This window comes from Hydra vulgaris, chromosome 13 (assembly GCF_038396675.1).
Source record: "Hydra vulgaris chromosome 13, alternate assembly HydraT2T_AEP".
Classification (NCBI taxonomy): Eukaryota; Metazoa; Cnidaria; class Hydrozoa; order Anthoathecata; family Hydridae; genus Hydra; species Hydra vulgaris.
The window spans coordinates 22,149,377-22,221,465 of NC_088932.1; the positions used below are offsets into that span (position 1 = coordinate 22,149,377).

At 27.0% G+C, this 72,089-nt stretch overlaps 2 protein-coding genes across 2 annotated transcripts; one reads left to right on the plus strand and one right to left on the minus strand.

Annotated features, from left to right (window-relative positions):
• Nucleotides 1-14,944: 14,944 nt before the first annotated feature.
• LOC105850724 (snurportin-1) lies at nt 14,945-53,070 on the plus strand. The gene is made up of 10 exons (XM_065816590.1): nt 14,945-15,115; nt 15,764-15,844; nt 16,885-16,987; nt 17,844-17,891; nt 19,703-19,807; nt 28,200-28,293; nt 29,756-29,862; nt 41,439-41,519; nt 41,933-42,013; nt 52,509-53,070. The coding sequence occupies exons 1-10, from the start codon at nt 15,039-15,041 to the stop codon at nt 52,758-52,760; spliced, it is 1,029 nt and encodes a 342-aa protein (XP_065672662.1). The 5' UTR covers nt 14,945-15,038; the 3' UTR covers nt 52,761-53,070.
• Nucleotides 53,071-58,998: 5,928 nt separating this feature from the next.
• Nucleotides 58,999-68,310, minus strand: LOC100198606 (cAMP-regulated phosphoprotein 19). Its single transcript, XM_065816591.1, has 3 exons — nt 68,155-68,310; nt 59,601-59,696; nt 58,999-59,413 (listed from the first exon to the last, which is right to left on the minus strand). The coding sequence occupies exons 1-3, from the start codon at nt 68,182-68,184 to the stop codon at nt 59,201-59,203; spliced, it is 339 nt and encodes a 112-aa protein (XP_065672663.1). The 5' UTR covers nt 68,185-68,310; the 3' UTR covers nt 58,999-59,200.
• Nucleotides 68,311-72,089: the final 3,779 nt, after the last annotated feature.

The window sequence follows — 72,089 nt, forward strand, 5'->3', positions numbered from 1 at the left end:
GTGATAAGATTTGTAAAGTTATGTCTTTATTTTATTTAAAAGCAATTTAAAAACGTGTTTAAATTTCTGTTGACATTTTTTTCAAGTTTGAATATGAAAGGAATATGAAAAAGGGGGGCGTTAGTTGTGGCACACGCCCCTTTCCTAACTAATGTAGTAAAATAAACTTGTATACTAATTTCTTTTTTTCAATAAACTCAATTTAAAATCTTTTTTCAAATCTCTTTACAAATTTTTTTTTTAGGTTGGAAGACTAAAGAAGATGGGGGGGGGGGGGAGGAGTTAGGCGTGGCACATATCCCACCCCTAATGCCAATTTATACACCACTTGTAAACGCTGTAGAGTAAGAAAGTATAATTTATACCTTTGAAAACAAAATATAATCAGTGTTTTTAAAATTAAAGTATTTATAAGAATGTAACATTTCACTATGAGGGTGTTAAAACGTAACGAAAACATCCACCTTTTAATATAAGATAGACCACTAATATTTGAAAATGGAATGGAAGCAAATTAGAACACATTTTTGTGTATGAAGATAAAAAAATTTATCAGAAAAAACAATCTTTCAGATGAAAAACTTGTATTTTTTAAGGCTTACAATAGTGTGCCGAACCCCCTCTGGCCCTCTAGACACCCCCTATATCTATAGACTAATATAAACTTGTAGCCTACTCTTACATCTATCTTTTGATACCAAGTTATAGGCATTTGGATAAGATTTGACAAAGTTATAACAATTTCAGTGAAAAAAATAATAATTTTGGAACCAGTTTATTCAATAAATCCATATATCTAAAATTTGCTACTAAAAACGTCATAACTTTTTTTTGAATTGTTCGTTTTTGATAATTTTTTCATCTTTAAAATACTGTATTGAAGGGCTTTCTAATGATATATAACATTCTAGTATATCCTCAATTTAAAAATTTCAGTCCACGTACCTACATATATATTATAGTATATATTATACCTACATAATAATATATACTATATAACATACATATATACCTATGTGTGTGTATATATATATATATATATATATATATATATATATATATATATATATATATATATATATTTATTACAACAACTATAAATGTATTCTATAAAATATATATATATATTACATATATACCTATATAGATGTATATATATATATATATATATATATATATATATATATATATATATATATATATATATATATATATAAATATAATATACTAAAACTTAATCTAAATAGATCATAATATTATCTAAAATTAACAATAAATTTTTTTGATAAAAACAACAAAAATCTTGGTTTAAGATTTATGACGAAACTAATAATATTATAGATATTGTATTGAATCCTTTGTAAGTGTAGCTGCACAATTCCTTGCACGCAACGCTCTAATATCTTTGCGGAACACTCAAAAATTACTTTGCTTTTTCTATTAATTTACAACGATGCCATTATAAAAAGCAAACTATTTTAAAATGGAGATTGTATTGCTATATATAAATGCTTTGCGTGAATAGCTCGATAAGCCGCAAGCGTAGGTTTTTCAAAGTAAGTTGGCCCAACGTAGAGCCAATGTGATGAAAATCTACGTCGAGTTACATTGCGTTGGCACTACGTTGGGCCAACGTTAGTCATCCAATCCAACGTTAACCCAACGTTGGGCCAATTAAGCATGTGTTAGCTGGGTTGCAAGTGACTTTTAGTTCTTTTGGTACCACCAACCAGTAATATTTTGTTTGAAAAATAATTCTAGTTTAAGTTTGTATTCAGTTTAAAGACAAAGCTTTTAGTTCTAGAGTTTATTCAGTTCATGTTAAAATAAGTTTAGTTTTAGTTCAATTTTCGTTTGTCGGATAAATTTTTTATCTCAGCTAATTTTAATATAATATAATTTATAAATAATATAGACATATATAACTATAAGGAGTAGGACTTAGTGCTATAAGCAAACACAAAAATGAGAAAAATTAATTAAATGTAGCACTATACACCCAGTGCTGTTGCTAGGGTTTCAGACTCCCCACTTCATGATTGTACAATTATCAAAATTTTTAACAATAAAATTGAAAAGTTGGAGAATCAAGTAAATACTTTAAAAGATGAAAATAAAGTTCTGAAACTGGAAATTAACGATTTAAAAAATCTGTCGATTTTACAAGTGATAAACATGACAAAGTTTTAGTTCAACTTGCCGATGCAAAGCTTGATCACAAAACCAAATATTTTAGAAAATATTGTAACTGAATCCATGAAGGACAAATTGGCAGAGCTGGAAGATAGAAGTAGACGAAACAGTTTGAGAATAAATGGAATTAAGGAATCAGAAAACGAAAGTCGGGAAAATTGCGAAAGAAAAGTTCAAGATATTCTTAAAACCAAACTTGAACTTCAAGGAAACTTTATTATTGAACGAGCACATCGAGTAGGAAAAAAAGAAAACATTAATAATAAAGTCAAAACCGTCGTTGTGAAATTTTTAAATTTTAAAGACAAATCAGCTATCCTTGACAAATACATAAAAACGAAACTTTGGAATCAAAAGTTTTTATAAACGAAGATTTTTGCAAATGGACAAGCAAATTACGAAAAAAGTTGTTTACAGACGCTAAAGAACTAAGGCAAAAAGGTAAATATGCTAAAGTTATTTATAACAAACTAATTACGCGTGATTTTTAAAAGAATTTCTTTTATTTAGTAAGGTATAATCTAAAAATTAAAATTGATTTGAATAATTTAAACAACTTTGAATTAAACTCTCTTGATTTCTTTCAAACTGATGACTTTTTACATAACCATGAATCGGATCCGTATTTAAATTATTTTATCGGAGCCGGTGCTTTACTAAGCAACTTCTCCTCTTATTATTCCAATGAAAACAAAAAAATTCTTAATCCCAAAAATTTAAACATTTTGCATATTAATATAATAAGCATATCAAACAATTTTGAAAATTTTTGTATAAATATGAAAGAATCTTAATTTAGCTTAACTTGCATGTCAGAAACTTGGTTTAGCTCTGTCGACGTAATTTCTAGCGAAAATAACTGTTTACCAGGTTTTAATAAAATTTCTTAAGAGCGTAAAAACAGAATGCGAGGCGGTGGTTCAATAATTTATATTAAAGAATATTTTAGGTATATTATGAGGCCTGACATAAATAATTTTGATGACGACAAAGAGGTTTTAACAATTGAAATCATAACCACAAAAAACCAAAATATAATTTTAAGTTGTTGCTATCGACCTTCGGGTCAAATTGGAAATTTTATTATATTTATTAATGATATTTTAAGAAAAAGCAGTCAAGAAAAAAATTTATACTATTTAATAGGTGATATTAATTTGAATAGTTTTCAATACCACATAAATTGTGGAATAAATAAATTTTATGATGTACATAGGGCAATTCCTTTAATTAATAAGCCAACAAGAGTAACTTCAACTCCAGCTACTTTAATCGACAATATCATAACAAACGATATTTTTAATAAATCTCTAAAAAAAGGTATAATTTTAAGCGACATTTCAGATCACTTCCCCATTTTTATCTCGAAAAACATTGCCGCTGAAAAAATATCCTGACAAAAAAATAATTTTTTCAAAACGTTTTATGAAATATATGACATAAACTTTCCGAAATGTAAATTAAATAAAAAAACCAAGAGTTTAATGTCACCATGGATCACAAAAGATCTTAGAAGATCCTCTAAAGTTAATCAAAAATTATATATCAAATATTTAAAAACCGAAACAAACGAAAGTAAGATTCTTTATAAAAATTATGCCAAAAAATTTGAAAGACAAAGTAAAAATTTCTTTAAAAAAAAATCTTCTGCCTTGCGATTTACCATTACTTTTCATTGACAAAACTCAAATAAAAAGAGCAATTAATGCAAACTTTTTGGGTATCTATACCAATGAAAACCTTTATTGAAAATATCACATAGAGTTCTTGTGTAATAAAGTTGCTAAAAGTATAGGGATATTGTATAAAGCTAGAAGTGCTTTAAATAAACGTGATTTAATTCAATTTTATTACTCCTTTATCCATTGTCATTTAAACTAAGCAAATATTGCTTTGTGTAGTGCTGATAAATCCAAACTTAGGCCTCTTTATTGTCAACAAAAGCATGTTACTTGTCTAATTAATTTTAAAGATAGATTTACTCATGCCAAGCCTCTCTTATTTGAAATGAAAATTCTTGATATATATCAGCTAAATGTTTTTAATATTCTTTGTTTTATGTACAAATGTAAAACTAACTCCGACTCTTTCTTTCCATATATTAATTCGTTAACCATTTTTTCAAACTATTTTTGGAAAATCAAGCATTTCATTTCGTGGATTTTGTCTATTGATGATATATTTTTGTATTTTTAAACATTGAATAATTTACAAGTTCATTTTTTATGCAGTGATGTAACTGAATATGTATATGAATGCACTTAAATTTTTCTTGTGCTTTATACACTTCACCACGCATGTTTAGATTTGATTTTTATGAGATTTTTAAATTTACGAGCGGTTCTCGATAAAGACTTGATGGTCTGCGAGTGTCCGCTTTCTTTTTATTTATTAAATCAAATACTTGTATATTTTCAGTTTATTTATATTTTCTAGTTGTGAAAGGATTTTTTAATCTTAACGATTTAATTTATTTGTATAACTACTTTTATACTTTGTATAAATTTTAAAATTCAAGTTCTTCATCAGCGGTTCTTTGCGACAGGACCAATGGTCTTCTTTGAGTATCCGCGTTCTTTATTTATTTTTTGTTTATTTATTTTTAAGGTATTTTCATTTGTAATTTTTCTCTTGTATATTTATATTTGTATCTTAAACATCGTAATAAAGAAGAAGAAAAAAAAGGGCTATTTCGTTCTTAGCCTTTAATCATTGCAATTTTGTTTCAAACACCAAAAAATAAAAAGTTCCAATGACACTGACATTCAATTTCTCCTTCCATTTGTGAGCAAATCACAGATTGAAAAAAGTTTTTCAACAAATGCTTAAGTTGCAGGAGCTACAATGAGGTCTTCAGCTAATGGTGCAATATGTGGGAAAACGGCACTTGATTGGCAGTGGATTAAAATTAGGATTGTTTGTCTGCAAAAGAACTGTAAAACGAGGGAGTAGATCTGCCAGCATTTTAACTGCTACATCTTTAGCATTTCTAAATTGCTCAAGATGGCATTCTAAATTAAGTATCGAAGTTACACACTCAATAGAGAAAGAGCATCCCACTGGAGATTAACAGTTTCATTGGCAAAAGGTCCTAAAAGATTGACAAAATCCTGAAGCATTATCCATTCGCTATTGGCAAGTGAATCAATGTTAAGGTCACTAAGCACTTCGTTGATAGATGTCTTTATTTCCAGAGATCTCCGAATCATAAAGTGAGTGTTGTTCCAACTTGTAGAATAGTCGCTGATCACAGTCTTACCACATTTGTTGATATTTCTTTCCAATGCAACAAAAGATTTGCAAATTTTTCCCACTTATCCACGTTCTTTCACAAGTAAGCTATGATATTTACCATCATAAGTAAGTTTTACAACTAGCTATATCACATGTGCAAGGCGTCAAATCTTCTAAATGTTACGCTTTCAACTATCAAGTCAACTTGTTCCCACTCTTTACTATTTGTCATATTCTCATGGTCTTCCGGATCTGTTATCTGCTCTTCATTAACCTCATTTTCTAATTCAGTAAGTATATCACGTTCTACTTGAGCTTTCATTCTCGACAATTTTATGCCTTTAACCATATTTGCTCCATTGTCCGATATAACAAGCAATATTTTTTCTAAGAAAATATTCCAATATTTTAGGCACTTTTCAAAACAGCCAGCAATTTGTTTACCTATATGTGGATGCTTCACAAGATACAAGTTAAGCAAAGGATATATTTGTTTTTCGGATTTGAAGAGGGAAAAAAAACCATACTTCCTAAAAAGGACGCAGTAAGATCTTTTTTAGTCCAGCCATCAAGGCATATTGTGAAGCGCCTGCCTTCAGATATGAGGTCACGAAGTTTTCTCGTTAAAACAGTAAGTTCTTCATTAAGTAGGCTTGTAATTTTGCAGAAGCAGGCATTGAAAACTTAGAATCCAAGGTATTAATGTGTAAATTATAAGCCATGTGAGTTATAGGCCATGTGGTATTCCTACAATTAATGCGTTGAAGCAACGTCTGGTTCTGATTTGAGGGCGATTCTAATAAAGTGAGCCCACCTTCATCCACTGCTTTTCTCTTTATCCCCGTATACTTTTTTTCACTTAGTTTCTTTAATTCCGACTCTTCCAGCTCAACATTTAATGTTTCTCGCTAAATAAAGCTAAACAAAGATAAACAATTTTGTATAACTTTTTATTTGTATATTTATATTTTATTTATCTATCTATTTATCAATCTATCTATAAATATGTTCGTGTACGTTATTGAATATTTACTCTAAAATCATAAAATGAGTCGTTTGTTTCAAAATAAAAGCCATTCCTCAAGCATATAAACAAACCTTTAGATTTGTTGGATAAATACAAAGTTGTGTAGTAACAAACCTTAAGATTGTTTCAACACAACTTTGTATTGCAAAATTTTTCACCATCAAGTAAGCCTAAACGTACTGATTTTTTCGGATGACGCATCGTAATTAAACTATTTTTATACTGAACTATTTACCTTTCTACCAGCACAAAGTTTACTTAAACTAGTCGTGTAGTTGAGTTTGTCTTTTAATTTGATTTTTTTCAGTTCGAATAAATATATTCGAATAAATATATTCGAACTATTTAATAACTATACTCAATTAATTTCGAATAATATAATATTATAATAAATTAAATTATATTATAGGGGCCGTATTCTCATCTCTCCGTTAAGCTTAACGGAGCTTTTGTCTGAAGTTTCATTACAATATTTCTAAGTTAAAGAAATGACGAAAATTTATATAAGTTCGTTAAAATAAAACTTATACCAAAATAAAACATTTATGTTTAAAAAATTATAATTTTAAATAAATTTTTTATTAATGTAATTTAAAAGAAATTTTTGACTAACGCTCCGTTAAGCTTAACGGAAAGATGAGAATACGGCCCTAGATATATCAAATAATTCAACTCGTTTCAAAATTAGAATGAAACTATTTTTGTTTTAAGATAATTTTCTATTCAGTTTTTCTTCCGTTCAAAAATTTAAAGTTACCTTTTTTTACTCTGTTCTCGTTCTTAAAATAAATTTCGTTCTAGTTTTCGTTTTCGTAAAAAAAAAGGCTTTTTTTTTTTGTTTATTCTCGTTTTTGTTCTCGTGTACAAAAATATCACTGCTACCCACTCAACAAATAAATCATTTTTTGATAAAATTATGTAATTAAATTTAAAAATGTCCGTCATTTTTAATGTAATAAAGGGAAACATTTTTAAATTAAAAAAAATTGTACTTGGACGGGTCTAGGCGGCATTAAAACCTAAATTAAAAGAAGAAGGGTTGAACCTAGGTTTTCAGTTTATTACATAAAAATACGAAAATTTACAAAAACCATTCAAATAAACAATAACTTCTTAGCCTATGAGACCAGGACCGTCCCGAAGAGATTTTAAAAGGGTGGGGGAGGATGACGTATCTATTTTTTGCCGACTTAAGCCAAAAAATTTTTTTTCTGCCGACTAATAAAAAAAAAAAAAAGGTCTTCGTTGGCCGACATCTGCCAACTGCCAACTATAGATCCAATTTTGCCGACTCCAGTATTTAATTTGCTGACTAATAAAATTTGTAGCAGGACTAGACACACCCCAACGGCCCTCCGCCTACCCCATGGGACGGCCGTGTATAAGGCTTTTTTTCATTTTTTACATTATACTCTGAAAGCACTACTGAAACAGTTGCTAATTGTGCTGAGCCATGACGCAGTGGTAGGAGTTCTGGCTCATAAGGTCTGGAGTTTGACGCCGGTTCTAGCCCAATAAAAGGCATTGGTAAGAAAGACGTGAACTTCCTAGCTATATGCTCGGTGAACTCTTGCCAGCAACTATCGCCCTGTTTCATTAACATCTGTTTCCTGCAAAATATTAGAATCAATTATTAGAGAAAAAATTGAAATATATCTTTACAATAACAATTTATTGGCAACCCAACAACATGGATTTGTAAAAGGGAAATCTTGCACCACAAATTTGTTAGAAACTCTAGACTTTATTTCTTCTTGCATTAGCAATGTTATACATGTGGATGTAGTAATGCTAGACTTTGCTGAAGTTTATGACACTGTTACATACTAGGGACTCTTAGCTAAATAAAATGCATATGGTTTTCAAGATTTAGCTTTAAAATGGATAGAAAAATTTAAAAAAATAGAGGACAAAGAATTCTTCTTGGTGAAATTGTTTCTGAGTGGCTTGAATTTTTAGCCACGGGGCTCTGTTATTGGCCCCTTGATATTTATTTTATACATTAATGATCTAGCAACAAATTAATCAATATATACAAATTTTTTGCTGATGATTCCAAGATTCTATCCAAGGTAATCTCAGAGGAAAGTTCCACAATTCTACATAATAATTTAAACGCAGCATTCAAACGGACAGAAGACTGACTTTTAAGATTTAATGTCCAAAACTAGGGAATAATGCACAATGGAGTAAACAATAAAAAGAGCCCTCTCTATATTAATGGTACATAATTACCTGAATAAGAAAGTACAAGAGTTTTACGAGTGATTTGTTCAAAAATTTCTCAGGTGGAAGGACCAAGTGTTTGCAAATAGAATGTTAGGTCGTGTGAAAAAGCTTTGCCGTATTGGATTGCCAAATATTAAAATCATTTTGATCGATGTGATCGGACGTGTTTTTTCTTTTCTTTGCGTGGATAAATTTAATAAATTTTAAACCTACATATTTATTTATTACTTATATATTTAAATATTAACATAAATAAAATGAGCAAATCAACTGAATATTTCTCCGTTGTAATGATGAGAGAACTACTTAATAATCAAAAAGAAACCATAATTTCGTTTTTCAAAGAAACAGTGAATGACTTTAATTTAAAATTGAAACTCTGCAACATAATATTAACAGTTTAAGTAATGAACTTCAAGAAATAAAAACTGGTATGAATTTTGTTGGTGATTTGTGCGTTGAAAAAATACTCACGAAGAAAAAGTTAAACAAGTAAGTGATGAATTATCTAATATTAAAAAAATGCAAGGAAAAATTTCGTCGGATAATAGTGAGTTAAAACTAAAAAGTGTGGACATAGAGGACAGGAATCGAAGGTGAAATTTACGAATTGACGGTCTTAAAGAGAGCATTGACAAAAAAAGTGTGGGAATTTACGAAAGAAAAAATGAAAAAACTTTTTAATGAAAATCTCGGGATTGAACAGAATATTAAAATTGAACGTGCGCATAGAGTTGGTCTTGCTAATAACGAGCGTGCGCGAACAATAGTACTCAAACTACACGACTTTGAGGACAAAAAAATAATCTTGAATAAAGCTTCCTATCTTAAAGGTACCAACATTTACATTAATGAAGACTTTAGCGAAACCACAAAGAAAATTCGAACTTTTTGCTAAAGCAAAAATCCATAGGCAAAACGGATACTTCGCGAAAGTGATATACAACAAGCTCGCAGTACGCGAGTTTAATAAAAAGAAATCCGACGATGCTCAAAATTTAAAATCTGGATTGATTTGATCTAAATTTATATTTATATATATAAAGTAAAATTATTGAAACTACTTGTTTAATCTAAATTCTTTATTTTCAAAAATGGAAATGAAAACTCTAAAAAATAAAGATTTTGAAGATCTAAACTTTGACCCATTTCGGGAGGTTATTATTAATAACTTATCTAATGAAAACATGAGTATTTTTCAAGAAACTCAAATGAACTTAATCGACACACCGTATTTTAGTCCTTTCGACTTCAAAGTATCAAAAGATCTAAATTCATTTTCTATATTACACGTAAACATTAAAAGCATGCAGCAAAATATTGAGAAGTTGAAAGAATTTTTAAGTATTTTAAATTACGCGTTCGACGTCATAGCTCTTACAGAGACTTGGCATGATGCAGAAAGTTCTGTTGAATTGAATTCTACCTATAGTTTGCAATCTTATAAATTAGTTAGCCAACCAAGAGCCAGCGGGAAAAAAGGTGGAGGATAAAGAGTTTATGTCTCCGATAAATATATGTATAAATTAAAAAAGTACAATGTTTTTTAAATTCTAACTACGAAAGTCTTTTCATCGAAGTTATAAACAATAAATATAGTAATATATTAGTAGGATGTATTTATCGTCCACCAAATGGTAAAATTAAACCATTTGAAAATTTTATGAAAATTCTATCATAAAAATTAATAATGAAAATAAAAATCTATATATAATTGGGGACATAAACATTGATGCTCTGACTTATCAAAAATTTCCTAAAATAAAATCCTTTTTTGAAATGCTATTTAAACTCAACGTCTTATCAATAATTAATAAACCCACACGTGTTACAAAAAACTCAGCAACTGCGATTGACAATATCTTCATTAATAACCACCTAAAGTCAACATTTGAAACTGGAATTTTCCTTACAGATATTAGTGATCATTTTCCTATTTTCTTAAAAGTAAATTATTTAAAAACTGCGTCTGATATTCAACTAAATGTTATTAATTTGAAAAAACGTAACATTAAATTTTGTAATATTAACAAACTAACGTGTAGATTAAAACAAGAATCATGAAGTAATGTATATAAATGCTATGATACTAACGAAGCTTTTAATAACTTTTTAAGTACATCATTAAAACACTACAATGAAACCTGTCCTTATGAGGATATTAAAGTTAAGGCAAAAGCTATTGCTAACCCATGGATGACCAAATCGCTATTAAAATGCTAAAAAAAAAGCAAAAACTATATAACAAATTTCTAAAAAATAAAAACAAAAAAAATGAACTAAATTACAAAAAATATAAATACTTTTACCGATCACTAATCAAAAATGCAAAAAAAAGCTATTTCAGTAGGCTAATTTCGAATTGCCAATTCAATAGTAAAAATACATGGTCCATAATTAATAACATCATCTGAAAAGACAAAAATATTGCTCCTTCACTGCCTAAGAAAATTAATATTGACAACACCGATATATTCTGTCAAAACCTAATCTCAAAAGAGTTCAACAAGTATTTCACAAATGTTGAACTTAAACTTGCCAACAAAATATTGGCAACATCAGAATCATTTAAAATCCATCTAAAACCCTCAAATAACAAAATATTATATGATAATGAATTATGTTATAAAGAATTTGAAACAGCATACTCTTCTTTAAAAAAAAAAAATCCCCAGGATATGATGAAATCTCTAGTAATATAGTAATTTTTAACAAAACTAGCTTAAGCAAACCTTTGTTTCATATACTGAATCAAAACTAGTTTAAGCAAACCTTTGTTTCATATACTGAAACTTTCATTAAAGTTCGGTATTTTCCCTGATGCTTTTAAAATAGCTAAAATAATTCCAATTTACAAATGCAACGATCATTCGGACATTACAAACTATAGACCTATATATTACTTTCTGTATTCTCAAAATTATTTGAACGCGTAATTTATAATAGAATATTTGAGTATTTCACTATAAACAGTTTGTTTTACCCAAAACAATCCGGGTTCCAGAAAAATCACTCAACTGAACATGCAATAATTGAAATAGTCAACCATATAACTAATGGTTTTAACAATAACAAATATACTTTAGGAGTATCTATAGATCTATCTAAAGCATTCGATACAGTTGACCATTGCATTCTCTTAGAAAAAATTAAGCATTACGGTATAAATAATACAACAGATTCCTGGATAAAAAGTTATCTTACAGATAGAAAGCAATATGTTCATAATGAACAATCCGGAACATTAAATGTCGTAAGCGGAGTTCTGCAGGAAACAATCCTTGGTCCGCTCCTATTCCTTATTTATGTTAATGACTTTTGTAATGCATCATTAAAACTAAATTCAATAATGTTTGCAGGTGGTACAAATCTATTTCTTACCAATAATAATATTAAACATCTCTATTCTGATATGAATATGGAATTAAATAAAGTTAATATTTGGTTTAGGGCAAACAAACTTTCACTTAATGTTGAGAAACAAATTATACTCTAGTTCATAAAAAAAAAAACAATTAAACATTTCACTTAAGTTGCCTGAACTTTATTTAAATGATAAATTAATTAAAAAGCAAACAAGTATAAAGTTCCTAGTAATTCTTGTCGATGAAAGTTTATTCTGGCTTCCCCAGATTAACTATATTCAATCAAAAATCGCCAGAACTATTGGCGTAATGTATCGAGTCCGCCCATACGTGAATATTTCAAGTCTCAAATTGATATATTTTGGGCTGATTCAAACTAATTAGTTTTTAATGGTGAAGAGCGTAACAACATAAGTTAATTTTCAGCCGCAGAAAATTGAATCTTTAATAACTACATGTTCATTATTTTTACATATTATTTTATATATATTATTTTTAGCCGCGTTGCTATTTTCTCCTCCTAATTATTATCAAAATATTGTAATTTCCTATTTTGTAATTGTAATTTCCTATTTTGAAATTTCTTAGAACATTTTTTTACAAAAATGTCTAAGAAATTTCAATATTTGTAATGGAATAACTAGTGGAGATTCAAGGTTACTCATGGGTTTGGGGCAACTTTGATTCCTATCAAGACGAATACTTAATATATTAAACTTAATATAAATTTTGATTTTTTTCTTTTGATAAGTTGTTCTGATTTCTTTATATTGCTTTAAAAAGCAATAAAAAGATATAATAAAAATATGAAAAAATATATTATCAAACTGTGTTGATACAAAAAAAACTTAGTAAACAGAATCTTACAAATCTTACACAAGTTTGTTGTTTTAGACAACAAGAAGTTCAAATATGTAGTCTACAAACATTTAAACAAGAAGTTTAAATATGTTTGTAGATTTGTTAAAGATTTTTATACTGTAGATAAAATCCTTCCTCGCAAAGTTGAAATGTTATAGAATTAGAGGCATTTTACTAAAATGTCTTATGTCATATTTGCTCAATACTGTTATGTATTTACGCTATACTATTGTCAATAGAAAACAGTTAAAATCTAAAAAGAATGCTCAAATGGTGTCCTCATGGTTCAGTTTAAAGACATTTCTTGTTAATGGCTTAAATACTTCTTTTATATTTGAGCCCCTGAGATGCATAGTGGTATAAGTCACTCATATCTAGTTTAGATATAGATACAGAGTCACTCATATCTAGTTTATAGATACAGAGTATCTATATAGTATATAGATACAGTATATAGATATAGTATATAGATACTATATAGTATATAGATACTATATAGTATATAGATACAGTATATAGATATAGTATATAGATACTATATAGTATATAGATACAGTATATATATATAGTATATAGATACTATATAGTATATAGATACAGTATATAGATATAGTATATAGATACAGAGTCACTCATATCTAGTTCTAAGTCACTCATATCTAGTTTAGATATAGATACAGATCTAGTTTAGATATAGATACTCATATCTAGTTTAGATATAGATACAGATCTAGTTTAGATATAAATACTCATATCTAGTTTAGATATAGATACACACTCATATCTAGTTTAGATATAGATACAGAGGCATTTAGTAGACATCATATCATAAATCATCAAAAAGTTTTAGAGGAAGTAAATAAAAATAGTATCATTATCGATATCTTTAGACTTATACCACTCTGCCATGTAATAGAATAAACAAAATGCTAACCATTGGTGGCAATAACTCAAAATATTGAAAAAAGTGATTTACACAACTATGCAACTCATGGGCTCATTTGTAACTGCATACTATTTTGCTGTCAATATATTGTCATTGAAAATATAATAATACTGACTTACTAAATCACTGGTTGATTAGTTTTAAAAGTTTAACAAATTTATTAATCTTAATCTTGCAAATCTTGTTCAGTGGTTTTCTCATAAACATTTCCTAATTCTAATAAAACTCGTCTGGTTATTTAAAGATACTGTCTGACCCTAAAATCTTTCCATCCATCTAAATGATTTTATAATGAAAAACCACTAAAATAATTTAGTAATGAAATCCAGCAGATCTAATAGTAAAGTGGCTAAAGTATGCAATTTGGCATACCTAGAAACTTTTTTTAATGTATAACATGGTGTTTTTTGGTCCTATCAAAGTTATTACAAAAACCTTTCAATATTGTTCAACAGTTTTTTTTAATTTATGAGTACAAATTTTCATTTTCTTATGTTGATTGGTAATTTAACTTAGTTATTTAAAAACACTGTTAAGACATTTATTTATTTTTAACCTTTAGTCAAACAGATGTAAATAAAAATGCAACTTAATTATTTTTTTTTGTTAAAAGAACTTGCAAAAAAAAAATTTTTGAATTTTATATTTTTGAAATTTTTTTTTCTGAAAAATAAAATTCAAAAAATTACTAGTTTTGTTAAACTTTACCTGCATAGTTATCCATACATATATAGACAATATATATAGACAATATATAGACAAATATCATAATTACCCAGTCATAGAAATGTTGATACAAAGATAAGAAGACAAAATAGAGGACAATAATGTTATAATAAAACACCTCAGTTAAAGTTTTATATGAAGTTTTGGCAAGATAGATAAAGTTTTTTTTTGATGAAAATACAAAATAGGCCACAATTTTATGTAACTTATGTTTCAGCCTAAATTTTATGTGACATACATTTTTAAACCAAAAGTTTTAAACTTGAGTCAAGGTTTAAGATTCTAGAGAAAATAAAGAATAATACATTGTTAGTATCCTAAGATTAAAGTCATTACTTTTATCAACAAATTAAATTTTGCTTTCTAGGCTAATTCTAAGAATTAACAATATTGGTAAATAAAATCTTTAAGAATCATTTGACTGCCTAATAAAATAACTTAATTAAATAAAGATATCATGTCAGATGATGTACTTGAAATATTTAGTTTGGGTATCGGAGGCAGCATATATGACACAACAAAAGAACATCCAAGGTGAGTTTATTAATTTATTTATATATATATATATATATATATATATATATATATATATATATATATATATATATATATATATATAAATATATATATATAAATATATATATATATTATATGTTTATATTATTTGTATATATACAGGCTTTGACAGGAGTAATAGGCTATCGCACACTATTCCAGACCGCCCATGTAATATTTAGTTGCGACAGCCTGACCACAGCTTTTTAGATGTTTGATAAGGTTTCAAAAAAGTGCAAAAAAAGTTTAACTGGACGATGGAGCTCTCCATTGTCCAGTTAAACTTTTTTTGCGCATTTTTGAAACCTTATCAAACATCTAAAAAGCCATGGTCAGGCTGTCAAAACTAAAATTACATGTGTGGTCAAGAATAGAGAGTCAAAGCCTGTATATATATATATATATATATATATATATATATATATATATATATATATATATATATATATATATATATACATATATATATATATATACATATATATATATATATATATATATATACATATATATATATATACATATATATATATATATATATATATATATATATATATTATATATATATATATATATATATATATATATATATATATAATTTTTAATTTGTAAAAATACTTTTTTCAGACTTGGTGAATACAAGGGCAGATTTTTTAAATCAGGAGAACAACAAAATCGAAGAAGAGAATATTTAGAACAGCAAAAAAAGTAATCTTTTAAATTTAAATATTATTTAAACATTTATACCGGGCAAAAGCAAAAATTTTTATTTTCTGTTGACACCAAAACTATAAGTTTATAAAGTTATAAGTTTTTAAAACTATATAAGTTTTAAAAAACTTATTTTTTCAATGTTCATTATCTATGAGCAAAAATAAAAGTAATACTATAAAAAATACAATTAAAAAAAAAATACAAATTTTGAATTTACTTTTTTTTTCGGCAGTTTTTTTGGCAAAATCATTGACATCATTTATAGCCGGCTCTTAAAAAAAACTAAGTTATATATAAATCTTATTTTATATAAAATATAGTTTGATATGATATAGTCTTGTGTTTTTTTAAGTGCAATGATAGTATTTAATATTAAAATAAGTAGATTAATTTTTTTTTTCTACAATTTCATTCATTCAACATGTTAATCATACTAGTATTTTCATTTTGAAAAATTTTTTTTTTGTCTGTAACTACCAATGTGCAGATTTAATGTGTGTGTATATAAAATAGGAAGAAAGACAGTTTTTTAAATAAAAAACATAAATTTGTACACATTAAAAAAAAATTTTTTAGGAATTTTTGATAGTTTTAAAGGATTGCTTATTCCAATGTTACAATTTTTAAGAAAGGAATTTGAACTTCTAAAACTTATCCTTGCAAACTTTGCAAATGATATTTTCCTAGAATTAATTTTTGCAGCCATTCAAAATAATAGTTGAGGTAAAAGCAAAGACTACAGGATACTGGTACAGATAACCTATCCTCCCTACTTTAATAGTCTGTAGCATACACTGTATGTATGGTAAGTCCTAAATTTAGTTATTCTATATCTGAGTACTTTTCACCTATCCGTTTTAATAGTTTATGTATATACAATAAGTATTATTGTTGTTATATTAAATAGTCTAATATTTTGTATTATAGCCATTAATATATATTAAATAGTCCCTACAATGTTTAACAACGATGTGTAATAACTAATAGATAAATCTTTTGTATAAAAACTTTGAAGCTTTGTTTCAAATATATAGAAACCGGTTTGATGCAGTCAGCTATGCTAGAAAACTTGCTGATGGCGACCTTAATGAAGAAGATTTCACTCAAGCATCTATGGAAGTTGAAGAGTTTAGTAAAGTTAGAATTTTATTTGAATTGTTTTATTTTTTTGTCTTCAAATTTGCTTAATTTTTAAGTTAAAACTTTTCACAAAAGTTCTTTACAAAAGCCAAATAAATATTTATACAATTTTCTTTAAAACTCAAGAAAAATCAAAAAATTTAACTTGTTTAACTTATTTTAAAACAATATTAGTAACTTTAATCAAATAATTCACAAGATAATATTCACAGCTTTAATGTAAAATATAATTTGTGTATACAGTCTGCATAACATCATCAAAGAATTATGTAAACACATGAAGTCATGGTCACAATGCGCAAAGATATTGGATATATACCAATATCCACTAGACTATACTAGAATGTTTTTTTAATTAATAGTGTTTTTTTTTTTAAATATATTTGTAAAAGATGCGCATAGTATTGCTACATCGACTATCTTAAGCCTGCTGCTTCAATGAGGGGTGCTACATCGACTATCTTATAGCCTGCTACTTCAAGTGAGCATATGTACATATATATATGTATACATATATATATATATATATATATATATATATATATATATATATATATATATATATATATATATATATATATATATATATATGTATATATATATATGTATATATGTATATATATATATAATATATAATATATATAATATATATATATATATATATATATATTATATATATTATATAATATATATATTTATATATATATAGATATATATATATGTATATATATTTATATATATATGTATATGTATACATATGTATATATATGTATATGTATATATATATATTATATATTCATATATATAATATTTTCTTTTTAAATTTTTTATTTAAAACTGTCATTTTTTTTAGTGTGAAAAACAAAGAAATAAAAAAAGATTTAACCCATACAAAAACCAGGTATTTTCATCTTTGTTTTGTTCTTAAAATGTTTTTTGATAGAGTACGATTTGTTTAATATAATAGATTTGTTAATAGACTTGAAAAATTTTTGAAGTATTTTCCACTTCTATTTCACCTTTATTTCCCAAAAGCATCTAAATTACCAGTTGAATACAACAAAATTCAACACCCTTTAATTTTTGATTATAATGTAATAAAATGTATTATTACTGTGTAAGTCTAAATATGCAGTTTGTTTCAACGACTAAGCAGTTAAAGTGCTTTACCTGATCCATCAGATTTAATGTAATATGCAACATTAACAAATCAAAGATATTTATATTTTCATGCTATAAAAGGTTGTAGTTATGTTATGTATTTATATTATAAATATGTTATATATTTATATTATAAATATGTCTTTATAAAATATGCTTGTATATGCAGATAGTTATTATAGGCTTTAAGTAACTTGTTATATTGATTTCAAGTATTCTTAATACTGTGTGTTTAACTAAAGAGTTTTTTTTGTAGCTAAAGAAAATAAAAGCTCTATTTAATATACAGTTTTTAAAAATAATTATAATAACAAAAAAAAAGTATATTTAAATTAACAAGTATAAAGTTTAAATATTTAAACTATAAAAATATTGTTGAACAAAAATTTTCAATAAAATAACTGATATATCAAAGTAGGTGAAATATATTCCAAACACTTTTCAAAAGATTTTTTGCATTAAATCTAATTTATTTTCTTTATTTGTTGTTTACTATGTTTGTGTGGGCAAGAACCATACCTTGTTGAAACTGCTGTTATTTATCTTAGCCTGCTGATATTTAGAAGTATTTTTTAATTTAGCACAATATGTTACACACATCTACTGCATTAAGAATAAATGAGCTCTGAATATCAACAATTATTTTATGATGTGTGTGTGTGTGCTTGATATTTTCAAATACAATTTAAATCAATTTTGTTTATTTTTTTAACTAAAAAATAAAAATATATTTTTTTTTATAATCAAAGTTTCTGAGTAATAATAGGGTTGCTGACTAACTACGAAAATTGTTTTATAAAATTCTTGCACCTAAGCTTTTAATTTGATATTATTATTTTTTCTTTTTTTGTCATTTTCTCTAAGTAATAAATGCTATAAAAAATATTTTAATTTTATTGTTTCAATTTTTTTTAAAAAGTTATTCAAATTTATATAGGAAAGAATAAATAAAATTTCAATTACCAACAAAAAACACATACATTGTTTTGCTAACCTTAAAAATATAAAAGTTAATATTTAGTGTGATTTGTTGTTAATCGTCTTGAGTTGGTTAATGTTAGCAAATTAAAAAGGTTTGATTGGTAAGCAGTGCTGGATTAAAGGGGGATGGGGGCCTAGGGACTTAAACCCCCGGCCTGGCACTTTTAACGGCCATGAAATTATCAAGATGATCTTTTTGTTTTTATCACGAGACACCAAATATGCGGTGGCTCATAAAAAGGCATCCTGCTTTAAAAATAGCCCCAGGCCCTGAAAAGTCTTAAACCTGCACTGTTTTTAAAAAATTTTTATATTAATAAATCTAGTTTTAACCAATAGTATTAATATTTAAATACCATTGGTTAGAAAATGTTAATTAATATGTATATATAATTTTTATATATGTAATTTTAAACTTTTTTTCACTTCAGAAATCATTTATTTTATTTATTTAAAATTTTAATTTTTTGAAAAAAACAAACAAACAGCAATGTTCTTTAAACTGAAATTACAGGTACAAAATATTGCTTTTTTTTTATATATATAGACAAGTTTGACATAATTTTTTAGTTAATGTTATCAGAGTGGCTTGTAGATGCCCCTCCTGATTTAGAGAGTGACTGGATAATGATGCTATCTCCTGTTGGCAAGCGAGTTCTTATTGTTGCACATAAAGTAATTTTTTTTTTCTGTTTGCAATATAATTTTACATTTTATGTTTTACATTTTATTGTTTACAAAATATATGAAATTTAACTTACAACTTAAATTTCAATTTAATTTAATTAAAAAAAAAAAAAAAAAATTTAAAATATTTTGATTGATATTGAAACTCTAGAGAAATTTTAAAGATAAACATAATAATATATAATTATTATATTCATTTTTACAATTTTTAATGTTTAAGTGACAAAATATTTCACTTAATAGTAGTATTGAATATTTTGCCTTAAAAATGCATTTATGTGCAATAAAAAATGTATTGTAAGGCTAAAGTGAAAATTTTTTTTTTCAAAACTATTTCACTACCAATGAGATACTGCAGGGCTCTAATTAATGCAAAAAAATCTAATTGCGAAAAAAAAAATCAAAGCACCACCCACCCCCCATCCTTCATCCCTGGCACCACTCTGTGGTAAGGGGGGTTGCATTAGTATAAAATTTCATTTTTTCAACATTAGTTTGTAATTGTTATTTTTTTAACATAATATCTCTAATATTTAAGTTTTATCTTATAATTTTCTCGTTTGGCGGAGTTTAAAATAGCATCAATGCTGTTTATATAGCATCTATTTATATATATTATCTATTTATAGTATTTATATAGCATTTATAATGCTATTTATATAGCATATAGCATCAATGCTTTAACTTAAGCTGTAAATTATAACAGTAAACAATTGTTTACTGTTATAATTTACAGCTTAAGTTATAGTTTAAAGTTTAAGTTGCAGTTATGATGTGATGAGCAAGTGAAGTATTTACTATTACAATATTATTTTTAGTAATTGTTTTTAATTAACATGATATTTAAAAAAGTAAAAGTAAAAACGTAAATATTACAATATTTAAATCACTTTAATTAATTGTAGAAAACTATTTAATTCGTTCATGCTGATAATAACACACATATCATTTTTAAAGATTATTTTTTATGTTCAAAGAGAATATTATATTTTATATTTAAAGAGAGTTTTTATTGAAACAAGCTATAAAATAAACTGCAAAGTTTTGACAATATAAAAAGCTTGTGTTAATATAAAACAACTTAGTGACACTGTTTGTGTTGTTGTTTTATAAAGTTAAGTTTTTATAATATTAATAACATAAAACCTGTTAAAAATAAAACAAATTAAATAAATAAAAATGTTTAAAAAAAAAAAATGTTTAATTAAAAGTTTAGGTCAAAGCAAAAAAACATTAGATACCACATTTTTTATAATTTATTGCTATTACTATAAAAAATCTAAGTATAATAAACATACTATTAAAAATTTAAGTATTCATTCAAATGGTTTTTAATTTAATGTTATCATTCAATTTTAATGTTCAAATTGTTTCGTAATAAAAAGTGAGAAAAAAATTTAGTTTAATAAATCAATTTATATTTCATTAAGTTTAAGTATATGTTTAAATTATTTTTTTGGAAAAAAATTTCAATAACAATATTGTTGACAAAATGACCAAAAGAATGTTAGTGAACACTGTATAGTGCAAACCATAACGAACTAACTTAGTGACGTCAGATCAAGAAAACTAGATAGAACCAAAAAACCTAATGAGATTGTGATATGTCTAAACTTATCTAGGAGTATAGTTTAGTATATTCCAACCAAGAATTCATTTGTTATAAAAATATGCTAATAATTATTTTTGTGGAAAAGTTTTGCGCTGTTATGCTTCTCACAAATTCTCACACATTATAACACAAATCTGAATAAATATACAAGGATAAGGTCAAAAAAAAGATTATGAACAAAAGTATATAATGAAGAACAAATATTTGACATGCTGATTTTAGAGACTGTTGATGTCTACAGATGTGATGGTGTAGTGCATTTGTATGTTCCGTTTGGTCGTCTCGTATGGTCTCGTTATGTTTTTGCTCACTTCCAAATCAGGTGAATAAAAAGCTAAACACACTCACTCCGTGCACTTATAGGCTAGCACATCAGAGCCAGACATAAGACCTACAGAATGGATTTCAATTAATCGAATGCACACATTAGTCACTGTAGGCCACAAGCCATCACTCTTGGCCAAAAGAGCTACTACCCCGTGCTGGTGTGGAATGATGTATTATGGAATGAGATTTTAGATCTGAGCACATAGTCAGCAAGCGCTGATCTGACATGCATTGTGGAGCTTCCGAATGAACATGTGCGTAAGTGTCAGCGTTATTTATAGTCATTAGGTTATTTAGCGCCATAACCACATCAAGCGGGATAGTCTAATGTCCGTTTTCGGAGAGCCCGAGACCTGCACTAACGCCACTTGTCAGGGGCATGTCCTTGTAACAGATCTTACCGCCTGCACTCTACGTCATGCTAGTCAATATTGCAATATAATAGGATCACACTACAAAAGCCAAAAATCCCAATCCCATTTCTCTATTTATATCCGGGAGTATGTGGTTTTACTGCCACAGCAATTGTTACTAGGGATTGTGAATTCCCGGACTTTTTGCTATCCCGAAATAGCGGGAATTATTATTAGTGTTCCCAGGATTTCAGAAAAATCCCAGGAACGTACATTTAAATAAAATACAAACAAATAAATTTTTTTTTATTACTTTATTCTTAAAAATATTTTTGCAATTTAAAGTGACTCTCTTTCAGCTTTAACACTGTATGGTCAAATAGTTAAAAGTGCATTATAAAGTGTATCTAATTTGTGTGATCTTTTGTTAGTTGCTTCATATAAATTGAATTCTTGACCCAGAGTTGATTTATTACAATTAACTACAAAGTTGTCTTTTTTTTTTCACAAACTTTTCTAATTTTTCAGCCATAGATTCCAATCACTTTTCTGAACTGACATTACTGTTGTTAAGCTTATCATTAATATTTTATATTGTTAAGGTTATCATTATCATTAATTTTATCTTGTAATTTTGGTATATTTTCAAATACGGAGAAAAGTCTCTCAGTTAATTCAATAGCTATATTTATCATCTCTGCTTTAGATGGTATGCAAAATAAGTTATCATACATATCAATTTTTAAAGACTGGATTATCTAAAAACTTTAATAAATCAACAAGATCAGTTTTTCTTCTTTGACATATTCTTTCAACTAGAGCTTTCTTAAGATTATTTGCTAAATAGCAATCTTGAGTATCAAGTTCTGTAACAATAAATTTTAATGTGTCATCATCTGTTTTTTAATGTTGCTTTCCTTCTACAAATCATTTCAGAACCTAAAACAATTAACTTAAGACTTTTCGCTAAACTTTCAACTACTTCCAGCTCATCGAATTTCCAGCTCATCAAAGTTCGCTTTAACGTCTTTTTCCTTTTAAGCTTTTCATTTTAACGACCTTTTAAAATATTTTTCCATGCAGAGATTTCAAGTTATTGCTTCCATGCAGAGATTTCATGCAGAGATTTCAAGTTATTGAAATTCAAAAGTGCTTTACGTTGAATGAAAATCTCTGCACAAAAGAGCAAGTTATCATGCTTCTATTCAAAAGATAAATTTAGCGTGACATACTTTATGAACCCTAATGAAAAGCAATCGCGATACACTTAATTCAAGCCCTGTACTGGTAATGTGATCTGGGTAATGTGAGCTTGTCATTTCTGCTCAGAAATGTTGCGATTTTGTTTTGCTTTGTTTATGTAGTTAAACACTTTTTGACACATTCTTTTGTATTAACATTCTTGTTATTTGCTCCATATAAATCATAAACCGGACCATCTTTGACCATTTAACTTGACCATCCCGTAATCATCCTTGATTGAATGATGATAAAGTGGATGATAACAGGATTGTCAAGTCAACCATGACTTAGCAATCATATATATAAAATACATATATATGCATCGAAAGCATTTGCAAACATTGTCATATGTGCCAACTGTCAAAAGTGTGAATTAGATGCAATAACTGGCATAAGTGCGTCAAAAAAATTTGCAAATATTAGCAAAAGTGCATATTGGCATAAGTGTGAACTGGCAGAATTGCGAGGCATAAATTGGCATATGTGTAAACTGGCATTTGTGTACAGTGCAGTTTTGGGGCACTTATACCTGCAAAAACAGGTATAAGTGCCCCAAAAGAACTTTAAAACATTGGTATATGATTCACACTTATGGCCATTTGCACTTATGCCTGTTTGGAAGTTTTTTTTTGACGCATTTATGCCAATTAGAGCCAGAAAGACCAATTCAAGACTGACATCGTCTTTATTGCAATTTTTAGTTGCTGGATAAAGATGAGCGCTGTTGCACTCAACGATTAACGAAAACAGCATCTACTACTCTGGTGACAGAAGACTTAATTAAAAAAAATAAATAACTAAAAACTCTATTTAATGATATTTTTATTTTATCTTCTACCTAAAAACTAATTTTTTTTATTTTTTTTATTTTTATTATTATTAATTTTATCATTTGTAAACATTTTACAATGTTCTTGTAGAATACATTGTCTTGTCATCAAGCTCCTATAGTAAGCGTAAAGTATTTTTACAAGTTTCTCATTATATAAATTTACAAATACTCATTATATAAAACAAGTTAATACATAATTGCAATAAGATACGATAAATCGCAACAATAAAATAAATAGATAAAGTCAGAAATATCATTAGATTTTTTTTTTTTTTTTAGAACTTAAAAATACAATGTCTATTATTTCAAGTAAATACTGTTTAATTATACTTTTAAAACAATTTGTTTAAGTTATACTTTTCATATTTTTATCAACAACTATGTTCCACAGACGAGGTCCTCTATAAGAAATTGAGTAATCATATGTTTTAAGAGTTTACTTAAATAAGTTAAAGTTATGGATAGAGAACCTCCTTAAATATTTATGATTAATTTTTAGTTACTAAAGGATTTTGGATGCATGTTATTTTGATATTTAAACATGAATATTAAGTTTTGGAACCTTTTTTAACCTGACATAGACATTAACAGCTTTAATTTATCGGAGTAACAACTTGAAACGGGCGTATTTATGCGCATTATATATAATTATATTGGCTTGTTTTTGTTTAATATATATATATATATATATATATATATATATATATATATATATATATATATATATATATATATATATATATATATCTATCAATGCTAAAGGGCAAGTACTTGTCCAAGCATTATTACAATAGCTTATGTAGCTATGGATATAAGAGTAATATAAATCTATTAAACATTTTTTACTTAGTAGGTGTTTTATTTTATGCATAATGCCTAAAGTTTTAGAAATTTTGTTTTCAACTAGCGTAATTTGATTTTTCCAATTAAGATAATCATCAAATATTATTCCAAAGATTTTAAGTGATTCAACTCTGTTTACTATATTGTTATTGAGAGTTAGCTGAGGAAGTTGCAGAGGCAAGTCATCGGATTTAGATTATTGATGAAATAATATATATTTAGCTTTACTGTTATTCAAAGAAAGTTTGTTTGATTTAAACCAGCCATTAAGATAAATTAAATGAAATTAAAACAAACAAACAAACAAACAAAAAAACAAATGAATAAAAAATACAATTAAATGAAAAAAACTAAATTGACTCTGACAAAAAAGTTTTCAAAAATCTTTCAAAAATGGTTGCAAAACATAAATGTTTAACACAAAAAAAAATTGATTACATCACTAGTTTCGAATGGAAATCTAGTACTTTTTATGTAATCCCTAAAATTCATAAATATAATGAAATTATTAAAAAGGTTCAAGAATCTAGCTCTCTATTAATTGAAATGAAACCACCAAAGGATTGAAAAGTTGGGCCCATTATTACTGAAATTTTTTGGTTTACAAGCATTATAATTCTAGGTTGAAAAACATAAAAATCTTGAAAAAAAAAAGTGGTAAAGCCAAAAGATATACCACTGATTTTATCATAGATTCAGCTTCTTTCATTCTTAAAAACAACAATATCTACTTTGACGAAAAAAATTTGAGAACAAAAAAATATATAATGCAGTTAATTTTCAAGACATATTGGTTATCCTTAAAAACAACAAATGCAGATATTTTTTATAAAGAAGCAAACACTCATGACTATTTAAATTTCAACAGTCATCATCCATATCATAAAGGAAAGAACATACCTTATAACCTTGTTAAAAGAATAATCGTTTTTATGTCTGATTATGCTACAGAAAAAACTGCGTCTAGCAGAACTTAAAATATGGTTAAAAGAGTGTCATTACCCTAACTATGTAATAACAAAAGCATTTCATCATGCAAAGTTACAAGGGCCAGCGCCAATAAAACAATCAAAAGAAGTTTTTCCCTTGGTGACTACTTTCTATAGTAATTTAAACTGTCAACCAATTTTAACTAAAGCTATCCTTTTACTTAGTTTATCTGATAATGAAAGATTAAAAAAAGTTTTTTCAAGTATTCAACCAATAGTTGCCTACAAAGAACCACCAAACTTACTGACAGAGTTGTTAGTCTTTGTCTTGACCTTAAAACTGTTGGCCATGGCCTTGATTGTTTTGGCCTTGGCCTAAAAAAATATACATTTTTTTTTTATTGATTTTGTTGAATTCTGCGCATAACCTTGGTCTATTTTTACAAAATGTGGTTTTATTGTCACAGCACTTACTACTTACAGTTTTGTTAATAATTGGCTTTAACGTAAGGCAAAAGTTGAAGTCTTTGGTCTTGAAAATGTAAGCATCGCCCTTGTCCTTAAAAATCTTAATTTTGGCCTTGACCTTAAAACTCTTGGCCTTGGTCTTGGCCTTGTAACGTGTGGCCTTGCTACTTTTGGTCTTGTTAACAACTGCTTACTGAGACAAATAATGTTCTCAAAATTTCACTCTACATCATCTGTTAAGAAAATGGGACTATTCAAATGCAAAAACAGTCAATGTAAAATCTGCCGGTTATATTTACAAGAAATAGATAAGTTTGAAACATCCAATGGCATTATTTGGAACATTAAAAGTCACATTACATGTAATACCAAAAATGTCATTTATTATCTAAAATGCTTATTGTGTAATGGACTATATACTTATACTGGAAAAACAAACAATTTAAGAAACCGCACAAATGGACATATTTCCAGTTGCAAAACTGGAAATTCAACAGATAGATTCGACAAATATGTATATGATTGCAAGAAAATACACAAAAAAACTATGGAGCCATTCTTTCAGCTTTTTGTTTCTTTTAAACTAAAAAATTAAAATTATTTGTTGACCTATGAAAATTATTTTTATAAGCAAAAACATGACACATTCAATTAATACTTCCTTTTACAATAACATAACGATGGTAACTCATAGTTATAAAACTGCAATTAAATATTTCTATTATATAACTTTTTATATATTATAAAATTGTGATAATAACATTTGCAATAGTACTACTGATGATAAATACTGAAAGGCCTCTAGCACTATTTAATATTTTCTTAGTAATATTTTAATATAAGGAACTTTTTCTTAAAAAATTAAATTCATTTTTTAAATCTTGTTGTTTTGCTTGGCTTCCTTTTCCTTCATATTGTTTAATATATATATATATATATATATATATATATATATATATATATATATATATATATATATATATATATATATATATATATATATATATGTATATATATATGTGTATATATATATATATATATATATATATATATATATATATATATATATATATATATATATATATATATATATGTATATATATATATATATATATATATATATATATATATATATGTATATATATATATATATATATATATATATATATATATATATATATATATATATATATATATATATATATATATTTGTAATTCACCTCCCCAAGGCCAAGAAGGCCACTACAGATGAGGAGGCTACTTGTAGTTATAACCCTCTCCCAACTCTATAACTCTGAAACACTAACCTTGACGAACAAGGCCGCTGCGCGGAGAAACAAGTTGAGCGCGGTACTACCAGGAACATGGTGGGAATCAAATCCGGAACCTCTCGCTTATGAAGTGAGCGCCCTATCACTACATATATATATACAATATGTATATATATATACATATATATATACATATATATATATACATATATATATATATATATACTATATATATATATATATATATATATTTATATATATATATACGTATATATATATTTATATATATATATATATATATATATATATATATATATATATATATATATATATATATATATATATATATATATATAGTTATTTTAATTTTTAATTTAAAAGCCAAAATAATCATTTTAATAAGTAAACCTGATATATTGTATTATTAACAACAAATAGTGCAATAAACATATTATTTATAATTCATATTTGTTTTCAAGAATTTTAATTTCTGAAATGTTTAGGGTTCAACAAGTGCATATTCAAAAAATGGCTATTGCTTAAACAAATTTCCATCTCTTCTTCCAGGTGGCTCATTTAAATCTTGGCATAGTTCAGGTATCTTCATATATAAATAGATGTGGTGTGATGAATATAAAATATATGGTCATATTAAACCATAGTAATTTTAATTTATTCTTATTGATTGACTACTAATTGTAGTTCAATGTTGAAGAATTGCAGTTATAAAAGCTGACTAACTTGTATTTTTGTGCAATATACTACTGTGATCAAAAAGTATGGTGAATTTTTAATTTAAACTTCCTGCCTTATTCGAATCGTCCAATTTTTTTTATTTTTAAGTTGGTAGGAATGTCATTAACATTTGCGCCAAATTACATGTCAAACTCATAATTATTTTTTTTTGTTTACGCTTGTTTCTGAAGTACCAAAAGTGCATTTGGCGATTTTCACGATGTCTAATTTTGTTGAGCAAAGAAGTGCTATTAAATTTTGTTTGCGGAATGATATTTCTGCTGCTGAAACGTATCGAATGTTGCAAAAGGCCTTCGGTGAAGAGACTATGTCTTAAAAAAATGTTTACAAGTGGTACAAAGACTTCAAAGAAGGCCGAGAACGTGTTGATGACTTGGAACGCTCCGGACGACCATCGACTTCGATTGATGATTGCCACATCAACAAAATCAAAGAATTGGTGCTTGCAAATTGTCGGTTAACCGTTATAGACCTTGTTGACATGGTTGGAATATCATTTGGGTCGGTGCAAGGGATTTTGAAGGATCATTTGGGCCTCAGAAGACTCAAATCACGTTTGGTGCCGAAATTTCTCAATTTCTTTGAAAAAGAGTGTCGCGTTAAAACGTGTGAAGCAATGCTTTCTGACTATCAAGACGTCTACAAACAAATTATTACTAGCGATGAGACTTGGGTCTACGCATACGACCCTGAAACAACCGACCAATCGAGTGAATACCGTGAAAAAGGCGAGCCGAGACCGAAGCAACCACGTCAAAGTCACTCAAAAATCAAGGTCATGTTGACTGTTTTCTTTGATTATTGTGGTGTCGTGCACTACGAATTCCTTCCAACTGGCCAAACTGTCAACAAGGAATATTATTTAAGCGTTATGCGACGTTTGCGTGAAGCTATTCGCAAAAAGAGACCGGAATTATGGGCCAATAACTCTTGGATTTTGCACCACCATAATGCGCCTTCGCACACAGCACTGGTTCTTCGTGAGTTTTTCGCCCGACTTAGCACCGTGTAACTTCTGGCTGTTCCCAAAGCTCAAGAGACCACTCCGGGGAAATCGTTTTGAGTCCATTGAAGAGATCCTACGTGAATCGGCACGCGCATTGAAGGCTATTTTCATTTTTTAAAAAAATTCACCTTACTTTTTGATCACAGTAGTACATTATGTACATTTAAAATTGTTAATTATTGATTTAGTTTTTTAAAATTTCGGTAAATGAAAAAGTTATATAAACCAACAATGAAAAAATTTATTTTCCAATTTAAGTTGAAGTTTTATAATTTTAATTTAAAAAAACAATTTTAGCAAAACAATCATTTACACTATTGGACTGCATTTATGATGAGGTGAATCGCACTTTTTGGATCCTTGATTTAATGTTTTATAAAGGAGTTTGTTTCTACGAAAGTGAGGCAAGTTTTTTTTTTTTAATTTTTGATTTGGACTTTCAACTGTTCATTTTGATATATAATTATTTATATATAAGTATAATTTTTAATATATATGTATATATATATATATATATATATATATATATATATATATATATATATATATATATGTATATATATATATGTATATATATATATATATATATGTATATATATATATGTATATATATATATATATATATATATATATATATAATAGTGAGAAGTTTTCTCCATAGAAACATGATGATCCAAGGTTAAATTTTTCATTTTATTAACTGCCAATAGTTTTAATAGTAGTTTTTTTCTTTTAAATGAATTTTTCTTATGCATGCATATTTCTGATGAGAAGTTAGACATTAAAAAATAAATATGAATTAATTGAATATCTTAAATATATAAAGAAAACTATTTTGAACTATAAGAAAAAATAATTTATTAAAGGTTTGTTTTAAAAAGGAACATAGCGGTAACAACAGGTTAAACAAAATACTTTAACTGAAAATTCTTTTTTTTTTTTACACTTGAAGCTTTTACAAAATGATTGAACTCATTGCAATGTTTGAACGCATTGCATTGTTTCAACACATTGCATTTTTTTAAACTTATAAGCTTTAAAAGTATCTAGTGTACTGTTGAAGTGAATATCATCTAGTGTACTGTTGAAGTGAATATCATCTAGTGTACTGTTGAAGTGAATAACAAAGCAAAAACAAACATAGATAGTTCTAATTAAAGAAAAATTTAGTCATAAAAAGTCAAAAACTATTCTGGTTTTTGACTTTTTGTGACTTAAACCTACTCTTAACATTACACACCAAAATTCTTGGTTTAGAATATATTGTATATTTTGGTTTGTTCATAAATGTTTGAAAACTTTAGACCATTATACAAGCCTTTCCAGGAAGCGCGTGCGGTCGCACGTCTTGTACGTCCATGCTTTAAGTAATTTTTTTAGACAACTTGACCACGTTTTTACATAATAAGCGTTTTAAGAATTTGCGGCAAAATAAAGCTATAAGAAACAAAAGAATAAATCAGCAATACTCGAAGAAAAGAACCAAAGACTATACGAAATAGAAAATCTAAATAAAATAAGGTTATAAAAATTATTAATAAAAAAAAGAAAATTGTTGTCAAAAAAATAATATACCTAAATATTTACTGTTTTTGTTTTCTTATTTTTAGAGTGTTTGTTATTTTCCACTACCAAAATTAATACAAGTCGAGGAAAAAAGTAGATAAGAATATAACGAAAATAAAAATATTTTCTGATTTACAATTTTTTTGCAACTTTTTTCAGTCAGTATATAAAGGAAATATTTTATAAATTGCACCAGAAAAATTTTTTTCAATGGTGAAAAAGTGAGAAAACTAATTGCTATTTATTTGTGAAAAATTTTTTTTTTTTTTTAACAAGTTTTTAATGTAAAAAAATGAAACGATGCTGCAAAATTTTGTGGCAAGTGCATTTAATTTATTGAACTTTCTTGACGAAATTTTTAGGAGCCTATTTAAAACTTTTGCTTGAGTTTTTAATTACATTTTTTTAAAAAGAAAAATCATTTTGATCATTATCTCTAGTATTTTATATTAACATTGAAAATTGGGCAATATAAAAGAAACAATTTCATATATGCATCAAATTCGGTGAATACATTTATTGAAGAAGTTATTCTTTTATTTAACTTATTTCATCATTAACAAAATTTATTAACCCTTTATGGGCCAGTGATGCCATAAGGCTTCATTGACTTTAGGAGTTCTTCTATAGCTTACTAAAGCCTATAAGAAGGAGAATGCTTTTGTTTGTTATTCAACACCGAAGTGTACACACGCTAAAACTTTTCATAATGGTATAACATACTTTGTAAGAAGTAAACACAAGGTTTATTATTGTAGTAGAAGAAAGATGTAAAAACTCAAATATCTCATTTTTTGTTTTTTCATTTTGTATTTAGATAACACATTTATAAAATACTTTACTAAATGATATTAACAATATAAATAATAAAGATTTATTTGAGGGTATTTTAGTTAAAAAGTGATCATTATTTGGTGTATTATAAATTTTCAAAAGTAAATGATGCCACATGGCGTCATTGGCCAAAAGGAGTTGTATTTATGATATATATAATAGAAATTATTAGTTTCATTTAAAGTTATGTTTTTTTGTTTAAATTGAGCATTTAATAAATGTTAATATTTTTTTTAAGTTATTACAATACATATATATTACTATATTATATAAATATATTTAGGTTTAAAAAAATTATTATATAGACACTATAACATATATATGGCACAGAGAAAAAAATATTCAGTTGCTGATGTGATAGATTTTGTAACTAATGGAGATGTGTCCGATTTATCAGATTTATCAGATGATGATGAGTTTTTAGCCAATGAGAATGTTAACACTGATAATTGTGCTGCTGCTGATGTTGATGATAATCATGACGATGACGATGATGGTGATGATGATGATATACCACTAGCTGCTTTAAAAAAAACACATGAGTACCAATGGGTAAACAAAGACCTGAACTCAGATTATATCGATACCAGTTTATGTGAACATCAGTTTAAGGACATACCAGATAAAATAAGCTCACCTTTTCAATATTTCAAATATTTCTTTACCGATGAGTTATTGCAGTTAATTGTTGAAAACACAAACTTGTACAGCACACAAAAATCAGGGAAGTGTATCAACACCACTCTTGATGAAATTTCTATGTTAATTGGGATGCAAATGTTAATGGGGCTAGTTAAACTACCTGCCTACAGTAGCTATTGGTCCACTTCTCTTCGATATCCTCTAATTGCTGACAATATGCCGAGAAACAGATATAAACTATTGCGGCAAAATCTACACTTTGTAGACAACACAACTTTTTCAGAAGATAGTGGAAAGTTATTTAAAATTGCACCTGTCATTGAGTTGATCCGAAAACAATGCATTAGTTTAGAACCTGAACATTTCCATGCTATTGATGAACAAATAATACCTTCAAAAACTAAATACTCAAAGATACGACAATATAATCCTAAAAAACCATGTAAATGGGGTTTTAAAAACATGGTCAGAGCTGGACGGTCTGGAATGATGTATGATTTTTACCTTTATGCTGGAAAGGAAAGTACAATACCAGCAGAGTATAGTCATTTATCTGTAAGTGCTCAATCAGTGGCGTATTTGTGCATGGAGTTACCTAAACATGAAGACAAAGTTGTTTTCTTTGATAATTGGTTTTCCACCCTTGATTTGATCCAATACCTTAAAGGTATTGGAATAAAAGCTGCAGGCACAATCAGACCAAATCGTTTACATTGGTGCCCAGTAATACCATCAAAAGAACTCAAGAAAAAAGATAGAGGTTCACTTGATTATCGTATTGATAAAAATTCTGCACTAATTGTTGTAAAATGGTTAGATAACAGTATTGTTCATTTAGTATCCAACTGTTTTGGCATAGCACCTTTGAGTACCATATACCGCTGGTGCAGCAAAACAGAAGAAAAAAAAAACGTTGCTTGCCCATATATAGTGGCAGCATACAATAAATGCATGGGAGGTGTAGATCTAGCAGATATGCTAATTGCCTTGTACCGCACAGAAGTAAAAACACGACGATGGTACATCAAAGTGTTCTGGCATTTTGTAGATGTGGCCAAAGTGAATGCCTGGATCTTATATAAACGGCATTATCAGCAATTAGGTCTTCCAATCAACAAACACCAAGCATTAGCAGAATTTACAGTAGATATTTCAAATGCTCTTATCCAAGCGAATAAATCAAAAGCAATCCAGGGTAGGGGAAGACCAGCTAAACTTAGCGGTATCAAGCAAGTTCAACAAAGGAATAGAAAGAAACCAGTCATACCAATCCCTAATAATGATATTAGGTATGATCATATAGGACACTGGCCAAAACCACAAAAAGATAAAAAAAGATGCAGGCTGTGTCAGAGTTATAGCAGAATGATGTGTGCAAAATGTAATGTTTTCCTTTGCTTGTTAGCCAATCGCAACTGCTATGTAGACTTCCATAATTGAGTAAAACTGTATTTAGTGCTTACATATATTAGAATAAACATGCTTTTTGAACAAAAAGTTTTTTGCCTTTGCTGTTTATATATATTTCAATAAAAATGTTTTATAACTTTGTTTTCAGATATTATCTTTATTGACCAATGATGCCATATGGCATCAAACCCAAATTTGACCAAAATTACAAAATTTTGAATTTTTTTTTTCAACAACTTATTTTGTGAACTTAAGTTGTTAGTATAACAAAAAATAATATTTTATACATTAATTTGTCATAATTTGGCCTGTAAAGGGTTAATCAAATAATATTTTTTACAAATAAATAACAATTTATTTTCTTATTTTCCTATTATATAAGTATTGAGAAAAAGCATCAATTATAGCAAAATCTTTTTTAAAACCGAAAAGACATAAAAACGAATAAACGTAAGAAAAAAAATTAACAAAAATTTCTTATAGTTCTAGCGTACATAGCAAATTAGTTTTTTAATTATATAGATTGATAAAAATCGTGAATAAATTGCATATCAAAACTTTCAATTGTTTTTAAATTGTTATAAAAGATTTTTTTTCAACAACAACTCTAAAAAAAAAAGAGTCAAAAAATTGTATATAAACTTTATAAAAAATTTTTTTTTTGATTTACTTTTTTTAACTAATAAATTTTCTAGTTTATTTAATTTAACTTGGATATTTTGTTACAATTTTGTTTTCTTATTTAAGAATTATTTTTTTTTTCTTAGTAAATAAGTATAGCCTTTTGCCACGATTTATTGAAATGCTTTTTAAGTTACAAATGATGATAAAGATCTGATGAAAAGATGTTTACTGCTGTGGTCAGTTAGTCTAAAAAAATTACTTTAAACATGGACAAACAAGGCGTGCGACCGCATGCGCTTCCTGGGAAGGCTTGATTATACTATTTATCTATATATATATATATATATACATATATATCTATATCTATATCTATATATATATATATATATATATATATACATATATATATATATATATATATATATATATATATATATATATATATATATATATATATATATATCAGGCTTGGTCAGGAAAGGCGTGCGATCGCACTCTGATCTTGACCACGCATACAATATTTAGTTGCGAAAACTTGCCCACGGCTTCATAGATGTTTTGAGAACATTTCAAAAAAAAAATCAACTGCAAAAAAGTTCAACTGGACCGATAAGAGACAATTACAAAAATTAAAAGCTGCCTGATTAAATTGTTATAAAATAAGTTTAGAATAATTAATAAACTTTGTCTTTTATAATTAAGCGACACTCTTTTATATAAAGTAAAAACTTACTATTAATAATTGTTTAATAAAGAAACAATTGTTATTCAATTTATCAAAGAGTTTAATATAATTTCTTTTATTTGAGTACTTCTAATTCATTTCAACAAGATTCTAATAAACAAAAGTTTGTTGATTTATTTAATAAATAAAAAAGTCAATCTTTTTTTAACCATTTCGCGCTTTGCGTAGTTGGCCTGAGTTTTGTTTTTACAAATTACATACAATTCTTTGTAGTACGACGAACAAAAGAAACAATTAAATCATTCAGTTATGACAATGTTAGAACGTTGTTTTTAGCAGTATCTTTCAAAATGTTAAAAACAATTCCGCAATGTGCTAGACCCCTGAATTAGCGGTCTATAATGATCAGTATCCAAACAAATTACATTCCAAATGAATTATATTTTTATTTTTTTATTTTACTAACCAAAACCAAATTTTAAATACGTCAAACTATATGAAAGCATTTTTTTATGATTAAACTCAAAAGGTAAAAATAAATTACGAGGAGGAAGCGGAACTGCTTTACCACTGATTATGAATAGTGAGTGGGCTTTTTTTTTATTTTTTATTTTAATAAGTATTTAAAACAGAGATAAGTAAATTTAAGTTTAAGTATAACAAATTTGTAAGAATGACATCTGAAGCAAGAAAAAGTAAACCGATATCTAAGAACTTAAAAGCTTTTCTTTTGTGGGGGAAAGAATCAGTTATTGGATACACGGAAGAAAATGGCTTAGTTGTCAAAATATGGTGTAAGATTTGTGCTAGGAACAAAACTGAAATTTTAACGGATGCTTTAGTTAAAGGAGTATCAAATAATTCTTTGACAGCGTTTATGGAGGGAACTTGTGTGGTGACAAAGTATCAAGTAAAATTAAAATAATTAGCTTGTTTTAATTTGTGACTCCAGGAATTAATTTAAACATAATTTTTCTACCATTATATAACTTATAACTGTAGTTATCTTATAATTTACTATATTACTAAGTGAATAAATTTTTTAGAGAATTGCTTAATTTGGACCGTGATTTTTTCTTTGATAATAATAAAGGTTGATCGCCATCTTAGAGGGCAAAGCCATAGATTAGCGGTGCTGATTGATAATGGTAACTCAGAAGATCCTGGAAGTAGTTGTGTTGCTTGTCTTGTGTAATAGGTAACAAAACTTGTTACCTATTACACAAGACAAACGCGAAGCGTTATTAAAGATGAACAGCCTATGAAATGGCTCTAAAACCGAGCATGCCACATAGCCATTTCAAGACACTGATCAAATGCCAAAGACTTAATGGTGTACTCTTTTTAGAAGGAAAAGACAACAATAAAGCAGGTTATTGATTTTTAGGTTCAGTTTCTTTTTCGTAATTTGATAAAACAATTCAAATGAAAAAATCATATTAAAGTTACGTTACTATTATAATGAAAGTTTAGTTTTTTTTTCAAGATTTTACATCGGAATGGTATTATCCTTTTGATTTATCCATTTGATTTTTTAATTTGAAAAATATTAGTTATATTATTATTTTTTTTTTTTATTGTTTTTAATTTCTTTTTTAGCACGTGAATATATCTCATGCATTGCCAGTGCCATTAAAGAAAAAGTTGCTTAAATTGTCAATGAAACAAACTTTTTCTTCATTCTTTCTGATGGTTCTCAGGCTAGAAAAACAAAGGATGAAAAAGAGTTGATTCTTGTGCGCATTGAATGCGAGGGGACCCCTGCCTGTTTTGTAGTTTCTTTACTTGATATGAACAGTTTGGGTGGTATGAGTGCCAATACCATTAAAAAGGCTATTGATAGCATTTTTATTGAAACCGGTAATGTTCCTTTAACTGGATCAGCTTACAAATACAAACTTGTAAGCGCTACGGCCGACGGAGCTTGCGTTAATTTTGGAATTTATAATGGCGTGTTAACACAATTAAAAAAAGATAGAATGTGGCTGATAAAAATTCACTGCGTAAACCATTGTTTAGAATTAGCAATAAAAGATGCTGTGAAAGATATTTCCCAGTATAAAGAGTGTGAACGTTTTTACATTTCCATATTTAATTTATTTCGCAATTCTGGAAAACTAAAATGCGCAGTTAAAAAAGTTGCTGAGGCTTTGAACATTGCATATTACACCTTGCCTAAAATATTTGGAACGCGCTTTATAAGTCACAGGAGACGCGGCTTTACAAAACTTTTACATAATTGGCCTTCGCTTATTGTGGGTTTCGATAATGCTCTTGCTGATCGCGACACTAAAGCAGATATGCGTGCTAAACTTTCTGGATTGTCCAAATGGTTGCATGACTACAGACTATTATGTATGGTTTGTAGTTATTTGGACATCTTAGAAAAGTTATCACCATTATCATTGGTTTTTGAAAAACAAATGTTAATGGTGAATGAGTTATAACCAGCGGTGGATATAACAAAGGCTAGCTTAGCGGAATTAAGCCATAAAGATATTGATAATATTATTGATTCATATTTACTCAAGTTTATAATCAATAAAAAAGATGGTTCAACCAATCTTGTTTCTTCGTATTTCAAAGAAGGTAACGAATTGAAAAAATCAAACCCAGAGTTTGTTGAGATTGAACTCAACAATATGGCTAATCTTAACTTTGAATGTATTCATTCTGCCATTAAAGTAAGAAAATTAGCAATTGAAATCATTCTGCCATTGATAAATGGTAGATTTAGTTCGCTGTTAAATCCCATATTCAAATCAATGGATTGGTTAGATCCGCAAGTATGGACAGCAGACAGCATGTATGGTGATGCCAGCATTTCTTTATTACTAAACGAATTTTTTTACCCTCTAGAAAAATTAGGAATGGATTTTAAAATGGTTCTTTCAGAACGGAGAGCTGCAAAACTAGTAATAAATGCGCAGTACACCATTGCACTCACACCATTGCAAATATGGCAGAATATTTTTCTTTATCATAAAATTAAGTTGCCAAACTTGAGTCTTTTAGTTGAACTTCTGATGTGTATTGCTGGTTCTAATTCAGCTGTCGAACGCGTTTTCAGTATTTTGACTGTGATTTTGACTGATAGGCGTTTAAAGATGAACCACTCAACAATGGAAGACTCAATAATCATAGCAGGGAATGACACGAATTTCACTCAACAAGAATGCGATGATATTTTAAGTCGCGCTGTGGATATTTTCTTAGATAAGCGAAGAGTTTTTTGCCTTGATTCAGCTAATGCTAGTATTGCCACTGATTTTAGTAGCGAAGAAAGCTGCACCAATGAAGATATAAGTTCTATATCTGGATCGGACAGATAAACAGTTTATTATATAATATTTATCCCACATAATTTTATATTTATGTACATTACTAAAGAGTCCTAAAGGATGAAAATATATATAGTATTATATATATGATATCTTTGATTGTCATATTCTTGTTATACGATTGCATAAATAAGTTGAATTTAATAAAAAGGCAGTGTATAAGCTAATATATGTATATATTATATGCTGTATATATAAAACTTTTTAATAATATAGATCAAAGTATGTTACTAAAAAGTTTATACGCTGCCATTTTATTAAATCTTTTAAATATCTGTGTGTGTGTGTCTCCAACAATAAGTCAACGTATTAAAATAAAACAAATTTATATTAGCGAATCTTTTTAAAGCATTCGCCAATATAAAATCATTTAGTTAGTAAAGATTAAAGTTATGAATTTAATTTTTTTGCGTGTATTTTTAAAACTTATTGTTATGTGGAAAAACACGGAAACATACTTGAATGTTCTCAAAACATCTATGAAGATGTCATAGTAACTGAATGATTTAATTGTTTCTTTTTTTCGTCGTACTACAAAGAATTGTATGTAATTTGTAAAAACAAAACTCAGGCCAACTACGCAAAGCGCGAAATGGTTAAAAAAAGATTGACTTTTTTATTTATTAAATAAATCAACAAACTTTTGTTTATTAGAATCTTGTTGAAATAAATCAGAAGTACTCAAATAAAAGAAATTATATTAAACTCTTTGATAAATTGAATAACAATTGTTTCTTTATTAAACAATTATTAATAGTAAGTTTTTACTTTATATAAAAGAGTGTCGCTTAATTATAAAAGACAAAGTTTATTAATTATTCTAAACTTATTTTATAACAATTTAATCAGGCAGCTTTTAATTTTTGTAATTGTCTCTCATCGGTCCAGTTGAACTTTTTTGCGCTTGATTATTTTTTGAAATGATCTCAAAACATCTATGAAGCCGTGGGCAAGTTTTCGCAACTAAATATTGTATGCGTGGTCAAGATCAGAGTGCGATCGCACGCCTTTCCCGACCAAATCTGATATATATATATATATATATATATATATATATATATACACACACACCTATAGTCTATAGTACCACTTACGGGGACAGATTTTACAAAAAAAACAATATTTACATGGACATTAGCATTATCAGGGACATTTTTGTGTCCCCGTCAGCATCTTTTTTTTAAAAAAAAATGTCCTCGTAAGCAACTTTTATATAGAGCAATGAGTACATACATCGACTATCAAGTAGCCTGACTGGCAACGGAGTGCTACTACATCGACTGAGGGTTTGGATTAGGTCAGCATCAAGGTCAGGCTTAGGGTATATGTATGCCCCATCACATTTGGCAAACAATTCACATTTCTTGCTATTTTTCTTATGACCTAAAAGCAGTATTGACCCAGTTTTTCATTTCAATGCCTTATGACAATGTTGTATGGGCTTTTCTTTTAAACACCAAAAGTTTATAAGAAAATATTAGGTGTTACACTAATACTGAAGTATTTTGCACATCCGGAAAATATTCTTTTGTGTATGTTTTTCGAACTAGTGGAAATACAATGGGGAGCTTGGTACTAGACACATTTTTAAAGTTAGATCTGAGCAACATGGTCTCAGAAAATTCAAACTTCCAAAGTTAAACTTGCAGAAGAGTATATCGATTTAATGAATTGGCAAGAAAAAAAAATTTCTGAACCTTCGATTCTTTCCAACTATTCAGCTGAAATTGTAATGTGGCTATTATATCTACACCACAAATATCCAAAATATCCTTTCCAGGTGCATTCCAGCCATTCCAGTAGAGTGTTGTGTAAAGTTAGTAACAGAAGCATGTGTTTCTGGAATTAAAGTAAAAGATAAATTTATTCTTGTAAGAATCCCGCTCATTAAATTATTTTCAGAACACTTTGCGTAATTACTAATTTTATCATTTAAAAGATTTACTAACAATATTATTAAAGAAATTCAATACAGCAAATTTAAAAACAAAAATATTTCAAAAATGATACAATGTGTAAAAGTGTGTTACATTATCACTATCATAAAAGTAAATATGGTTTTGGTCAACTAACCCAGATCTGACCAACATGCTCTCAGAACATTCAAAATTCCAAAATTGAAATTTGTTTCAGAAGATATTGATTTTATCAATTGTCTGAACATTATTATCACTTTGCATACCTTTTAAATTGCTTATAATGAATTTTAGTTATTTTACTTTGAGGTCTTATATTTTTACGATTGTAGTCTAGTCAATCTTCCTCAATTTCCTTTTCTTCAAACAAATCATTGTCAGAAAGTTTATCTTCGATTTTTGGTTGATTTGTATTGAGAAAATATGATTGGTTATCCATCTATAGCCACAATGTCACTGTGTAAATAAAGATCTTTGAGTTTTTTTAATTATTTAAAACAATTTTCTGTTAGCATTCAGCAGTTTCAGTACTAATATTCTGTCACTTATCTCTTTATTTTTTCTCCGAGTTTTATACATGTTAAAGAGTAATAAAACTAACCCCTGCTAATAATTCAAGTAACTTATTGAATTGTGAGCTTTTGAAAAATTTAATTCTTGTGAATTTTTGAAATGTATACACATAAATAACTTTTTAGCATCATAAATCCTATTAGCTAATTTAGTTTGATTTATATAACTTTATTTTCTGTTGATCATTTACAATAGTTTTTTAAAAGCAATAAAAGTTAAGTTAGCTATTCCATTTACACAATTTTGTTTATAATATAAACAAAGTTGTATACATGTATAAATTTGAAAAAATAATATTACTGGGATTTTAGAATTATAAATGTTCAGGGGATTCTAAGAATGCAGTCATTAATGTTGATAAACTTTTTGAAAGTACATATTTAATTTAGAAAGACTTTCGTCTATTCTGGATAACTACCATGTTGCTTGAAGATTCTGAAGATTTGAATCAGAATACAGAAGCAAATCCAGTGAGTTGATTTAATATATGATATTAATGCATATTTTGCATTACTTTTACTTTTTAAAATTTTGATTTTAAGCCTGAAGCTCCTGTCGTACTGAAATAACCATTTGTGGAGCAGTATAAAAAAAAAACTAGATATATATGAAAATGAAGAAGTTTTAAAAGTTTTCAAAAAGAAAGAAAATATGATAGTCTGCTTACATAGATATTACCTGTCCGATACCTAACCATTATTTGATGTATGAACTGAAGCCCCACAAATAGATTTTTCAGTTTGAGATTGTCATTTTCATGTTTTGTGACAGATTGTGAGATTTCATGTTAACCTTAATTTACAGTATAAGATGACGTTAAAAAGATTCGTTGTTTTTTTTTAAGTTTTTATGTTTGTCTGTTAATATGATCTTTATTGTTTAGTTTAAGTTTCTTCCCTGTCCGCATGTTTCATGTTCTGAAACAAGTATTTTTAACATACTTGCGAAACCTCATGATTTTCAGGTTAGACTTTTTGTTAGACCGTTTAGTTCACTTTGTATTAAAAATCATTATTAATATTGTTAAAAAAAATATTAATTTAAAAAAATTATTCACTAGTAGTAATATTTTTATTTAATAAAAGAAGTTGTACATCATCTCTTTATTTTATTTTAATAATGTGCAATGGAGTTGTTAGCTTGTTCCGAAATTTTAGTACTGTGAGATTAAATTTGTTTTAATTTTGTAACTAATTTGCTTTAACTTGTAAATCTTGAAAATATTACATTTCAATTTTACTTACAAATACATTTACTGTTTATTAGTAGATGCATAGCATTGACTAATGCATTGCAGTCATACTAAGTATGATATATCATTGTTGCATAAATATATACACACATATATATATATAAAATCAAACTTAATCATACTTGCATATATACACACACATATATAAATATATGTATATATGTTATGTATGTTAGGTTACTTTCTTTTAAAAAATTTTTAAGTTTGAATACACACTTACACACTATCCCTTAAAATGTGGGACATTGGTATTAAAGAAGAATTATTAGCCTGATTGGACACTTTTGTGTCTTCCCCAGAGCCCATTTAATTTTAAATAACGATTTACAAACACAAAAAATTCTTTTTTTGAAGTATATGTATTTTTTAAACATTTATGCAGGTTTATTATAAACTGAAAATTAAAAACAGTGATAAAGAAAAAGATTTTAGGTCAAAAAAAGACGTTTTTTTTCTAGGGAAGCTAAACCAACATTATCAGGTACTTTTTTATTTAAATCAAGTGAAAAACTACCTGATACTCAAATAAATTTTTTGTAAATTTTATTGGCATACATATGTACTTTATATATCAAATGGTAATGGTATAGTTTCATCACTATCATCACTTTTTTAAAAAAATTTTATATTTATTAAATAAATATGTAAATAATAATGTATGTAACGTCTAGCATAAAGCTAGTTTTTCTAAATCTAGCATAAAGCTAGTTTTTCAATAGTTTCTGACAAAAACCTTAGAAAGCATCTAGGTAATCTGGAAAAAGAATATTACAATTGAAAAATAATAAATTAAAAAAAACATGAAAAGAGAAGATTAGTTTCAGATTTTAAAAAGACAGTAATTTTTTACAGAAGTTGAAAAAAGTGTTCTAGATTGGTCAAATCTTAGAGACACCATAATGATGAACAAGAAAAGATTAGGTATAGACAAAGTTGAAGATTTGAAGTTTTTGAATGATCAAGAAATCCATAAAAAGTTTATTTTTGGAACTGAGGATAAAAAATAGAATGTCATGAGAGCTTATAAAAAAGCTTATTAGAATGTCTGAAATTATTATAATGTCTAGATTGAGTACTTGAAAAAAAAAACTTTTTGAAGAAAACACAATACTCTGAATGTTAAAGCAAATTTAGAACAGGAAATAAGTTTAGATGAAAGTGAAACATCAAATGATTCAAACTTTAAACCTATTCCGTTTAGTTAAGGCAATTTATAAATTATTCAAATTCGTTCATTTGGAATTAGCATGATTTGTCAGCATTTTATGTCGGAACAAGAGCTTTAAATGCTATGATTTTTTTTATGAATCTAAAGAGCACCATCTTGGAGTCTTTAGATCAATTCTTCTCAACAGCATTAACTTAAATTTAATTAAAATTTTTTGAAAAAGTGTTTTGAACTACTATATATCCTAGCTACTCTGTTCTAGTACATATTAACTAAATATAATTGTCAAAACACAACATTTCTGTTGATTTTTACAAAAAATATTAGAATTCCGATCAAGAAACAGCAATTTTTTAAAATTTAATTATATATTAAGAAAAATTGCCAATAAGCGATCTGAACAGATCATATTATTAAACTATTATGTTCATTTCACCTAAAAAATGTATTTATTTAAAATCTTATTCGAGTTAAAAAAAAAAATCTCCAGTCTGGGTTTTTTTGCTATAAACATTTTTACTTTATGTTGTAGGCAAATTCATAGATAGATCATAATTCACAGACCTGATCATTTATCGGTTAAACGCGATGAAATTCAGCACCCTTTAATTGTTAATTATGTGAAAACTACTTAACAGATTTTTGTAATTTTTTGACACAATGAAGCTGAATTATTTATTTATTTCAATAATTCTTTACATTTTTATTGGACCCTTAGATAGAAACCAAATATCTTTGCAAGTACTTGACATCACCTGCTGGTTCTTGCTTTTGAAGCGGCTGTCCATTTTTTCTTAAAATCATTTTTATTTGTAGCTTATTTCTTGCTTTTCAATGGGATTTCTTTTATAATTGACCAATAATTTTCAATAACTTGCTGCTCAGGACAATGTGGAGGATTTGCTTCAAATTCGACGCTGTTTTGTTTATACCATACTAGAGACTTTTTGGAGTAAAGAATTGTAGTTTAGCCAGTGTAGTGTAGTGTAGCCAAATCAGTGTAGTGTAGTGTAGCCAAATCAGGCCAAAATATTGTGGGCATTTCATGCTTTTTAATGAATGGCAAAAGGCGTTTTTTTAAGCATTCTTTTTATTTATAAATCTGTGTTCAAAGTTTTATGAGTAATGTATGGTGTACTTTTTAAACCTTAGGAGCAGATTGCTTGCCATATAAGGAACTTGGGAGCAAATTTTTCAGTTTGAATATAATTGAATTTATTGGCAACATATCTACCTTTCGACTGATAAAAATATTGCTGCCCTGGCAATTGTAAAAAGTCTGCACAAGTTTTTTTCGGTTAATAAGTTTATGCAACTTTTTTGAATAATGAATTGCTTTAATTTCTCCATCAATGGATCGTTTTAAAGTTTTCTTTTTATGATATGCTTTATATTCTTGATATCTAAGTACTTTTCCTATCAAAGCTTGGCTGCATTTAAATTTTCTCACAAGATCTCCCTGCGACTTACATGGATTTGCTTTTATGGAGTGAATGATTGGTTTTGCTTTATATTTACCTTTAAATCCCTTTTTTTTTCCCACTTCCAGCTTCTCTTTCAATAGATTGTGTCTGTTTATTATGTCGCAAAATAAATCCAACTGATAATTGAGAAACACCGGTCAATTTTAAAATGTTAATTTGTAACAATGAAAGATTTTGAAGCAAAATTTTTAAAAAAAATTTCAATTTAATATTTGTTTACTCATTTTAATCTGATAGTAATGACGACTAATACTTATTACCATTACAATCAAAAACAACACATTAGCTTCCGTGTGCAAAAAAATAAAAAAAATTTGTCAAGTAGTTTTTGAGTAATTAACGATTAAAAGGTGCTGAATTTCAGCGTGTTCAACCGATAATGAAAATTTTTAACTGTAATATTTTAAAATCGCCTTAACTACACTGAGTAGGGAAAGAAATTTTGTAATATCAATTACATGCACAATTCCTAAAGATATTTATAGTGATAGTGTTGCTTTTGCAACATTTGTCAGTGATATATCTCCTGCGGTTTAAATATTGATGATGAGATTTATCTATTTGGTGTGTTTTGTATTTTGCTCTGGTAAGGATCAGTATAAAGGTGTGAAGCGATCTAGATATCTATCCTTTATTTCTAGCTTGTAGACACCATGTATCAGAGATGAAAATTGTTCACTTGTTAGGTATAAGATTGTCTGGTTCAAAAGTCTATTTTTGTGACACAAAAAAAGACTTTAGAACCAGACAATCTTATATCTAAAACCAGATAATCTTATTTAAAAACTCAAAGATACATTTGAAACTCCTGATTTGCATTAAAATACTAATGATGTTACAAAATTTTTTTTTGGATAAGACAAAAGGAACTATTATTGAGTGTTAGTCAGTTGTTGCAATGGAATGCATAAACAAACTTATAACGAAAAAAAAGGGGTTGATGCTATAAATGTTGTTTGTTCTGCTCAGCAAAACTGTGTCCCACAGTTTTGCTGAGCAGAACTTACATTTATTACAGAATATGTCACTGTTATGAGGCCACTTTCTCAAGCCTTGGATATTCTGTAGCCTGAGACAAAAGTATAATCGGGTTACTTATTGCCCACTTTAACAGTACTGAAAAAGAAAATGCAATCCTTCCTTCATCACAGTTCGATTCACTGTTGCAGACCATTAGTTACTACTGTTGATTCTGCAATTGACAGATTCAGTCATTACATGATGAGCCGAGAATTAATAGCTGCAGCAGTTATTCACTCAAAATTTAAAATGGCATGTTTAAATGGCGATGAACATAAAAAGAAAGTCTGGATTTTCAAGAAAACAAATAACAACAACTGGACCATTTATTTTGAAAATGGTGTAAGTCCATTTTTCAAAAAAAAGTTAGAAATCACTTACATTTAACTTAGTGTGCACTTTTTATTTATAAACAATTTACAGTTAGTATTTAAACATATCCATATGCTTTGATCAATTTAAAATTTATTAATAAATGAAAATGCATAACAATTGATTATGAAAATGGTGTAAGTCCATTTTCTTTAGAATTACTCATTAGGCACTTATAAAAAGTTTGTCCGTCAAATTGCGCAAAAGCGTAGTTTGACAGATAGGATGGAATGAAAAAACCGTTAGCCACAGAAGTGCTTAATATTGCATGTTTTAACATGTCCCGAGAATTTGCGTAATTGCAAATGAGCAAAATGTTTGTCTAAAATGCATTGTTATCAGTATTAGTTTGACAGTATCGAAGTATAGTCCCGATATTTAAATTTAATATATTTTTTACAATTATTTACTTTTATTCTATAAAAAATGGATAGTTTCATGCTAACATCAGATAGTGATACAGGTAGGAAGTAATAATAAATCATTATTTTACTATAGTTTAAGATATTTATTTTATTCTATTGTAAAATAGACAATAAAATCGACACAGAAATAAAGCCCATGAATGTAAACAAAAGAAGAGTCTTACAATCGGAGGATGAGGATAATTCCACTAATAAAAACACATGTTTAAAGAAAATTACAAAAAGAAGAAGAATTATAGAGCTAAAATGTACATCAGATGAGGTAATGTTTCATATAGCCAAAACTTCGATTCTGCAAAAGAAAATAAAGGACAATATGCCCAAAGAATAAGTAAAATTAAGCGAAATTCCGGACAAGAATATTGTACAAAAAATGGTAAAATTATTCCAGAAAAAAAATTTGAAAATTAAAATTGTAACTGTTTGAAAAAATGTGCAGAACGTATTAATGAAGCAGAACGTAAAATTATTTTTTAACAATTTTGGAATATGAGCGACTTTGATAAACAAAACTTATTTCTCTATGAAAGTGTTCATAGTTATCCTGTAAAAAGAAGAAGGCCAAGAAATTATGCGGGAACTTTGAGGACTAATGTGTATAAATTTCACTTGAGCACTCCTCTTGAAAACATTTTAGTATGTAAGAAATTTTTTATAAATACTTTTAATATATCTACGGGATGGATTGATCGCATCTTAAAAGCAAAAAATATTCCTAAAGACATGCGTGGGAGAATGGATGGTTCATGCAGGAGAACAAATGAACTTGCAATAAAATTCGTTAAGAACACATATAAAAGTTTTCCGGCTTTTGAGAGTCATTACACTGGATCCCAAAATCCAGAACAAAAGTATTTGAACTCTGAATTGAACATAAACAAAATGTTTAAGTTATACTTAGAAAAAGGTGTGGAAATTAATGCAATTGCAGTTAATGAATGGACATACAGGAAAATCTTTAAAAGAGATTTTAAGTTATTTTCATCAACCACACAAAGACATGTGTGAAAGATGTGATTTCTTTAACATGAAAATTCAGACAACAAACAGTGACGAAGAAAAGGGGACTCTTGTACAAAGACATGATATTCACTTAAAAAATGCCGAATTAGCAAGAAAAGCTTTACAAGAAGATAAAATTCTAGCAACAGAAAATCCAGAAAGGTATTTTGTCTTTTCTCTTGATTTACAAAAAGCCTTACCATATCCAAAATTATCCATTTCGATCGCATATTATAAGCGGAATATGTATGCTTTAAACAAGGGATTCCATAATTCTTATGATGGTAAAGTTTTTATGTATGTGTGGGATGAAATTACTGTTTCTTAGAGATCGCAGGAAATTGTATCTTGTTGCCTGAGACATTTAGAAAATGTAACGACCCAAAATCATGTTATAGCTCACAGTGATTTGTGCACTGGGCAAAATCGAAATATTCAAATGGCATTGATGTGGTTAAGAGTTGTCCAGTCCTCGGAAAATAACATTGAAATCATCGACCATAAATTTTTGCTTTCCGGGCATTCATATTTACCAAACAATGCAGATTTTGGTGTTATAGAAATGGTATTACGAAAAAAGAATTTCTTGTACACTCCTGAGGATTATTATGAGATTATAAATCAATGTCGACAAAATAATAAGTTTAATTTGTACAAAATGAAATGTGAGAATTTTATTTCAACAAAGTATCTAGAAAATGCAATTCAAAAAAGAAAAAAAAAATACTGAAGGAGAAAAGGTAAACTGGCTGAAAATATGTTGGCTGAGGTTTTGTAAAAGTGCACCATATACTGTTTCACATAAAACATCGATGGAGGATACGGAATTTAAGACTTTAGACTTATCATCAACCGTTTGAGGGAGACCACTAAAATTTGAAAGAATTGCGTTAAAGTCTTTGTATATAAATGCCAGACCCATTACACACGAAAAATATAAGGATATGATGCAATTATTGCCATATATACCTCCTGTGCATCATAAATATTTCAAAACACTTCCACATAATGAGCCTACATAAAAACCAGTAACTAATGTTAAGCTTGTTTAATGTTAAGAATTAAAAAGACACTATTTTATTTCTTATTATTTTTTATTTATTTCTTGTTATTATTTTTTTTATAAAGAAAATCAGAACAAAAAATGTATTTCAAAAATCTCAAGTGAAAATTAATTTTTGATTATTGAAATTTATTTTTACAATTCAATAATTTTGAAAGTGGTGTGTGTGTGTGTGTGTGTGTGTGTGTGTGTGTGTGTAAGTCCATTTACGACATTTACGACCCTGAAATTTATAGGGGAGGAAAGAATATGTTATTTCTAATTAAATTCACATGCAAGTCATTTATGTAATCAAATTACACATTTCTAAATTCGTAGAGACATTGCCAAACATAGTACAATTTATGCATATTTTTTGATTGGCTAAAATGCTAAAATTTAGATATCTCGAAAGCAGATAAAATGGACTTACATCACTTTTAAAATAAACGGTCCAACTAATGGAAACCTATGGTGATGCTATCAATTCAAGTTCTGTGAAAGAAGCAACAACATCTGATGATGAGTTTTTCACTTTCAATTGCAGGATAATCACAATGCCTTTGCATTGTGAATATTCTGCAATTGAAAGTGAAAAACATTTTGTTAATGTATACAAATAATGTAAACACATTTGATGACCTTTATAACTCTAAGCCCCTGAAGATCATCTTTATAGAATTAAATACTGCATTGCCTGCGAGTGCAACCTGTGAATGCCTGTTTAGTGTAGCAGGGAGTGTTTTTAGGCCAAATATATAAAAAGTATATATATATATATATATATATATATATATATATATATATATATATATATATATATATATATATACATTAGGGTGATGCATAAAGATAAAATTTCAAAAAATGAAAGTCTCACCTTCTAGTATTGTTACAAATAACAAAAAAATTAAATAAAAATTTTCAGCTTTTTAAAATGATATTTAGAGGTAGCTCAATAGGTTTGAAATTTTACACGAAAACTAGTTTCGTGAACTTTTTTTGAAAAAATCATATAACTGCTAGGCCACATATTTTGTATTAACAATACATGTTAATCAAACTAATTTAATCATATAATTATTAACATATTTGAAATTAATAACAGTACTGAAAGTCTATGACTAAAACATATCCGAGAAAGTCAATTCATTGAAGTACTCTCCTGATGTCCCTCAAAATGCAACGATTTTTTGGCCGTTTTGAATTGTTCTCTGTGTTGTTGCACAAAGTGCAGAAGAAATTGTCTCTGAAATTCACTCTGTCTTTAGCCTTTTTGTAAATGTCATCTGTGTTCCAGCTAACTGGATTAATGTCAAGCAAAGCCTGTTCATCAATTCCCAAAAGTCGAAAGAATGTCAATGTTTTTGAGGTTACAAAATCTTCAATCAACTTCAAATGAATGTCATTAACATTTCCCAATCTTTTCAGGTTGTCTTCTTGTGGTTTGTTATTCAATCTTTCAATCATTTTTGTTTTGTTTCATGTGATAAATTACAAAAGAAACTCAATCCAATGAGTTCTTTGCTCAAGTATCATAAATGGCGTTTTAATGCAGCTGTTGCCTTCTCACTAACTTTTTTGTTAATTATTTTGTACAGTTCAAATTTCTTCATTAATTTCAAATCATTAGCAGGTGCTTCGGAAGCAAATGGACTAGAAAACCATGCAGACATGTACAGAAGAGTTAAAAACAGATTGAACTCCAACAGGGATTTCTCTTCTTTTGTAGTAACCTTGAATTGCTATCAGAAGATGATCATTTTTATACAGTAGATGACCTTAGCCATCCACTGTGCGTGGTGAAATGTACCTGGCACATTGAAATGTTGTCCTTTAGGAGGGATATCGCCAAGAAACATTATTGTCAGTTCCAAAAGTTCCCTATAATCATCTCTTAGTTGGCTAACAGTTTGTAAACAATTTTTTGCGAAACTAACAGCAGCATCTTTGAGATCATTTAAATAAATATTGTTTGGACCACTGAACAAGTTTTCATCAAGACATTCAAATTCACTTTGATCAATATAGTTCCAGTTGTCTTTGAACTGTTTAAATAAAAAAATATCTGGTCCACTAGATGGGCCAAAAAGACACTTGAATTCATCTGACACAATAATTTCATGCATATGATGACGGCATGCTAAGTGCAATAGATTTTTCTCTAATAATTTTTCGATTGATGTGCACGCTCCGGAATGACAGCCGGTGTTACTCAATGTAGTGTCGAAGCACATTCCAACAATTTCTTTTTCTACTCCCCATTCTGTTAAGCTAGAAACAGTGGCATCCTCCATTGCTTCACCTGTTCCAGTCACAAGTTTGGGAACTCCAAGTAACTTTTCCGTATTTTCTCCCGTTACCAAAGTTGCTAAACGATCGACTTTTTCTGAAATCGAACTTGTAATGTCTGGTAGTAATTTGCTGTCCCAATGTACAACTAGCGGTATATCAGGATTAAAATCCGTTTTTATATGAGCAGCTGCTTCTTTTCTGTTTTTAATTCTGGCTCTTCGAATAGTACTAAACGACTAAATGGATAAATCTTCAACATTATGTCCTAAACTCTTGGCAGTTGCAGCAATAGTAAAAGTTGCCATTTTTATTCGGTCAAATGCAGCTGCAAGTTTCAGTGACATTAATTGTTGCGGTTTTGGATTATGTAATGTATCTTGTTTTCAACGTTTTTGGATATTATTTTCAGATTTCTAAGTCTTTGAGCTACCCCTAAATATGCTTAATCAACAAAATGCCTATAATGCCTAAATATGCATAATCAACAAAATATAAGTATTGATTTTAGGTTGTTTTAATTTGTTTATCTACAAAGTTACAATATGTAGCTTTCACCGCAGTAGTGTAAGCAGGATTTTTTGATGTTTCAGATATGACTTTTTCAGGCAATGTGTAAACTGCAAGTTTAAGTATGTTCTTGTATATGTCAAAAATGAGTGTTTTGCAAAAATTTACAATGATTGAAGCCTGGGAACAAAACTGTCCTAAAATGTCTGCTCCCCCTACCCTTAACTTGAGGGCATCAAGTTAATAAAATAATATTTTTAGCATGTTAGACTTACCTGAAATTTTTAGACACTTTTTAAATTTTATTTTAAAATCTTTTAGTGTTCAAAAGTTATGACAATGTAAAATTTACAGCTCCTCATTTTGCGGAGGGCGCGGTTTTTACATGGTCATAATAACTTTTGAACATTAAAAGATTATTAAATGAAACTTAAAACTTGTTGTTGATAGTAAAGTTAGTATACTATGCTAAAATTACCTTTTATAAACTCATTGCCCTCTTGTTAGGGGTAGGGAGAGGGAACTTTTTGGGGGCAGTTTTGTTCCCAGACTCCAACCACCGCTTTTTTTTGCAAAACATTTTCATTTGACATAAGTATGAACATACTTGAGTTTATATTTTACACAATCCCTGAAAATGTTATATCTGTAACATCAAAAAATCCATATAAACAACATGTATATAAACAAATAAATTAATAATTTATTTGTTTATATACATGTTGTAACATTGTTTAAAGGTTATGTAATCTCTTCACTATAAAACAAGCAACAACACAAATCTTTTTTTATTTCTTGTTTTTTTAATTGTTTTACTAATATTATAACGATATAAATCATAAATTATACCAATATAAATCATAAATTTTGAAACAATTGTTTTATATTGCAGATAGATGGCGTGCTATTTTATCATCGATTATCCCAATATAGACCTGGTAGAAATCCTTTAGTTGGTTGGCTAAAACCATATATGATACCTGATATTTTGGGTATTGAAGTACCTGTTATTAATACTAATGATGCCCCCGTTGAATTTAACCGCGATGTTTTAATGGAAGCCAATAAAAAGTTACAAAAAACCACAAAAGATACATCTCTTGTCGTTTCTAAGTCACTAAATTCTGACATTTCAATAAAATAATTATACGGAGGTTTATATTTTGAAGTACAACGTCATGTACGATATGCTTATACGTCAGGTATACAATAGAATGCAACTAAAAAAGATGTCTTAATCAGAATCAAGTTGCTTATTTTTGTAGACGTCGTCAAGCTACAGAAAGTAGTTAGTAGTTATAGTTACCTGAAATTTTTAATACCAGGTACTAACACTTGTTTTATTACAAATCACACATATTTTTAAGGTAACATTTTAATATTTGAGCTGTATCATATTTTTTTGTTATAATTTATTTGATCTTTTTAACTTTTAAAATTTTATAAATTTATTATTTGTTGTTTTTTTTCGATTTAAAGGTATACTTCAAAAATATCTTCCGTGGTTCGGTGATCTTAATTTACCTCAGCCAGTTAGATAAATTATAACCAAAAACGTTCAAATATAATATTTCTTATAATATAAGGTATCGAACAAAACAATAAAGACGTCTTCAAAAAATTATTCAATCCTAAAATATCTTTATTGATTTTACAAGTATTTAGCAATGAATCTAAAATTAAACGACGTCATCGTTAGCAGATGAGTACTAAATATGCTGCAGGAAAAACATTTTTTTAGATTCTTTTTAATGTGTTATTTATATCTCAGGACATGTAAGGCACAATGATCGTGAATTGATTATATAGACTGAACTTTATATTAAACTCGAAGCAATAAGAGGTTTGTTAAATAAACTACTCGACTTTAATTAAATATCTAAATTTTTTAATATGGTAATATATTAATATTATTTAATGTATTAAAATTAAATATCAACTAATTTTTTCAAATCAAACTTGATTTCACAGTTGTTTTTTTTCTTTAGGATTGAAACCTACCATTTTTATTCATCACTAAAACAAAAATGTTAGAAGTGAATTAAAACATTTTTAAAAGTTGCACAATCAGTCAAAGTTTCTAATATCAATGATGCATTTAATATTTTAAATGCTCACAACTTACTAGCTACATATTTAAAATGTGGCCTGTACACTCTAAAGCCGAATGGTTCTTCGAAGAACCTTAGAGGGCTCTTGACGTTGGTGCTGTGGGATCACCGAACCCTTCCAAAGGGTTCTTTGATGAACCGTAAAGGTTCATCAAAGAACCCTTTGCACAGTTGGACAGAGTGTGCCAAAATACCTAAAATTTAATGTCGGCATTGCACAATGAAAATTTGTCATAATGGTGAAGACATGTTGATTAGAGGAAATATCTAGTTGAAAAAACAATATTAATTTAAGCGTTATTGTATGCGGTTATTTACACGTTAATTTGACATGTGTTCCAAAACGCTGTTTTGCATTTTTTGTTTATCAACTTTCTTACGCTACTATTGTTTTAAATTAACTTAATTGATTTTCATTTTAAAATATATTATTTTAATTAACAATGTTTTTTTCGCTCAGACAAAAAACTATTTAACGTAAGTGTAATTATAAGTTTTTATGCATCAAAAACAGATATTTTTTGCTACTAGGTACTACCTTTGCTATTAGGTATCAGATAAACCATCCTCCAATATCATCCAAACATTTGCTTATGTAATCTCATGCTATTATGTAATCTCATGCTAAATGTATGTAAATAGCCATGCATCATAAATATTTTGCAACTTTTTGCAATAAAAAAAGTTATAACAAAACATTGGTCTTCGGTTAATGGTCAGTTGATGAGAAATACTGAACATGTAAAAAAGATGTTTGTACACAAAGAATACAAAATCTTTCATTACTGTTATAATGTATAAATTTTGTAAATATAAATCTAAAAAAGTTATTTTATGACAAATACATGCATTGAAAAGTAATATTTTTAATGTTTACATTGATAAATCTTGTACACTGATAAGTCTTGTCCATTAAAAATATTTCGTATTTTTCACCAAAATTAAACTTTTTAAATATATTTTTTTTTATATAATATAATTACATGTTTATTACTTTATTTATGTATTTTATATATAAATATAGCTATTTAAAAAAAAAACTACGAAAATAATTTTGGCACAAAAAACTTGATTTTGTCCCACTGTGCTTTGGGAGGGTTCGGTGGAAGAGCCTCACGGTAAAGTTTTTTAAAGAACCCTAAATAGTTTTTTGAAGAACCTGAGATTTCTTGAGGGTTCAGATAAAGTACCCTATAAGGTTCTTCCAAGAATCCTAAAAAGAACCTTTTAAAAATTTTTTGAACGTTAAAGTTTATGAAAGAATCATTCAGAATATTAGACTTTCATTCCCCATTTATTCAATTACAATTTATCACATTTTACAATTTGTAATTACAATTTGTAAAAACATATTACAATTAATCCCCATTTATTAGTTTCATTCACATACATACATACATACATACATACATACATACATACATACATACATAAATACATACATACATAAATACATACATACATACATACATGCATACATACATACATACATACATAAATACATATATACATAAATACATACATACATACATACATACATACATACATACATGCATGCATACATACATACGTATATATACATACATTCATACATACATACATGCATGCCTGCATGCATGCATACATACATACATTATCTCCTGGTAGCAATGTTAGCATGGTTATATATGTTATAGGGTTTACAAAAACTAGAAAAGTATTAAGTTAGAGCCTCCAACTCCTTACAGTTCTTTAGATATTCAGGTACCAATTTTCTTATTTATGCTGACTTGTTTTGAAATAAAAACTCTTTTTAGATCATGGTTTTTTTGCTATTTTATTTAAAGAAGAGAATGAGGTATCAACCTGAAATGTGGACAAGTCTTTCACATGGCAGATTTAAATATGATTTTTTTTAGACCTCAACTACATGTAAATTAAATAAGAAAGGCACACACTTTAGAGTACTTTGATGGACTAAGATTCTGATTGAATAAGTCAGAATATATATATAGTCACAAGTTCGGTATCTAACTGCCAAAATTGATGTTCATTATACAAATTTCTGAACAACTTTTTGAAAACAACCCAAATTAAATATTAATATTAAACTTATTGGTAAATAACGATTCGTTGCAAATAAGCCTCGAATGCAGTTCACTATGATGTTCAAATCTTATTTGTCCGTCCAATACAATAATATAAAATTTCGATGTCAGTCTCTGAACTTGAGACATTGCAATTGTTTGCGTATTCCACCTCAGAGTGTTGTCAAATGTAACTAAAATTTGAACAGACTTTTTGAACAGACTTTTTGAACAACCGTGGCAATAAAACGATAACTTCATTCATATTAGTATCTGAAATAGTAAAAAAATAAATAAATTACAAAACAACAATAAAAACCATACAATTTAATTAGATTTGATTTAATTAGATTTTTTTCAATAGTGAATCATTTTTTCTCTAATAATGAAGACTACTGATGTTTTTTAAAAACAAATATCAGCAGTCTCCACTATTGCAGAAAAAAAATCAGTAGTTTAGGGATGAGACAAACTGAAACTTTTTAAAATATCAGTCTCTCTCATCCCTTAACTCTAAAAATTGACCCTGATAAACAAACTTTGAAAAAACTCAAAAGCTCACACCTTGAAAAACCTTTTGTTATAAAAAAAACTCATTACCTCTTTTAGTGCTTTCATCAATTTCAGCAAATACCTTTGAAATAAAATCATCTTTACAAATTGACTTAAAATTTTATTTTGTATCTAATTTGATGAAGTTCCTTAGGGGTCAGCATATTTGTTTAGCATTAAAAGGATCAAGAAGTCTTGTATGAAATAAATAAATGTAATTTTATAAATCACAACAAATAATATCTTAAGTTAACTTTAAAAGTTTAAAAAAAACATATGTATTCCAATAACTTTTCTCTTCCAGTAACTTCCAACTCTTATAGTGGTTGCTTGCAGCCTTGTTGGAAGCAAAGATGTAAAAAAAAAAAACAAAAAAAAAACTGAATTCTTGGTTTAAGTTTAAGCAATTTTTAATAATTATCCAAATATATAAATTAAAAAAACACATAGTCTCCTAATCATTTCATAGCCTCCATAAGGTGACATTTTATTTAGGGGTATGTGGTGGGTTTAAATAGGAAAATCTTCCGATTTGTTTTCTTTTTGAAAATAAATTACGAATTGATGGTTATTTTTGAATTAAAATTAATATTCTATTTTAAAAATGCAATATAGTAAGTAATACTTTTTTATTTTAATATGAAAATAAATCAAAAACTAGAAATATTGCTCAAATAATTACTAAACATATGGGAAAACCAATAAATAAAAATAACTTACAATTTATTACTGTTTCCAAACATTTGCAAATGGAAAGAATAATTATTATTTTTACTAGAAATACACTTTAGAAATTTAAAGGAATAATTTTTTTTTTGCTGCATCAGCAAAAACTTTGGATAAAAAGTTTCCAATCAAAAATGGCGGTTTAAGCAAAAAGAAAACCTATTTTTCTTTAAGATAACTGTTCAAAACTTAAACTGTTATCATGAGTTATATGTAATTCTGCTACAGTCCTTCATATAGTTGTTAAAAAACACACTTTGAAAATTTCAAATTTTCAGTTAAATTTTTCAGTTTTGTGTAAGATCGAAAAAAAGATTTCTGTAAAAAAACATGTTAATAATATATGTTGCAAAAGTTAATAAATCAAAATAAAGGTTCAATAAATCAAAATAAAGATTGCAAAATCAATTAGGTATTAAATATAGAATAGTTAACTAAAAAGACATAAAATAGTTAATGCTAAAGGCGTTGTTATAGAAGTTAAAAAAACTTAACCTTAAAAAAAATCAATGTTACTTATAATGTTGAGTTTAAAGGTATATTTTTCTGATTCTATAATAATTTTCAAAGATAACATTTAAAACATAATTTTGATTTTTTAGTGTTTTTTAACCTAGTGGGCGGGAGGTGTCAGTGGTTTTGTAACGATCAGCTTCTTTGATAATACGCTTATTATTATCTGATGAAAAACAATTTGTAGTCATTAAAATAAATCAAACTTAATTGAATAACTGTTACTTGTGGAGTATCCTTAAGATTATCACACTATAATTATATTTATAAACCATCTTGCCGTTAACTTGAAATCAATCAGTTTATCTTTTAATATTAAGAACCAGGAGTGACCTTATTTGTTTATTGGTTTGATAAAATAAATCGTCAGAAAAATTCATTGTTTACTAAAATGAGAAGATACGGTTTATTTTAATGGAGAAACAGTGCTTTTTTTTTACCGAAACTGCCGGACTCTTTTTTCAGAGATCTTTAAATGTGTTTTGACTGACATTAATTGGAAAACATACGCAATTTGTAAAAAAACAAACAAAAAACTTACGATTTCAATTATAATTTTATAAGTGATATCGTAACAAGATATATTTAATATAAACTTTATATTTAACAGTATAAAATTTTTAAAGTAGCATGTTTTGGCGCCTTTTTTTTCTTCTTCCAACTAATAAAACAGTTTATTTTTATCAACTGTAGTCTAATTTTGCTTAATTTTAAAGTCTTATATGTATTTTAAATGAAAGATTAAAAATATTAATATTATAAATATCTAAAATCTTATTAATAATTAATTGTACCGAAGGAGTTTCTAATAAATTTAGTGAAAAATTACCCATTTCCATAAAGCTGAATAAAGATGGCTTGAAACTGAATACAAGCTTTTAATATAACTTAAATTTAATTACTAGCAGTCAAATTCCGAAGAAACTAGCATAATATACCGAAGAAACTAGCATAATAAACGGTTTTACTTCCATAGAAACTCGCACATACACTATATACATACCCTTTAGAAGTGATATTTCACCCAATGTTCTGTGTTAGGTTTTAGTTTCATAGAAACTCGCATATACGCCTATATATATACGCTTTAGGAGTGATATTTTACCCAATGTTCTGTGTTAGGTTTTACTTCTATAGAAACAAGCAAAAATACGCTTTAGTAAAATATGCATTTTTTAAAAATACAGATTAACTTATGTATAGTTAAAAAAGCACAAGAAAAAAAGAAAGAAAGAAAAAAAAATTCAGTTTTTGACGTAAACGAAACAAAAATTGGAATTACTATTTTTAGAATAATGCCTAACATATATATATATATATATATATATATATATATATATATATATATATATATATATATATATATATATATATATATATATATATATATATATTTATAAAAAAAAAAATCAAATACAACGAATAAAAATTCGTAATGGAAATAAAGCTTCGTTAATGATGCAAAAACACAAAAATTATACGAACAACCGTAACCATTACAAGTTATCGTATTTTTTTAACTCCAATAAAAATAAAAATAAAACAAACCGAAAAAAATTATTTACAATTTTTTCTTTACTTTATAAGATATTTTCTTAAATTGCAGATCTTAAAGTTTATTCTGCATTTTTAGCTTCTTCATTTTCTACTTCAACTTTCTTTTCTTCTAAAGTGTGATCAGGTACACCAAGTAAATTACTTTGAGAGCTCGAAGGTTTACGATGAGGAATTACTTCTGGTGTAGGAATGGCTTTTCCAGTAATAATAGTTGCATCTTTTTTTTTGGTACTCTTTGCTACATTATAGTCGCCAGAATCAAAGTACTTTCCCTACAAACACAATTTTCATAAAAATTATTTTTATTTTAAATTTTAATTTCAAATTAAATTTTAGATTATTTTAAATTAGTTAGGTTTACGATAGACTCAAAAAACGACTCTATTGTTGTTTTGTAATTTTTAACAAAATAAAGTTGATTGATTCAATTAAATGTTTAAAGACTTTATAAAAACATACGCCACTCTTCCCTTGCAATCGCTTACGAAGAAAATCGGTTTGTTTTGGTGCACCTTTGCCAGGAAACTTATTCTTAAAGTGATCAGCTTCAGATGACTATGAATAAAAAAAAAAAAGTAATTTATTACATATATATATATATATATATATATATATATATATATATATACACACACACACACACACACACACACACACACACACACACACACACACACACACACACACACACACACACACACACACACACACACACACACACACACACACACACACACACACACACACACACACACATATATATATATATGTGTGTCCACAAAAACAAAGTTACAGATTTCAGTTCTCGACAAGGTTATTTTTATTCTTTGTTATGATTATAACTATTGTGCAAAATTTTAATGAAAACAAATAATATTTAGAGGTTAACTCATTTGACAATTTTTAGGTCATCACAAATAAAATTGTTATTGTCGAATGTCAATTATCGATTTTTTTTAAAACTTAATCCCTTAACAGTTGAACACTTTTTTCGCAGCTGATCTTATTAAATTGAGTCTGTTATTTTAAATGCTGTTTATAATTTTTTTTTGTTTTCAACCAGAAAAATTCTTACCTGAAAAATTTACTTCGTTTTACCTGAGGTGTCCATCTTCAAAAAAAAGTATACTCAACAAGGCTGTATCCCGCCTTTACATATAGGTTTCACTTTACCTTTGACAGATATAAATGTCATTCTCTGTTAAGGGGTTAAAATTATAATTATAAATTAAATTAAAGCTTCTCTTCCTTGTTCCTTGTCAGTGTGTAACTGTAATTTTCAATAAGACTGATTTCCCTTTCAGCTACATCATTTACAACTGCCATGTGTGTAGCCAGTTCATAAAACTTTTTTTTCCATGAGGACATCAAAGAAATGTGTTGTTTCTTCTGTCATTAGACCCAATATAAACTGTTCAGATTCACTTATCAACTTTATATGTCAAGGGCTGTTTGCCAATGCTGGTCGATGTAGATTTTGTATCATCTCTTCTTTGATTGATGCTGAAACTCTGTCATCTAAAAAGGCCATGTCAACCAGATGTTCAAGGCGAAAACAGAAATACATTGAAAATGGTTGATGTGCCTTGCTGGCAACAGTCTTCTTCAAATAGGTCTTCAGATTTAAAAAAAACTTGATGTCATTGAGAAGCGCTCGGATTCCAAGTTGTTCTTCATTCCATTATTTAATATAAATAAGACTGATGAACAGAGTCAAATCTGTGATATTCTTGGATTTACGAGTAGTGAACTTGAACTGATTTTTAAAAAGAAAGATTTTTAGTGCATAAATGGTTTTTGCCATCCATCGTGCGGGATGTGTTGGACCGGGAGAATTCTCAGTATTTCTCGCTGCCTTTGTATTCACCATGAAACCAGAAGAATAAACATAAAAATTCCTGTAACGTAAAAATGCAAAAATTCCTTGTAAATCACAGAGTTTTCATCTACTTTCTGAACTTTATTCCTGAGATTTTGTTTGTAAATAAATTAAATGGTAAAAAACAAACCACAGCACAAACATTTTATATCTATATGCATTTATTTATTTACATGTGTGTGCGAGGGAAAAAGAATAAATAAACACACACACATATAAAAGCATAACTATATTGGCACTGTAGAGTCATACTGAAAAAGGGAGATATTTGATCTCAAACAACAACATTTTTTATAAAAAATTTGGAAAATTATAAACTAATTCCTTACAAAACTTTTATGTTTTAACAAATAACAAAACATCAAAAACAATAAACAAGCTAAACTTTTGATATTTAAAAGATGATTTAAAAACTTATAAGAAAATTTTGATTTAATAATTTTTTTTTTCAGGGAAGTGGAAACCCTGCTTGAATGTATAAGTCAAAATTTTAATCAATTTTCCAAATAACATTACTTTTTGTATCAATACCCATTTTTTAACTATACATGGCATAAATATGACATAATATATGGAAATAAATTATCAATTTGAATATCTAAGTAAATAATTTGCTCATATTTAACCATAAACAAAGCTCAAAATAAATTAGAAATTGTATTCAACTTAAGTTATTAGTTCTATTACAATTTTTTATTTAAGAATACTTACAATGTTAATTTAATAAAAACTTAATAAAACTATTAAGGATTGTCATCCACGCTTGTTTAAAGTTTTTTTTAAATTTAGAAATTTGAAATTAAACTGTTCTATAAAATAGTATGGGTTAAAAAATCTCTTTGTTTTGATTATGGCATTTACAATAACAAGATCTGGAGGAAAAAATAAGTATAAACTATGCTAGCGAATGTTCACTTTATCAAATGAAGGAGATGTTGAACTTTAAAACAAATTTTGAATAAAATGTTACAAATGTTTACACACAGCAGCCTTGTTTGTCAAAGTTCATGTTTTGGAGTAAAAGAGTTGAGAAAGGGTTGTAACCACAATAAACTAGCTTCATTGACTGTAGTGGCTTTTTCAACTTTGGGAGGGTGAATAGCATTAAAAAACAACAACAATAAACAGACAATATATTTTTTTAATTTAATCCCTATGGTGAAATGACTTTAAAATATATGCCAAAGTCACACCAGCTTTAAAATCTACATTAAAGTTATGCCATATTTAATAGGTTAAACAATAAAAAAAATAAAGAATTCATCACAACAGAATTTGTTCAGAAATAAAAAATAATCACAGAAAAAAAAAATTTATAGCTCTACTAATTGTCAAATTTTTTGTACAAATTTTAGTGAGATAATTATAACATCAAATAAAAACAGGAAATAAAATATTGAAATTTATTTTAAATTTATATTTAAATAATGAAATTATAAAAAAATGATCAATGCATTTATTTGATAACATCAAAGAAATGATATTTCTCAATTGGATCATTTCAATATCTCTGGTTGAAACCATCAACATCAACTATTATACCACTATTTAAATCATATAAAAAATCACCTACTGAGCTAAATAAAGACCAAGTATAAGAATTACTCAAATACTTCTAACTTTTTAAATGCAATATATTATGCTCATTTGCCTGAAGACCATAGATCATCATCAAGTTATCATCATCAAGTAATAAGAAGACCATAGATCATCATCAAGTCATCATCATCAAGTCATCATTATCTAGTAATATTTTAAAAATCCGGAAAATTGTTTGGGTAAATTATAGGGAAAAAATCTGGAATATGTTTTCCCTTATTTTCCATTTTAATTTCGCATTTAGCTGAGTTGTTTTCAACATTTTTCAAACTTTTCATAATTTTTCCGTAATGAGTGAAAAAGCTTAAAAAATAAATTTATCACAAAAGTATATACCTTAACTTGCGTGTATGGAAAATGTTTTGAATATCTGGAAAATCTTTAAGTTGAAAAAAATATCCGGAAAAAGATAATCCCTGGAAGAAAAAAGAAACTCATTTTGGTTTTAATAATAAGTGTAGATGCTGAATTCGTTAAAAGCAAAACAATTAACACTACAACAAGCTTACATATTTATGTTAAGCAAAGATAAGAGACAAGAATCTTATAAAACATAAATACTCAAAAACTATAAAATATAATGGCATTGTTTGTATTCAATGTTGTTATCAATGTATTAGCTTATGGAACAAACTACCTCCTGATCTGAAATCTCTTAATTCATTCTCTGAATTCAAAATCAAGCTTTTTTAATTATTTGTTAAAAAAATACAATTAAATATTTCTACAAATTAGTATTGAAATTCACTATTATATATATCAATTTGCAATCCTTCAGTTTTTAATTTGATATTTTTAACATTTTGAAATTCTCTACTTATCCACCTACATCTAATTCCTCTGGTTTTCTGTATGCCATTTTTAAACTTTTTATTAATTTTTTCATTCTACTATTATTAATATTAGTACCAATATTTTGGCATTCTTTATTTATCTATCTATTTATTTATCTCTTTTTATTCAACTACTCTCTACTTCGTACTAAATCTTTGTTGTTACTGTAATTATTTACTAAATTTTTGTTGCTGCTGTTTATTTATGAAATTCCTTTTATTATAATTGTTATCACTTTTTTACCATTATTATTATTATTATTATTATTATTATTATTGTTATTATCATTATTATTATTATTATAATTATTATTTATCAGTTATTACTACTATTTTCATCATTGACTGTATATTCAAGTATTTACTTTATATTAATACTTGTTCTATTGTAAATTTCCTTGAAATGTTATAACTTATTTCAAAATATATTTGATTTGATTTATACTCCTGTACATAAAAAATTCACTGGTGCTAAACGTTATGCTATTGCATAGCATAAGATATAAATGGGACTTTTTACAGATACAGTAAGAGGATGCGATTTTGCTTAATGACGAGCCACGTGGAATGAGTTTTGGTTGATCCCATTTGAGATGACAGGTTATTTAAGCAGTGACTATGATAGTATTTGTAGAAAAAAGAAAGATATGCAACCTTACAACGATGGCTAATGCTTGGCTGATAAAGCAGGTTCCACTACATTTACATTGTGCTTTTAGACCTTGTCTGAGATGGAGAGGGCTGTTATTTAAACCTATTATCTCAGACAACATACAAGATTTAGTTATTTTTACCTTTTACATTGATTTCATGCAATAATAAAAAGACATTTATCTCAAGAGAGATGTTCCTGTATAAAAGATGAAAAAAAAAGATAACAGTTTAATATAGTGACAAAAAGATGAAAAATGTGGAGTAGAATAAATGCTTGACTTATAACCAAATAGAAAAAAAAAATTTTTTTTTAAATTATTCCTTAAGGCCACTACAATTGAGGAGGCTACTTTTTGTGGTTATAACCCCCTCTCAACTCTATAACTCCAAAACACGAACCTCGACGAACAAGGCCGCATTTTAGCATGGTTTTTACATGCATTTACATACATTTACAAAAGACAGCAAAATTTTACTTAAAATGAATGATTTGCTATTACTTTAAAAGAAACCATGCTAAAACGCTTTATTTAAAAGTGTCATTTAAGTAAAGCAATGTACGTTTGCATACTAAAAATACTTAAAAGTTTTGAAAAAAATTTAAAGTTTTGCTGAAATATATATAATCAAATAAAATATATAGAATTATTTTGTTTATTATAGTTAAATTTATTGTTATATTAATAATATGATATTTTTATTATTATATACTTGATATCTCTCTGTTTTAGGTGAGCCCAAAATGTCTCAATGGGCCTTAATTACGGTACATTTGGTGAATTATCATCCTTAGAAACACAGATTATATTAAACTTCTTATAAGTTTTTTGTTAGCTTTGCATAATGACAGCTTGCACCATCAGGCAAAAGTATACATTTTATATTTTTGTGATACAAATTGATTAAGGGAACAAGTTACTTTTCAATGCATTCTTTGGAATATATTTTGGCATCAATGGCATTATTCTTAATTGCAAAGAAAGGCTTTGATTTACCAAATCTACTGATTGCAATCTATACTAAACCTTTCGCTTGAAACTTTGATTTAAACTTATATTTAATATTATTTTCAGTTTTGTCTTTATCTTGACTATAAAAGCCATCATTTCCTGGTGTGTTTTGGCAGCTCAATGTAAAATAGGACTCATCATCCATGATAATTTCAAACTCATTTGACGGTCGGAAAAAAAAGTTTTTGAAAGTTTTAACAGTTGTTGTTTTTATTTAATTATTTGAACTTTAGAGCTTTCTGGTGCTTTCTTTCTTTTAAAATATTCAAGTCCATGCATGTTAAAAATTTTATAAACATAACTTTTATGAATTCCATATTTTAATGCAAGTTTTCCTTGGGAGATTCCAACTTTATTTTCAGCCTTGTTAATGAGTGAAGCAATTTTTCTTATGTCAATTTTGTATGGTTTTCTGGCACTTCCTGACTTTCTTTTAAGATCAATATTGTCATCAACTCTTTTAATAATATTATAAATTATTCGCCTTGCAACTTTCATTTTCATAAACTGATGCACTGTAAATATTTTCCCTTTGTCTATGTTATCTAAATAAAAGTTTCCAATAAGCTTTCGTTTGTAGTTTTCTTTAATTCCATCCATTTTATTTATATAATTTTAATTGCCAAAATCAGTATCAGATTATGAAATAAGAATGTCTAGTGAATTTAACTTTGAACTGCAGAAATATTCGAATTTGTTCGCAAGTTTCGAATGTTTAAATTTTGTGCAAATTTTTAGTAGCCTTGTGTTAATAACTTATTAAATACTAACTTAATTTTAAGGTTTAAAAATTTAAATACTTAACTTATTAAACATTAAGTATTATTATTTTTAAAGGTTTAAAAAAGAAATGTCAATACAACTTCTATTTTATTTTTAGTTCCTTTTTATTTTTATTTACTTAAATTTATGTTTTTTTTAATAAGTAAATGAGTTTTTTTAATAAGTAAACAAGTTACGAACTAAATTAAGAAAAATTCACTATTTTGTATTAATGGATAATTGCTTACAATCATTAAGTTATCGCATATTATTAAGGTTGTTTCCAACTATTATCGCTGATACTATTATTGCTGATTAAACTATTCGCTGCAGCAAAAAAAATAAAAAAAATTGATTATTGAGTGAAAACCAATCATATTTAAATAGTAAATCACGTGAAGACAACAGTAAAAAAAAGCGAAAGCACGTTGTTTTTGCAAAATGGCAACAACAACAATGAACAACAACATCAACAAACAAAATGTTCAACTTGGTGTTCTTATTTACTCAGAAATCACTCTGAAATTTGGCAAGCATTAGTAAATTCATCAAATAAAAATGAATTTTCTAATGCTGTCAATTCAGAAAGTTTCACTTCACAAGAAGGTTGATCTTCTTTCAGAATTGAACCATCTGTTACTTCTTGCAGTAACAGTTTTTCAACAGAAGTGTTCCTGTTAGAAGTTAGCATTTATTTTCTTAAACAGGTTTTTGCTCATTTTGTAAACTTGATAGTGCTATTGCACAGATTGCATAATATTGAATTTTATTTTGTTTATTTTAAATATTTATTCTGCGTGATAAATAATATTTATATTTATCAAATTTAAATAATATACTTAATTTTCTTTATTACATTTATATTTATTAAGTTTAAAATAATATTCATGATTCTTACTTTTTAATATATATTCTGCCTATTTTAATATATATAGTCATTTGATATTAGCAGTGTACCCGCCGGTTTTTCCAAGTAGCCCTGAGGGCGACTGAAACAGATTTATTTATCATTTGAGTCGTCAGCTATGATAACCAGTATTCCGGTATAAAAAGGTTTCACTATGTGAAGCAAAAATATTGAAAGCCAAAACTGCAAAGAAATGTTTTATATATCAAATTTAATTTAGTTGAATGTTTAAAACATCATGTTTTCAATGTTTTAAACATTTTTCATTATACTAAGATTTTTTTTTAGAAAAAAAGAATTTTCTCGTGCATAATTAATTGTGTTATAATAATGATTTTTCATGTGCATCTTAATGTTTTTTATTTTGTTAATTTTGCTTGACAAAGTAAAAAAAAAATTATTTTACTAATGAAAAACAATTTTTTCATTAGTAAAATAAATTCAGTGTTATTAACAAAGATTCAGTGTTATTAACAGGGAGTCCTTTTGGGACTCTTTTTTTATTCAAAAAAATTTTAAACCTAGTGTTTTTGTATTAGATAAAACACATCTAGGGGGTGAGAGCAGATTATTTTCAACAATTGATGCAAACTAAACAAATAAAAAAAAGCTAAAATTAATTACTTTTCAAGGTGGCAAATACTAAATAAATTTATAAAAATTTACTTAAATGGTATCAACACATAAAGTATTAAAATGAGTTGTTCCCCTATTTACAGAATAACCATCACTTTTACATAATGTTACAGTACTCTCTAACATAATAAAGAGAAACTTGGTTCTTAAGAGAAAAGCTTTTTAATGAATAGTACAATATTTTTAGTAAAAATATTCAATAGCTTGCAAATAACACTTTAGATTGCAATGCAGTATAAGAAATAATTTACTTATTAAATTATTATTTTTGTTATTAATTTTAATATATTATGTTTTGTAACAACCTATTACGCTCCTTTATACTAAAATACGCCTTAAATAGGCTGAATAAAGAGTTAAGATGATATGTGATAAGACAATGGGGAAGAGTGAAAGAAAAGGTAATTTATAAAAAGTTTGTTAAAAAGGTCACAAACTAATTAAAACTGAGTGACCCTTTCGAAGGATCTCTATAATAAAGAATCTTTGTAAAAAATGCACAAAAAAAGAGTAACTGAAAAAATTATACATGCAAATGATCCATATAATGGTTGCATTTAAGAAAATCAACTTTTAAAAAATGTATAAAAAATCTTTTTACAATAATTTTTACTGGGCTTACTAATTAGTTAATTTTCCAACAAATAAATTAGGCAAAATTTTATCATAAACTTTACTAAAAATAATATTAACTACAAATACAGTCATTCAAAATTAAAAAAACTAAACTTACATCTGGTTGAATTTTTAAAGTAGTTTCCATTTTAACAATTTTTCTACTTCTGTATTTTTTTATTTTTTTTATATACTAACTTTGTAGAAGTTGGCCTTTATTATTATCAACTTTCTAATACTACCATGCTAAATTAATTACACTCTATTTATTTTATTGCTTTACGCATTCCTTATATATAATAATAATAATAATAATAATAATAATAATAATAATAATAATAATATATATGTATATATATATATACATATATATATATATATATATATATATATATATATATATATATATATATATATATATATACATAATATTTATGTTATATATATATATATATATATATATATATATATATATATACATATATATATAAACATACATATTTATATATATATATATATATTTACATCTATATAAATACGTATATATATATGTGTATATATATATATATATATTTACATATATATATACATACATACATATATAAGTATGTATATATATATATATATATATATATATATATATATATATATATATATATATATATATATATATATATATTTACATATATATAAATACGTATATATATATGTGTATATATATATATATATATATATATTTACATATATATATACATATATATATAAGTATGTATATATATATATTATATATATACATATATATATATATATATATATATATATATATATATATATATATATATATATATATATATATATATATATATATATATATATATATATATATATATATATATATATATATATATATATATATATATATATATATATATATATATATATATATACACACATATCTATGTGTGTAATATATATTTTCAATTCTTTTCAAACTATTTTTTAATGAAAACCTTTCCTGCCGTGGTTTCAATTGCGCGCTCGGAATCGTGTGAATTTTTTAAATTTTCACTTACAGAATTTTAAGAACGTATAAAGAAGCTTCACCGGAGCTGTCTGGAAACTACACTGATAGTTTTTAAATAACTTTCAAATAAAGTCAATAATAAAAAAATTACTTGTTTATTAGCCTAACAAAATATTTTTTTACTTAAATCTCTGTGTAGAAGATTGATATTCTAATTGTTTATTTTAATTTCTTTTGTAAATTAAAAAAAAGAGTGCGATAAATATTATCAATGAATTTGTTTATAAAAACTAAGTTATAAACTTAAATCCTTCATAGGGTATCTATTTTAATTTAATTTTTTATTCCAACACTTTTCACGGCAGCTTTTACTGGTAATAAGATTTGATTCCAAAAAACTTAAATATCTAATAAGGTATAAATTTTGTTTGTAGAATCGCCTCTGACTACAAATGATTTTAACAAATGCTTATAAATTTACAGTTAACACGTCAAAACTGTAATGTCAATTTTTTGTTGAAATGTTGCTTTTCAACAACTTGGCTAAATAGTACACTTGTCTTTAACGTCTCTTGGTTTGATACTTCACTCTTCAGCATTGTTGAAGCAGGATTGCATACAACATTTTTTTCAACTTTTTTAAGCCTTCAAATTCATTTCGATTTTTGATACAACGTTTAGTAATTCCTATTGTCTGTTTAGTTAACTATAACTTCTATGAAGTTAGCCCAATGGGCACAGGACATTTTTTAAACGTTTTTATTAGGTTTAAACCTAATAAAAACGTCCAGAAAAACGTTTTAAAAACGAACTGTGCCCACTGGGAGGTTCTCGGTTAAATGCACTTCCGCGGTGCTCTGTGACAAGACTGTTAGGTCTTCTTTAAAATTAGCAGTTGAACCTCCAACAGTTTTTGATCGCCAAATAAGGTTTTTTTTCGCTAATTTCCTTACTTAACTTACTTAAATTTCCTTACTTAAGATGTTTTTTGTAATAAAAAAACATATTTTGATCAAATTTTTTCTTATATTATAGTTAAGGTTCTCTTATAAGCATTTCAATCAGCTGACCTCCAGAAAATTAGTATGGACAAATATCATTAGTCATTGCTTTTATAAAAATGCGGGAATTTAACCAGCAGAAAGTTGATCATTTTGTATAACTGTTTTTTAATCATAAATAAAGACATTGTGAGATTATTTCTGAGAAAAACGCCGTTTATGCTGTTAATCCAATATTCAAACTTTCAATGTCTTATGGGGATCTAAATATCGTCTAATTTTTGAAAAATTTAGCGGGAAAAATTCCCTTAAAAAACAAAAACGCATAAAACGGACTACACAAAAACATTAATCTTAGAAAAACTATTTATATCTTATTCTAAAGTATAGATACTATTTTAATAGAATTAAGTGGGTTAGTAAGGAGGTTGCTTACTTTGTTGAAATATAAATACAAATTTACTCAAATAAAAGATCACTTCTAAAAATGTTTGTATCAGTAATTGCAATGTTAATTATATATAAAGAAACAAGTGACTTTAGAAATAAAAAATCTTGGATGTAATATCATATTGTTTGCTTATTGTTTATAAATACTTTTTCATTATAATTTAATTGTTTATTTAATTAGCAAAATGTTAAGCTCAATTAGTAACCTAACATTTTAGATTTCACCTTATTTTAGAGACAAAAATAGCAAAGTATCTTAAATAAACGCGCTGTTTCAATTAGAGTTTTCTTTTTCAAGCAAAAAATAAACAACGATTAAGATTAAAGCTTCAAAAAAAATTTTGAATTTTAATTTTGAGGAACGTTTAACTTAAAATAAATTGATTTTTATTTCCATTATAAAACAGTATGCTGGTTTTTATATGCATTTGTAATTAGTTAAATTAGCAGATAAAAAGTGTTTTCGTGACCTAATTTTAAGTACAGTCTTGATGTCGTTTTCGTGAATTTAACACATGTTTTTATTAGATGTAGCTTTCAAGTGAGAAAAGTGAGAAAAAAGTCATTTTTTAATACTAACTTGGTCTCACTACTAAAAAGAAAACTCTATTATTTATTAATAAAGGTGTCGCGCCTTTTTACTTGTCTCTAGTTTATAAAAACGTAATAGTAAAAAGCATAAATGATTTATTTAATCTTCTATCACGACTTATGATAAACTATGTAAGATTTTGTGAGCTACCAAAGTTTTTGTGAACTAGCAAAGTTTTTGCGTTTTAACAAAATTTTTGTGAACTAGCAAAAATTTTGTGTACTAGAAAAAATTTTGTGTACTAGAAATGTTTTTGTGTACTACAAATGTTTTTGTGTACTAGAAATGTTTTTGTGTGCTAGCAAAGTTTTTGTGAACTAGCAAAAAATCTGACTTTAGTTCACAATACTTCAGAAACTTTCAATCGTTTTACAAATTCAAACAAAATTTTTTAAACAATTCTTTTTTACTGTCTATTCTTAAAAAATTATTCAGTAACAATTGAATCTGCAGTTAACAACTGCAAATCCAATTTTTAATCAAGATGCATTGACGACAAAGTGTTTCAATTAGTATTAAAAAAATACTGTTATTAAATCTATTAAAAAATCTATAGAAGTTTTAAAAATGAAAAAAAAAATTGGTTCATATGGTTGGCTCAACATATAAATGACTCATAAAGATGGTCATAAAAAATTATTATTTTTTCATAATATTCAATGCAAAATTTATTATTATTTTAAAATATTTCATAAATTTTGCATTAATGTATACTAATTTTTTTTAGACATCTGGCATCAGAAAAATATTTTGTCAAAAAAGATATGTTAGAGATTGGTGTCAATACTGCCATAATATATTTTAATGTTTGAGCACGTGGTGTCGATATTGTAGGAGATTTATCATAAAAGAAAATGTATAACTTAACAAGTCAAGTACTTGATGGTACGTAAATAAGAATAGCATTGTTTAAAAAAAAATGATGTAGATAATCAAAGTCCAAGAAAAAAAGATAACATCAAATGGAAAAAAAACAACATATAGCT

What these genes read in the sequence shown, in the direction of transcription:
- LOC105850724 (XM_065816590.1), top strand. Translation starts at nt 15,039, where the DNA reads ATGTCAGATGATGTACTTGAAATATTTAGTTTGGGTATCGGAGGCAGC. An exon ending in AAGTTGAAGAGTTTAGTAAA is followed by an intron (nt 16,988 to 17,843) that starts GTTAGAATTTTA and finishes CATTTTTTTTAG; the next exon opens with TGTGAAAAACAAAGAAATAA. An exon ending in TTTGTTTCTACGAAAGTGAG is followed by an intron (nt 29,863 to 41,438) that starts GCAAGTTTTTTT and finishes TATTTAATTTAG; the next exon opens with AAAGACTTTCGTCTATTCTG.
- LOC100198606 (XM_065816591.1), bottom strand. Translation starts at nt 68,184, where the DNA reads ATGGAAACTACTTTAAAAATTCAACCAGAT. An exon ending in CTTTAAAAATTCAACCAGAT is followed by an intron (nt 59,697 to 68,154) that starts GTAAGTTTAGTT and finishes TTTTATTCATAG; the next exon opens with TCATCTGAAGCTGATCACTT. An exon ending in GATTGCAAGGGAAGAGTGGC is followed by an intron (nt 59,414 to 59,600) that starts GTATGTTTTTAT and finishes TTGTGTTTGTAG; the next exon opens with GGAAAGTACTTTGATTCTGG.